General features: G+C 38.5%; 2 protein-coding genes across 8 annotated transcripts in view; one reads left to right on the top strand and one right to left on the bottom strand.

Moving 5' to 3' along the window:
- The first annotated feature begins 6,615 nt into the window (after nucleotides 1-6,615).
- NFE2L2 (nuclear factor, erythroid 2 like 2) lies at nucleotides 6,616-51,564 on the top strand. Of its 6 annotated transcripts, none has more exons than XM_043994932.1 (5): nucleotides 6,616-6,875; nucleotides 40,964-41,224; nucleotides 41,401-41,490; nucleotides 42,873-43,049; nucleotides 44,003-51,564. In XM_043994932.1, exons 1-5 carry the CDS (start codon nucleotides 6,843-6,845, stop codon nucleotides 45,233-45,235), a joined length of 1,794 nt encoding a protein of 597 aa, XP_043850867.1. In that variant the 5' UTR covers nucleotides 6,616-6,842; the 3' UTR covers nucleotides 45,236-51,564. The 6 variants fall into 6 exon arrangements, with proteins under 6 accessions (XP_043850867.1, XP_043850868.1, XP_043850872.1 ...); XM_043994933.1 differs by lacking the exon at nucleotides 6,616-6,875 and adding an exon at nucleotides 6,910-7,104; XM_043994937.1 differs by lacking the exon at nucleotides 6,616-6,875 and adding an exon at nucleotides 7,182-7,202.
- A 15,113-nt stretch (nucleotides 51,565-66,677) lies between these two features.
- Nucleotides 66,678-72,089, bottom strand: part of HNRNPA3 (heterogeneous nuclear ribonucleoprotein A3) — a 7,877-nt gene continuing 2,465 nt past the window's right edge. For both annotated transcript variants that reach the window (XM_043992851.1, XM_043992850.1), the window contains exons 2-11: nucleotides 71,811-71,933; nucleotides 71,562-71,708; nucleotides 71,271-71,481; nucleotides 70,957-71,046; nucleotides 70,774-70,869; nucleotides 70,608-70,688; nucleotides 69,438-69,584; nucleotides 68,126-68,248; nucleotides 67,980-68,049; nucleotides 66,678-67,887 (exon numbers count right to left, since the gene is read on the bottom strand). In XM_043992851.1, coding sequence (XP_043848786.1) covers nucleotides 67,997-68,049; nucleotides 68,126-68,248; nucleotides 69,438-69,584; nucleotides 70,608-70,688; nucleotides 70,774-70,869; nucleotides 70,957-71,046; nucleotides 71,271-71,481; nucleotides 71,562-71,708; nucleotides 71,811-71,933 — 1,071 coding nt within the window. In that variant the 3' untranslated portion in view covers nucleotides 66,678-67,887; nucleotides 67,980-67,996. The remainder of the gene's footprint in view (nucleotides 67,888-67,979; nucleotides 68,050-68,125; nucleotides 68,249-69,437; nucleotides 69,585-70,607; nucleotides 70,689-70,773; nucleotides 70,870-70,956; nucleotides 71,047-71,270; nucleotides 71,482-71,561; nucleotides 71,709-71,810; nucleotides 71,934-72,089) is intronic.

Consider the following 72,089-nt stretch of genomic DNA (forward strand, 5'->3'; position numbering starts at 1 on the left):
ACAACAACAACAAAAACAATAGAAATAGTATGGTTCGACCTGCATCTAGATTCCACAGTTCTTTTTTTTCTGGATTTGGAGAGCATTTTCCATTATGAGTCCTTTGGAATTATCTTGGACCATTGTATTGCTGAGAAGAATCAAATCTATCACAGTTAATCAACACATAATGTTGATGATACTGTGTACAATGTTCTCCTGGTTCTGCTCATCTCATTCAGCATCAGTTCACGTAAGTTTTTCCAGGTTTCTCTAAAATCTGTCTGCTCATCATTTCTTACAGCACAATAGTATTCCATTACATTCATATACCACAACTTGTTTAGTCATTCCCCAATTTACAATTCCTTGCCACCACAAAAAGAGCAGCTATAAATATTTTTGTACATGTGGGTCCTTTTCCCTTTTTTTATGATCTCTTTGGGAAAAAAGACCTAATAGTGGTATTTCTGGGTCAAAGGGTATGCACAGCTTTATAGCCCTTTGGGCATAGTTCCAAATTACTCTCCAGAATTGTTGGATCAGTTCACAGCTCCACCAACAATGCATTAGTGTTTTTCCACAGCTTCTCCAACATTTATTATTTTCTTTTTTTGTCATATTAGTCAATCTGATAGGTGTCAGGTGATACCTCAGAGTTGTTTTAATTTGCATTTCTCTAATCAATAGTGATTTAGAGCATTTTTTCATATGGCAATAGATAGCTTTGATTTTTTTCATCATAAAACTACCTGTTCATATCCTTTGACCATTTCTCAATCGGGGAATGACTTGGATTCTCATAAATTTGATTTAGTTCTCCATATATTTTAGAAATGAGGCCTTTATCAGAAATACTGGCTATAAAAATTGGTTCCCAGCTTTCTGTCTCCCTTCTAAGTTTGGATGCATAGCTTCTGTTTGTACAAAACCTTTTTAATTTAATGTAAACAAAATCATCCATTTTGCATTTCATAATATTCTCTATCTCTTGTTTGGTCATAAACTGTTCTCCTTTCCAAAGATCTGAGAGGTAAACTATTCCTTCCTATCCTAATTTCTACCTATGGTATCACCTTTTATGTCTAAATCATGTACCCTTTTTGACCTTATTTTAGTATAAGGTGTAAGATGTTGCTCTATGCCTAGTTTCTGCCATACTATCTTCCAGTTTTCCCAGCAGTTTTTGTCTAATACTGAGTTCCTATCCCATGTGAGAATATTATTAATTTTACCCATCATACCCAGAAGCTGGAGTCTTTGGGTTTATCAAACAGTACATTACTAAAATCATTTACTACTGTGTCTCCTGTGCCTAACCTATTTCATTGATCCTCCCCTCTATTTCTTAGCCACTACCAAATAGTTTTGATGACTGCTGCTTTATAGTAAAGCTTCAGATTTGGTACAGCTAGCCCACCTTCCTGTGCATTTTTTTCATTAGTTCCCTTGATATTCTTGACCTTTTGTTTTTCCAGATGAATTTTGTTATTATTTTTTCTAGCTCTATGAAATAATTTTTAGGTAGTCTGATTGGTATGGCACTGAATAAATACATTAATTTAGGTAGAGTTGTCATTTTTATTATATTAGCTCGGCCTATCTATGAGCAATTGATATTTTTCCAATTATTTAGATCTGATTTGATTTGTGTGAAAAGTGTTTTGTAATTGTGTTCATAGAGTCCCTGAGTTTGTCTTGGCAAGTAGACTTCCAAGTATTTTATATTGTCTACCGTTACTTTAAACGGAATTTCTCTTTCTATCTCTTGCTGCTGGACTTTGTTGGTCATGTATAGAAATGCTGATGATTTATGTGGATTTATTTTATATCCTGCTACTTTGCTAAAGTTGTTCATTGTTTCAAGTAATTTTTGAGTTGATTCTCTAGAATTCTCTAAGTATACCATCATATCATCTGCAAAGAGTAATAGTTTTGTTTTCTCCTTGCCTATTCTAATTCCTTTAATCCCCTTTTCTTCTCTTATTGCTAAAGCTAACATTTCAAGTACAATATTAAATAATAAAGGTGATAATGGACATCCCTGTTTCACCCCTGATCTTACTGGAAAGGCCTCTAACCTATCTCCATTACATATAATGCTTGCTGATGGTTTTAGGTAGATGCTGCTTATTATTTTAAGGAAAGTTCCACCTATTCCTAAATTCTCTAGTGTTTTTATTAGGAATGGGTGCTGTATTTTGTCAAAAGCTTTCTCTGCATCTATTGAGATAATCATATGGTTTTGGTTAGTTTTCTTATTGATGTGGTTGATTATGTTGACAGTTTTCCTAATGTTGAACCAGCCCTGCCTTCCTGGTATAAATCCCACCTGGTCATAGTGTATTATCCTAGTGATCATTTGCTGTGATCTCCTTGCTAATATCTTATTTAAGATTTTTGGGGCAGCTAGGTGGCGCAGTAGATAGAGCACCAACCCTGGAGTCAGGAGGTCCTGAGTTCAAATCCGGCCTCAGACACTTAACACTTACTAGCTGTGTGACCCTGGGCAAGGCACTTAACCCCAATTGCCTCACTAAAAACAAAAAAACAAAAAGAAATAAAAAAAAGATTTTTGCATCAATATTCATTAGGGAAATTGGTCTATAATTTTCTTTCTCTGTTTTGGCTCTGCCTAGTTTGGTATCAACACCATATTTGTGTCATAAAAGGAATTTGGTAACACTCCTTCACCTATTTTTTCAAATAATTTGTATAATATTGGAATTAATTATTCTTTAACAATTTTAATTTTAATTAAATATATTTTAATTAAATGACAGTGAGAGTTTATATTTGATCCTGGAAGTGATAGGAAGTTTATTAAGGGAGGAGATGGGGGAGGGGGAGGGGAGACATGGTCAGACCTGTCCTTTAGGAAGATCACTTTGATATCTGGGATTTAAAGGAGGCCAGAGAAGTGAGGAGGCAGAGATGATGAGGGAAAGCATTCCAGACACAGGGGATAACCAGTGAAAATGCCGTCAGTTGGGAGATGGAGAATCTTGTTTGAGGAACAGCAGAGAGGCCAGTGTCATTGAATCATAGAGTCTAGGGAGTGGAGGTGGCATAAAGTGTAAGAAACTAGAAAGGTGGGAGGGGCAGGTTATGAAGGGCTTGGAATGATAAACAGAACATTGTATATTTGATCTTGGAGTTCATAAGGAGCCAGTCAAACACAAGGGAACAAAGGAGGACACAGCACCTATATGAAGGGATGCACAGGTAGAAAACAGATTGACTGGAATGTAATTATGAAGGGATCACTTAATTCTCTCACACTGAATAGCTGCTATCTCCTACTGATGTCATCAGGCTGCTTCATCAGACAGGCCACTAGATAAGACTTTCCTTAGCTTCCTCAAAAGGCATTTTTCTCTGATCCAGGTAATGTCTAATTATTTTCAGGTTCACGTAATAATAACAGCTAGCATCTACATAGAGTGTTTTGCACTGGCCCTGGATTCAGGAGGACCTGAGTTCAAATCTGGTCTCAGACACTTGACCCTTACTAGCTGTGTGACCTTGAGCAAGTCACTTAACCTTCATTGCCCTGCCAAAAAAAAAATATGAGGAAACTGAGGTAGAGGTTAAATTACTTCTCCAAGGTCACATAGTGTTTTAGGATGGATTTGAACTCAGGTTGTCCTGCCTCTAAGTCTAGCACTCTACTGTACCATCTATTCTGTACAATATCTTCTAGGGATGCTGTGGTTACAATTCTTTCACCAGATCTTTTAGTTGCCTTCACTGTGGGAGGGTACTATGATTAGTTAATAAACTTTTCTCCTGAAAAAGATATTTCCCAGCTCCTTCAATCTGATCCATCAGCCAACTACTACTGTTTCATCTTCCTTCTGTGCATAAGTTTAGAGGCAGCTAGGCCTAGAGTCAGGAAGTCCTGAGTTCAAGTCCAACCTCAGATACTTATTCATTGTGTGAACTTGAGCAAGTCAGTTAAATCTTTGTTTACCTCAGTTTCCTCAACTGTAAAATAGGGATAATAATTGCACCTGTTTCCCAGTGTTGTCATGAAGATCCAATGAGATATTTGTATTTAGTACAGTTCCTGGCACATTGTAGGTGCTTATATAAATGCCATTTTATTTATTTGTATTATTATTTCTAGCTTTAGTCTTTAGTTTAAGTGGTATCTTTAGACCCCCCTATGCAAGTCAGTTCTTCATTTACTGAAGGTGTTGGGATTAGAAATACTCTTCTTAGCAGGAAGGACTACACCTCATTCTTCTTAGTCAACCCTGTTTGCCAATAGCTATGAAGGGGCTTTTTGTTTGTTTGTTTTTGTTTTCAGCTAGGAGCCTCAGTCTCAGAATACTCTCTCCTTTTTACCCAGACTGACACAGAAAGGACAAGGACCTAGGCTGATATAAAACTTGCCTTCAAACTCTTTTAAGTGATTCTTTTCAATTCTCTGCACTTTACTGCTGTCCTCTAGCTTTCCTGGATCTCTCAACTCAATTGTTGTCACTGAACAAGGTCAGAAACCCATTTCAATTCTTAGATTGTATCCTATCTTCCTGACTGAGGTAAGTTTGCCCAGGATCTAGCTCCTCAAAGAGAGAAAGGTTTGAGAAACACTTTGGTGAAGAAACTACTTTACCCCACCAGCTCTTCTGTTCTGTGTAAAGTAGAAATGGCTAGGTTGGCTAGAGAAATCTAAAAGACTCTTATCTCTTCCCCCCAGAAACACATCATAGCCTGAGTTCTTTCTCTAGCTTTTCTGTACTTGTATGAAGATTTTTTTTTTCCTTCTCCCTTGCTAGATTATAGGTATTTTTATCTACCACAGAAACTCATAGGTTCATAAAACCTTATGTCATCTACATTGGCTATCAACACTTTTTAATATGGACATACTCCTTTTCAACATTAAAAAAGCATTTCCTGGACCTACAGGTGATTGTTGTACTATTTCGTATTCACTGATTGAGAAATTGCGTGACAAAAAGCTATTATGAATTCAGTAATGCTTTTAAGTGAACTTGTATTTTATTAATCACATCTACATACATTTGAAAAATAGGAATCCATATATGACATTAAAAGTATGCTTATTTACTATACTGAAGAGTCATTAATGAGATGGACCCCTTAAAGAACAGCATCCCACAGGTTGGAAACTACCACATCTAGTTCATCTTTCACATAGATACACCATAAATGTTTGTCAGACATAAATAGAGCAAGAAAGCTAGAAACCCAAAGCTGACTTATCAAAGGATAGAAAGCGTCTTAGATGCAGAGAGAATGCTAGATCCCTTAAATTCTCGGGGCCTCAGCTTCTCATACATAAAATCTAGTCCTTAAATCCTCTGGGACCAGTCCAGTTCTAGAAAACTACCTGCTGACAGTCATACACAAACATCTGCTTTCTCTTAAAAATCTTCAGTATTTCTCTAATAACATATTCCCGAATTTCACAGTTCCTTTTCTCCATTGAGGCTTTTGCCACTTTTGAGAAGTTAATTTTAATTTTAAGGATTATACATGGAACAACAGCTCAGTGCTGCGTGATGAGACATGGATGGCAAGGAGGTGGTTTCCAAGATGAACAATGTCAGCTTCAGTCTCAAGAGGACTTTTCTTAATCGACCTTGGAGCTGCTAAAGAGCCGGAGAGAGTAAAGAGGAGGGCGTTGGGGCAGAGGCAAACACAGGAGAGGGGGTATAACTCCAAAGTCCCTGGGTGGTTCCAGAACTTCCTACAGCAAATTGCACTTTCACTGATTTAAACAGAGTTCACAGAGAGCAGAGGGTGGGAAAGTGAGGATAAGGTGAGTGCTCGCCAGTCCGTGAGCGGCTCTTGTCCTTGTTCTCCCTAGCCGGCGCCTGACACCGGGCTAGGTCGAGATAAAACTAGCAGGGCTGTCCAACCTCTATCAGGGAGCCAGCCTCCCGCAGGGCACCATACCCTCTGCCAGATTGGTGAGATAGAGCGCAGTAGTTTCCAAGCGCCCAGCTCTGAGCACCGGACAATTTCCCTGGGAGTAGGGAGGCAAGAAGAAAAATGGCCTTATTTGTTTTAAAGGATATACACAATGTTTTAAAATACACACACGGAGAAGTGGTTTTGTCTTAAAGTACACACATGCAGGAAAGAATGGCATTCACACAAGGTGGGTCAGCTGCCCTTTGGAGTTGAGACCCGGGTTCAAATCCTGTTTTGGAGTCGGAAGGGCCCGGGTTCTGCTCCTGGTTTTGGAATCGGGGGATCAAAATTCAAATCCTTCCTCTGTACCTTGGGAGATGTTGGGTAAATCACTTAACTCTCCCTGGGCCTCAGTTTCCTCATCTGTCAAATGACGAAGTCGGAGGAAATAACCTCTAAGGTCCCTTCCAACTCTACATCTACGGTCCTGGCCTTTGCTTTAGGAGGGAAAGAACCTCTCCTCCCTTACTCCCAGCTCCGCCTCCGACTAGGAAGGAGGATATACTTGAATGTTCTCGAGACGCCATCCCCCCGCCCCGTCTTCCCACGCCGTGACTAACGCCCACGCAAGCCCCTATTCGGCTCCCCAACCCAAACCCGCAGGAAGTCAGCAGGGGCGGAGGCGGGGGATTTTAGAGGGAGGAGGAGGAGCCTGGCGGAAGAGGCCAGTCTCGGTGGGCGTGGCTACGAGTTTGCCCCGCCCCCTCTGGGCGGTCGGCTGGGGCTGTGTCGGGGAGCCCCGACACTTGGGTGGAATAGAGTGAAGTGCTTGGGAGACTCAAGGAGCCGCTTTCACGCTCTCTTGCCGCCGCCGCTGCCGCTACTGCTGTGTCTTCCTTCTCCTCACCGTGTCTCGGGAGCCGAGAGAAAGGAGTCCGGCCGGGGAGCCCCAGCGCAGGGGTCGGAAACCCAACATGATGGACTTGGAGCTGCCCCCGACGCAACAGGTGCTGCTGCCGGCACCTCCGGGACCGGCGAAGGGTGGGGGAGACAGACGTCACGCACACGAGAGTGGGGCTGGAGGGGGGGCGCGGACGTCACGCCTCCGGGAGCAGGGAGGGGGGAGGACAGACGTCACGTGAGCCCACGGGGACAGGGACAGGGAGGGGGGCGAAGAGGAACGACCTCCTTTTCTCCCTCTTCCCTGGACAGTCCACTGTCGAGCGGGGACAGCGGGTAGGGCCGGGGTCGCGAAGGAGTCTGGGGATTAACTCTACACCCTCCACTTCCCGGGAAAGAATGGAGGGGGAGGGGTTGAGGATGGCGCCCCTGGGGTACGAAGAGAGGAAGTCTCCTGAATGCAGGATTTAGGGGTGGGGTGGGGGGAAACTGCCCCCGGCACGAGCGTGTCGCGGGCGCCGGGTCTCCTTTCCTGGGGGAGGAGGAAGGGGAGGCGCGGGAGGGGGCGGGGATTCCCAGCTCTGGAGGGGAGAGGGAGATGGGGAGGGTAACAGCTGTTGAGCCCCCGCAGCCTCTTCCGGGTGTCCCTCCTCTCCAGATCGCCGCACTGCGGCTGCGCGGATGTGGGTGTGGGGTGAGGAGGCGTCGCTGGTCCCTTCCCCCGACCCCGTGGGGGGTAGGGGTGAAGCCTGCACTGCCCCGCCCCTGTGTCGCTCCCCCGTTCTGGTTGTCAGGGGAGAAGAAGCTCCCTGGGCGCCTCCGGGGTCTGCTCGGGTTTCTTACGTCCCTCCACTGGTCCATTCTTGAGCTGCTCTCCCTGGCGTGCTTAGTCGCCCGGGGGAGGATGAGGTATGGGCTGGACTCGGACCCCTCTGGTCAACCAGGAGTCGACGAGCCCCCCTGGTACGGAGCGCTCGTCTGGGTTTGAAGCCTAGGTTTCCCTGGAGATGCATCACCTGTATTCTTCCCCCCCTACCCCCCCCCATCGGCATCACTGGGGCAGGGGAGGGAAAGGGTTGCTTTTCATGCTCACCCCTCCTGCTTGTAATTTCTAGGTTACTGAGAAAAACAACTTTTTAAAAGACTCAAGTTAGCTTTGAGCTTCTAAGAGTGACCTAGATCGCCCAGAGGGACCGTATGAAGCCGTCAAAAGCTTTATAATGTGTCCCTAATTGACAGTGGTACCCAGGCGAGGACCATGATAGAATTGAGGCACGGCTTGGATTCTGCATCCGATGAAGTTCAGAAGAGCCGCTGCCTGTCGGGAAGAGAATTGGGAGTTCTGAGATCAGTTTATTCTGCGTCTTCTCTCCCCCCACCCCCACCTCGTTCTTACACAAAATTTGAGAATTTTGGAAATGTTATCTATTCTTTAAATCACCGGCATTCCACCCCCAAACCCAGCTCCAGTATTTCTAAAGTTGTGCTTCTTCCTTGCCTTGGCGAAGCTTATCTGAATGCAGTTTTCTAGCTTCAGTGAAAGTTATCTGTTGTTTGTCACGGTTGCCCTAGATTGGCCCCGTTCTGCTTTATAGCGTGCCAGCCTTTACAATGCTCAAGGCCAGGGACAAGTTGGAGCTGTTGATCTGTTGCGCAATTGTTATTTTCCCCAGGGCTGCTTTGTTTTTGGATTTAGTTTTTCAGATTGTAATTCTAAAATGTGTAAGGCAGGATATGCTCCCTTTTGTGCCGCCGAAGGCGAGGCACGCAAGTGTAGAATAGAATTTGTATTTTTTTTAAATAAAGTGAAGTTTACGGTTAAACATTAAAAATTGTACTTAACTACTTATCTAGTTTTCTTTACCTTGGGTATCTCTTTTCCCGCCTCCCTCCCCCCCCCCAACCCCCTTCCAGTTAGAGTATTTATCTATTTCTTCTCATGCTACCTTTTCTGTAAGGATATTTGTGTTTCATAATGATCTTTTGCTAGCAAGTTCTATAGTCTGAGTTGGAAGAATTTAGAAATAAGTTACTTTATTATTTACAAATCATAGCGTGTTTTAAAAGTGTGACAATTAGATAAATGAAAAGACTTAACATTTTCTCAGTTTTTGTTTGAAAAAAAATTGTTTGAAGGAAATTTTTAATTTGATCTTGACCATTAGGTATTGAATGCCTTCTTGCTTGAAGGCTGTTATCTAATCTTGGTAGGACTAAAGAGTTCATTTTTCACTTTGTTTTTGGATATATATTCAGGACTGCATAGGTCCCTATGAAGTTGTGTAGTCTTGGACCATTACCTAAGAATGGTTTTGATTTTGTGCCCTATTTGATTACTATTACAAAGATAAATGTATGCTTCGATTCAGTTATGGGCAAAACTGAGGCTGTGTAGATAGATGCTTTTTGAAAATATACAAGATACTATTCAAGATTAATTTTTGGAGATAGAAAATGTTTTGGAGAATAGCACCCAAATGAGCCCTAAAATTTCATGCTTGAGAAAACAAAACATGGGGAACGGACTTATAACAAAATGGCAGAATTTTATCACTAAAGCATGAGTTTGAAGTCAGTAGAAAAAATGAGTCTTCAGAGCTGATAGCAAAACCAAAAGCAGAATAAATTAAGATATTGGTATTTTTGTAATACTTGATAGATATCACCAAAGGAATAAAAAGTAGGTTCTTGACTTTCTGAAGCCTCTTTTTTAAAACCTGTGATTTATTAAAATCAAGTGAGATAATATTTGTAAAAAGGGCTCAGTACAGTGCATGACACATAATAGACACTATATAAATGCTTATTCCTTTCCCTTCCCTATTCCCCTTATGATATTGTACTGTGAGATATTGTCATCCTTTTTATTTTATATAGGAGAAAATGTCTAGAAAGAGACCAGTAAGTACAACTTGAAGTTCCCCACACTCATCATAGAAACTTTACATTTATTCTCTTGTACACTGTGCTGCAGATGAGATATACAGTTAGTTTTTCACTGCAGTGATAAAAGTGTCAAGTACAAAAAGAAAGGTGAGAGGAAAAATCAGTTGTCTCTTGATTTAGAGAGCAACTCGACATTTTAGTTATATGAAGCATCTTGAGATATTTTGAAAACACCTTGTAGGAGTACATGTAGAATCACACCAGTATTTTCACAGCAAAAATAACAGGCTTTTTTTGACTTATGCCTGATAAACTTGGGTTATCCTATACAATGAGGAAAAGCTTTCTTTCTTTGAATAACAAGAAGTTAAAGCAAGACTAATTTATATGTTTTCCTTCATATCAATCTATTTTCATTTAAGATAATTTGTGGACAGTTTTTCACATGGGCATTGTTGAGAAGACTGTAAGGCATTTATTTTGCTAATGCCTGAAAGTAACACAAGGAGGATTGGGAAAAATCTCAAGGTTTTTTTTTTTTCCTCTCTTTTTCTTAGTTCTAGATTCTCTTAACATTGCCATTATCCACACTTTGGGGTACCAATAGAAGAGTTGCTTGTGTACCAGAAATAAATTTGACTTTGTGAGGGAAAATGTTACTTTTGAATAAAAAGTGGGTAAACTGAGGAAAACTAAAAAAGTTATTTATTTTTTACTATTTTCTAGTCTCTTAAGAAATATGCATGTACCATAATGTGTGATGATGATGATGACTGCGTTTGAGTTGAATATCAAAGGGGAACTTCATTGGCATAAATAAAACAATTACCTATTTGCTACTTCTGAACTAAAGAAAACATTAACTATAAAATATGTAAATATAATAATAAAAATAAATATAATAACTATTTTTTTCTTTGAAAACTTGTAATATTCTAAGTTTTGATGCATTTGTTGGATTTCAGAATATAGTCAACCTAATTGAACCAAATAGATGTCTAGTCAGCAGATTTCAAAAATTCATGTTTGGTCCAGCAACTTAAAGATCTAATATATGAAGTTTTATGGATTTTATCAGATACTGAGCAATTGAACTGATGGTGGTAATTTTTTTTTTAATTTAAGCTGGGAAAATGTTAGAAATAGTCTCAGAAATATACCATTTGTATTTTAAAATATATATGATATTAAGGTTATGAGCAAGGAAACAACAATCTTATTACACTTATTGAATTAATCTATCCTCACTCCAGGGTTAGATGGTTTTTCTGTCTGAGAGCCACTGAAACAATAAACACACTTTAAATACTAGGATTAAGTCTGAGAATGGAAAATACATTATCACGGCACACATTTTTTTACTCTAGTTATGGCAGGACCTAGGTGTATGAAGAAGAGGGCTGCCACCTTTTGAATGTAGTTCTTTTTGGGGGTTTGTTTGCACTCTGGTACTAATAAATACAAAGGCTAGACATAAAATGGAATTTGAGAGCCAAGTCCATCTTTTATTGGGTAGTGTTAATAAGTGACTCTTAAAAGCCACTATAATTTAACATATCAGCATAGTCTGAAGGATTTTTTAAAGTCTGTGAATACTTAGTGGTTTTTTCTTCTCATAAGCTTAGAAACTCTGTGACTTTTGGATTGTGATATCAGTAACACACTGATGTTTAGCCGTCTTTTTTTTTTCTAGGCCAGATAAGAAGGGAAGTCATTCAGCTAGGTGGAGAAATATTTGCCCTGTGTAATTCATAGCTATTTCTTCATTCATGGTATTTTACTACTCATATCGCAGCTAGCTATGTCCTAGTGTTTGACCATTTTTCATGTGTTTTGGCCATCATTTATTTATTTGTTGTTTGTTTATCTTTTATCTCCCAGCTAGATTGTAAGTTTCTTGAGCCATTCTCATTCTTTATATTACCCTACAATGCCTTCTTGTATAATGAGTATTTAAATGGTCACGGTAGATATAAAGCATTTGATTAGGTGGTCTTCATCCTGTCATTTTAGGTGATGTGTTTATCTATGGACAGTTGACTGACAACAGGGACCTTTTTTTGTTGTTTCAAAGTGACATTTCTGAAATTCAGTAAATAATAATTGAAGAGCTCCCTCCAGAAGCTTGAGCAACATCTGTGTTATCAAAGGCCTTTTCTTTTTTTTTTTTAATTCTTTTTTTTTTTTTTAAGTGAGGCAATTGGGGTTAAGTGACTTGCCCAGGGTCACACAGCTAGTAACTGTTAAGTGTCTGAGGCCGGATTTGAACTCAGGTACTCCTGACTCCAGGGCCGGTGCTCTATCCACTGCGCCATCTAGCTGCCCCCAAAGGCCTTTTCAACATTTGAGTTAGGAAAATTTTCTGTTGTTAATTTGAAATGTGTACTTTACCACAGAAGTAACCCAAAGGTTGCATTACTTGGGACTAACTCAAATTCAGTGAGTACAGAATGCTTAGGAATTAGGATTATGGGAGAGTATTACATAATGACCTATAATTTATTTCCATCTGAGAGGCAGTGTTGGAGTCTAGCAGAAAGAGCACAGGCATCAGGAAATCTGATTCTAATTGCAGCTCTACCCATGATTGGTTGTGTGATCTTGAGCTAGTCCCCCAACTGCTCTGAGCTTCAGTTTCTGTGACTGATTTGTAAAGACCTGATTGACAATTGAAGTAATATTTTGTGCTTATGGTAATGGGTTTCTGTATATGAGAGGGAACTAGTGACTGGGCCTGGATTTTGTAATTGTTTCCTGAACACTGATTTTGGGGAACTGCTTTCCTGTATAGCTTTCTGAGGTATGGGATCAGGCTTATCTTTTTTAAAATTAATTTACATAATAGTAAATCATTGCAGCACTGCTGATGGATTAGGGAGTAGGTATGATTCCCTGTACCTCCCATCTCACAGGCTCCCCACCCTATGCTGGTACAGAGCTTGTACTGTATAACCAAAATGGTATATACAACTGTTGTTCCCTAAACATTGCCTCTTTCTTTTGGATGTATGCACATTTTTTGAGTGTTCAATAGGAACAACTTTCAATTTTTTTCTTCCTTAGTAAGTTTTGTTTTTTGGTTAGCCTTCAGTAATTTGATGTTGGCTATATTTTCCCTAATACTGAGTTGTTTCTTAAAATCACTCTTTGGCTGGAAAATAAACATACTGCAACTGAATAAGGTATGTGTTTTTAAAAACTAAGTAATCTAAAATAGAGTGACATTTGGGAAGTTTGGAATTTTTATAATGTCTTTCATATATGGTTCCTTTCCTTCCTACCAGGAACATACCTGAATTCATGTTTTTGTTAAAAATAAAAATTCAGAGAATCTGTGCCGAAAGAAATGACCAGGGTGTTGTGATGAACTCATCTTTACCTCTATATTGGGTATTCAGTTCAACCTCATTAAGTTGAACTCCAATTTATTAATTGCTCACTATGAATGAGGCAGTGGGCATGTAGTGACAAAAAAAAAAAAATGAAAAACTGCCTTGTTCTTATTCTACTGAATGAGATACAACATGTAAACATAAGAGCACTTAGCACATAGCAGGTACTTAATAAATGTTTGATTGATTGAAAAGCAAATGAAAATAATGGGGATCCAGGAAGACTTCCTATCTGATGAGGTAGCACTTGAGTTGAATTTGGAGGAAGCAAAAGATTCTAAGGAGCAGAGATAAGGATTTTTTAATGAAATTGGATTAAAATAGACTTCAGTTTCAAGAAATTAGCTGAAAGAAAAAAGGAGTAGAGCCAGCCTGCCTTAATTCTTTGTTTTCAAGGTCTTTCTCTATAGTCATAGATCTTTATTTAACCCTCTGGTGGGGAACTCTTTACCAAGCTACCTAGATTATCCTAAAGCCAAGGTAGTTCTTGCTTGGATATATTGATTTTCAGAACACCAGATGGTCTTTGAAAATGAACACCGACTGTGTGACCCTGGGCAAGTCACTTAACCCCAATTGCCTCACCAAAAAATGAAAGAAAGAAAATGAACACCGAAGGGGACTAGGGAATAAGCTCTTAATTGCCAAATCTGTGGGCTTTTCAAATAATCCTTATATTTTCTGACCTCTTTGTAGCATTTGACACTATTGATCACTTTCTATTCTTATTTTTTCTTCTCTAGCTTTTCAAGACACTGATTTCTCTTGGTTTTCCTCCTACCTCTTTGCCCTTCTCCTTTGCCAGATATTCATCAGTGTCCCCCAAGGTTCTGGCCTGGACTTTCTTCTTTTTTAGATAAAGAATTACCCTTTTGGTAATCTCATAAGTTTGATGGAACTTATCTCTACACAAAAAAACTCCCAGATTTATATCCAACCATAGTCTTTCTTCTGAGTTGCAGGACAGTATTACCAACATATTTGGACATTTTGAATTGGATATGCTGTAGACATCTCAAATTCAACATAATCAAAACAATTCATTTCCTAACCCACGTTTTTCTTTGATTTCCCTGTTTCTTTCAGGGGTGTCCATCTTTCTGTTCACTTAGATTCATAACCTAGGAGTTAATCTTATCTTTTCTTTTCCCTCCCATTCATGCAATCAGTTACTAAGTCTTGTTGGTTCTACTTCCGCAGTATTTCCAATGTGTCTCTTTGGCCACTCCCCTGGCACAGTCTTCCATTACCTCTTACCTGGACTATTTCAATATCGTCCTAATTGATCTGTCTCCTTGCCTCAGAGTTCTCCCCTCTTCAGGAAATCTTCCACAAAGCTGCCAAAATGATATTCCTAAAGCAGGTACTGAACAAGTCACTTGGTCAGAAACTTTCAGTAGCTCTTTATCAAATTGGCCTACTTGCTATTTCTCCTATGAGCCATACAGTGTCTTAAGCCTTCACACAAGTTATACCCCATGCCTGGAATTTACTTCCACTTAGAGTCTGTAGCCCCTTTTAAAGTTCAGCCAAAGTGATAGCTCCTAAGTGAGACATTTACTCATTCCCATAATTGTTAGATGACCCTTTTCCCATGACTTTATACATATGTTGTATTTTACCTATGTCTAAAGGCTTTCCCCTCCAATAGAATGTAAGCTCTTGGAAAGTAGGTACTGTTTTGCTTTGTGTTTGCATTGACTTCTTGGTGGGGAATCACAAATGACATCAAATGATAATTCACAGTTGGGCATCACCTAAGCCAGATATCTGGTTCTCAAGCCAAGTATACTAGTTCAGTAGCAGTTCACACCTCCTTAAAATCTCCACTTTTTGTTGTTTGAGTATTTTACGTGAAGCCCTCAGAACTAAAAAATTCCAGATTTGAAGTTGTTATTATTGGAGATACAGAGATTTACTTCCTGGTAGCCCCAGTAAAAGGTAAAGCCAGAAAGAACCCCCTCCATCTGGGACTACGGAGAAATGAAGGTGGAGATTTGATCTCAAATTCTTACTTAGTCCACGGTTGCCTTGAAAATAGCTACCAAGCACCTTCCTCCCTCCATACCATTACATGCTTATACAAATTGGGAAGAGGAGAAAATTCCAAAGCTAATTATAATTAGCATCTGAAGACAATTGAGAGTCCCAGAATTTGAGAGATTTGATGGTTTTAATTTTAAGGCCCTGTCATTCCTGCTTGGAGAAGACTTATTTCTAAGTTGTGGCAATATCTGGACTAGATAGTTCACAGATGAGGAGGTATGCCCTAGAGAGAATACTGTAGTCATGTGACTCTTGATAAAGAATAATTGCAAATGTTGTAACTGTATTAGGACCCAAGTATTCCCTTAAGTCATGGGGTGAAAATTGGGCTTGTCCTTAGAAGGCTCTGATCTATCACTGAACTAGTATTGTGACTTTGGATGACCTTGTTGGACCTGTTTTGTTTTTTAAATATGCAAAATAAGAGGATCGGAGTATATCATATCTAATACTCCTTCCAAACTCTAAAACATCAGTTTGTACATAAGCAGTTCCTTTGGCAGATAAACATCCACAATAAGATTAATGTTGCACAGGGATATTATTGCAAGCCTGTGGAGAGAATGCCTTGAATTTGATGGGGTCAGGAAAGGAAGGTCTTCCTTCTCAGTTACTTTGCATATATTATATATTTATCCAATCCAAATAAATTAAATGCCTGCTATGTGCCAGATACTGTACTAAGTGCTGGGGATACAATTTTTTTTCTTTTTTTTTTCTTTTTGGCGGGGCAATGGGGGTTAAGTGACTTGCCCAGGGTCACACAGCTAGTAAGTGTCAAGTGTCCGAGGCCAGATTTGAACTCAGGTACTCCTGAATCCAAGGCCGGTGCTTTATCCACTGTGCCACCTAGCCACCCCCCGGGATACAATTAATAAAAAGATAGCCCCTGCCCTCAAGGAGCTGACATTTGAATGGGGGTGGGGGACAGGGAACAGCACAAAAAGGAGGCAGGAAGTGGAAGGGGATAAAGACCAGAGGATACCTGGCAAGTGGGCATCTTGTTCTATGGAGTTCAAACCAGGCAGAACAGCAGGTACAGAGAGGAGTGAGCCATTTTTCTGCCCTCTATAAAGGTAGGTCTTGGGAGGAGGAGTTTGGTACTCCACCTTCAAGTCCTTCAATCAGAGGGGAGAGGAAGCTGAAGGAGGTAATGTCAGTCAATTATCTATATACATTGTTGTTTATCCTTTGTTGTCAAAGAGGACCATGACATTATGGTGATGTCATGACTTGCTCTGAATTGGATTTAAGTGAGGCAGCTCTGTGCAAAGTCACCAACCTCACCCTCTCCTCCAGAGCCATCTGGGTCCAGTGGCAAGATACATACCAAAATGACTGGAGATGGTCCCAAATGTTTAAGGTAATTGGCGATAAGTGACTTGCCCAGGGTCACACAGCTAAGTGAGGTGAGATTTAAACTCAGGTCCTCCTGACTCCAGGGCCAGTGCTTCTATCTACTGAGCCACCCAGCTGCCCCTATCTATACATATTTCTCTACGGTAGTTAGTACATAAGATCCTTGAAAGCGGGGACATTAATTTTTTTCTTAGTATCCTCAAAGATTTAGCATAATAGGTACTTTATAAATTCTTGTTGAATTGAATTGAAGTCGTGGTTTCTAAGAGGCACCCTTTGGGAAACTTCCAGGTTTACCTGTGTCCAGAGGGAGTCTCCACAGTCAGCAGATGTATGGGGAGAAGTAACAGCAACCCTGGTGAATGCCCACTGAAGACGAAAATATTATTTCTGACAGTGGGCCGATTGATTGGTTGGTTTGGCAAGATGATCAGAGTGATCTTATTCTAGATCTCAGAGAAGTTACAGATAATCCAAGTGTAGAAACTGTAAAAGCACATTTTGGATCATGATGTAATATAGTTGGCAGTCAGTGTTGAAAATGATTTTTAAAAATATAAGCCTAAGTGGAAGCTTAAAAGTCCCTTCAATAAGGCTAAAAACCAAGTTATAGAAAAAGATTACATTTAAAAATAACTATCAATGCAATATATCAAAATTTTAGGGTCTCTGTAAAAGCAGAGGCAAAATTGAATTATTAAAAGCTTAAAGGAAATGAATTGAAGTTGTTAAGGACATTTAAAAATTTACACATTTAATACACCTAAATCAAGTACAAGGAAGTCAATTATTTAAATAAGATAATGAAAGAACAATTGAAGTGCTAAACAATGTCCAGTATAGTGTAGTGGATAAGACCTGGTTTCACATCCCCAGCCTCATACTTAGTAGTTATATGGCCCTGGGTAAGGGACGCCTCTCTATGCTACAGAGGCAAAGGAAATGAAATGGTTGGAGTAGAGGCACACCTGAGGCTTTTCAGCTCTAAAATTATGACCTGAATTATTATAAGCAGCTGCTTTTCAGAAAACAACTCATAAAGTTGACAGTTAAATGTACTTAGGAAGAAAAAATAATAAGAAATTAGGAGAAATCACAATTAAATTCAAAAGAAATAAACTTAGAAACTGTACATAGTTACTATATCAGTAAAACTTAGTATGAATGGATATGTATAAAATAGCCAAGTAGAAGGTATATTGGATAGAGAGCTAGAGAGTCAGGAGTGTCTGAGTTCAGGTTCTACCTCTGACAGATGATGGCTTTGTGACACTGGGTAAATCAGTTAACCTCTCTGTGCCCCAGGACCCTGAACTCTGAGACTTAGTTGCAGAACAGTTGGCTGACATGCATTGGTCAAGGGAGTTTCCTTACTAGGAATTCCTGATATCATTGTAGATCTGGATCTTCTCCACTCCGCCCCAATCCCCCAAAGCCCAATTGACAAAACAGGAAATAGTTGATCATGCTAACAATACTACTAGCTAGCATTTACATAGCACTTTAAGGTTTGTGAAGTCCTTTACATATATTATCTTATTTAATCCTCACAACAATCCTGTCAAATAGATGGTATTTTTATCCCCATTTTATAGATCTGAGACAGGTAGAAGTTATAGAGGTTGCTTAGGGTCACACAGCTAGTAAGTGTCTGAGGCTGTATCTGAATTCAGTTCTTCCTAACTCTAAGACCAACACTCTATCCACTGGGCCACCTAAGCTGCCTTCAGATAATAAAATAAGCAAATTTTATAAATAAACATTGCATTAATGAGGTACCATTTTTAAAAGCACCAAATCAATATAAAGAACAAGTAATACCCATGCTGCACAAACTGTTTTCCAGAATAAAGACTTCATTAAAGCATTCTTTATCAGTATTTAATCAATATTAAAGAGTAGTGATACAGAATATTAAAATATGAATATTTTTATTCAAATACAAATAAAGTGATATAGTACCCCACCACCACCACCACCAATCTTCCATTTTGATCAAGTAGGGTTTGTAGCAAGAATGTGGCAGTAGTTTTTAATTAGGAAAATAATCTGCAGCCTAATGGTAAATTATTCGGTTTCCTGTACTGTGGTATAACTAAGCTGGCCTCTCTGTCTCATACATGACACTCTATCTCCCATCTAAGTTCCTCTGCACTCCCAAATTACATGTGGGTAGACAAACATACACACACACACACACACACACACACAGAGGATTTGTTAAAATGTCAACAGGACTAAAAAGGATGCAAGCACATAGCTTCAGAATTTGAAGTTATTTGGAGAGGGGGCAGGGAGAGTTGTGTTTTAGGGATAAGGAAGGAGCAGAGTTCTGGGGAGGAAAAGTACCTATCATTTCTGTGCACGTCTGGGTAGAAAGCAGTTTTCTATCTGAGGTAGGAAAACTGTGCTTGCAGTGGGGAGACTGGGAGGGCGTCCTGATGCAATGGAGAGAGGACTAGATTTTAAATAAGAAGACCAGAGTTCAAAGCCCAACTCTGGTATTTATTACATGTGTGACCTTGGATGGTAATTCAACATATTCGGAACTCAGACTCCTCGTTTATAAAATGAAATTTCAGTGACATATCAGTGAATTTTGTCTCTAACACTTATTATCAATGAGACCCTGAGAACCTCATTTAATATCCTTGACCTTTAGTTTTCTCATCTTTAAAAAGGAGGTATTATTTGCCCTTTTTAATTCACAGGGTTGTTGGGAGGAAAGTGTTTGTAAACTTAATTACATACATTTGAGTATAGTTGTTACAAATGCAAATAGTATTGTCTAATGCTATCTAAGAGTGTAGGGGAAGGAGGGTTGGCTTAATTAGGAAAGGCATCTTGGAGGAGACCACGTTTGAGCTAGGTCTTCAGATATTGATAAGATTTAGATAAATGAATATTCGCATTCCAGGAGAGGGAACAGTGTGAGCAATGGTAGAATAGATTGGCTGGGTCCTCTATGATTAAATTCCTTACATATAATGTAATCAGGTGGTGGTGTGAAAGATGGTGTCAAGGAAAGAAGAGTCTAGAGACCCAAAGACTAATTAAAAAAGAGTTGTCATAGTCTAGGCATGAAGTAATATTGCCAGATTTTATCTGTCACAATAACTAAAATTGGAAGTAAATAAAAGCTTATATTAAAAGAGGCATTCTGCTCTCCATAGACCTGCTATGCAATTGAATCGGTTGTTTGGAAATCTTTGTTCTAATAGGTGGGAAAAACTACTCTCAGTTGCTGCATAGACTTACAGTTGCTTGTTTTTATTTTATTATTGTTCTTTCTTCCTTAATATAGTAAATAGGAAAGGATTTTTTTTCCTTTGGAAAATTCTCTGGGGTTTATTGCCTTGGATGTTTGGTTTGCGATAGTGATCTGGAAGGGTGGGAGAAGTGAAAGAAGATAGCTTTTTTTTGTTTTTTGGGTTTTTTTTTTTTTTTTGCAGGGCAATGGGGGTTAAGTGACTTGCCCAGGGTCACACAGCTAGTAAGTGTCAAGTATCTGAGGCCGGATTTGAACTCAGGTATTCCTGAATCCAGGGCCGGTGCTTTATCCACTGTGCCACCTAGCCGCCCCCAGAAGATAGCTTTTTAAAAAAATTCTTTCTTGTAGGCTTTACTAGAAACATTGCTTGTAGAATCGAACTTGTGGAACTATGGTTCCTAAGTTTTGTAATACAAAACTTCCTCAGTGTATTTTTCAACTATTAGTTGAGGATCTGGAATTTCCATATCTTTAAGGCCTTTAACCCAGATGAGTCTTATGAGCTATGGTGGTTCACTTTCTTTATTCTACGTACTTTAAAAGAAAAAAACAAAAACATAAAACTTGAATAGGTAAGTGGGTGTGCAGGTTTGATGTCTTTCCTTATTAGTGGTGGAAGTGCATCTGTGTCCTAGAAGTGAGATTGGAACTTCTCTTACTTGTGAAAATATTCCATAAAAATCCATCGAAAAGTACCATTAGAGGTAAAGAAAAAAGTCCTGGAGGCCAAGATCATCTATTCTGTGAACCTCTGAGGCTCTTATTCTAAGTTCCCTTTAAGGGAAGGGAAGATTTCTTTGGTTATCTTAGAAAGGGGGGGGGGGTTGGTGAGGGGTTTTTGGTGCCAGGGTTTCTCTAGGTAGAGATTGGTATGAAAGATAAGATAGGGAGGTCTAGAGGTAAGTACAGTGTAGGAGATGGACTGTAGAATACTGCTAAAATATAGCCTCTGTTAAGTTAGCTAGTCTTCAACCCTTGTCCCCTTCCATTATAATCTTTTTCCTCATATTTAATATCATGGAATTTGAGGGCTGGAAGGGCCTTCAGTGGCCAGCTAGTCCATACACAAAAGGAATCTCCACCATGCTTTGCCTGACAAAGTGGCCATCTAGACTCTGCTTGAAGACCTCCAAGGAAGGGAAGACCACCACCTTGCCTTTGAAACTTCAGTCCATCTCTTCTGGTTTTGTCCCTTGGAACCAGAAGAACAAGTCTTATCCCTCCTACACATGACAGACCTTTAAATGCCTGGATACCGATCTTGTCCTTCCCTCTTCTCCCTAGTCTTCTCATCCAGACTGACTGTCCCTGGGTCCTTCATCCCCTTCATATGACCTGACTTCAAGGCCCTTCGCCATCCCTATCTTCATTAATGTGCTTCTAAACCATGTTACAGGGTTTACTAGATAGAAGAGACTTAATGAGATTATAATATGATGGGCCTGTTCCTGAAAGCTATACCAAGATTCTATTAGCTTTTTTCACATTGTAGCCCTTTTTGTTTGCTACACTTCACACTACTGACTCATTGAATTAGTCTAATAACTGCCTCCCCCCCATTTTCTTTAGAATTGTTGTCTATCTAAGCCTCCCTCATAATCATGAAGTTGTGTTGGTTTTTTTACCCAAGTACAAAACTTTACATTTTTTCCTATTGAATTTTACCTTTTTATATTTAGACCAATGCCATGATCCTTTGGATACTGACTTTCATCTAGTGTGTTAGCTTTCCCACTCAGCTATGTGTCATCTACAAATTTGATGAACATACTGTCAATGCCTTTATCCAAGTCAGAATATCTAATTAAAAAAACACAAGATTTAGTCTCCCAAGAGAAAAAGTTCTAATATCTTGTGGTTTTTTATGATTCTTCTAACCTCTGAGCTTAGATACTTTCCTGTCTTTGCACATCTGGGCATGTAATCTTCCATTCTTAGATCCTTGTGCATCAGCTCAATTATAAAAGTGAGAAGTTTAGCGTAAATTAATTCCAGGGTCTCTTCTAGGGTTGAAATTCTGAGAATATATTAATTTATTCAGATATAATTAATAAGAACAGAGATATGAACTTTGAATCTGTTTCTATCATAACGAAATAGGATCTTAGTTTGAAGTTGGAAATGAATGAAATCTGATATGTACAGCCTTAGATGGGAATTGTTTTATTCTTATTTGATATAAATATGATTATAAATATATGAAAGTGCTTTGTATACTGAAAAGCATTAAATATAAATTATGTATGCAAATACATGCATGCGATATATGTGTATATTTTCACATGTACACACACATATAAAAGTATTGTTAAATTACTGAAATTCCTGTGGTTAATCCTTCTATTGCTAATGGCTTATTCAGAATCAAAGGAGAAGTTAGTTTTTTAAGGCCCTAGAGTAAAACTAGTACTGAGAATTGTTTACAAACCAGACCCTAATTTTGGTAGCTTTTTCCTTTGACTCATCTGATCTCTACCGTGTGCCAGGCACTGGGATAGCACCATCCTTCTAAAGTTGTTTTTCCCTTTGAAGACCATTTAAACAACCCAGTATTTCTGCTTATCTTTCATGTGGCCTTTATAATAACCAGGATCATTTTATAGCATTCTGAACACTTTGTAATTTGAGAAGTTCTAAGAAATAACCAAGTAATTCATGTTTTGTTAATAATATTACTCAGATTCAAGATTGTAGAGGCTGATATTAACTCTTTGGGGGGGTATTTGAAATTCAGCCTTCTTTGTATTAATATTCCTAATATGTTTGATTTATCCTCAAAGAGTCATTCATTTAGCAAGTGCAAGAGCTTTCTGTTTAATGTAATTTGGCCCTATTAGAGGCTTAATCGCTTTGGAAAAACTATGCTACTGTATATAGTGAAAATTGTGATTCACAGTTTGGTATTCTTTACTTGAGATCCTCTAGTGCCATCTCTTCATTTTATAAATGAGGAAGCTCAGACTGAGGCAGAGCCCCAGGCCTAGAACCTGAATATTCTGTCTCAAAGTCAAATGCTCTTTACTTCCTTGGACTTTTGGATACTGTTTTGTCGACATCAGAAATATAATTGGTGTCAGTAGTGGGTTTTTGTTTTTGTTTTTGTTTTTAGTGAGGCAGTTGGGGTTAAGTGACTTTCCCAGGGTCACACAGCTAGTAAGTGTTAAGTGTCTGAGGCCGGATTTGAACTCAGGTACTCCTGACTCCAGGGCCGGTGCTCTATCCACTGTACCACCTAGCTGCCCCCAATAGTGGTTTTTTAAAATTTCTTCAAAACAGTAGAGAAAAAAACTCAAGGTTTTGGGGCAGTGAGAAAAACAGTTTTATACAGGACATAGTATAAGCAACTTGAGTTGTTAGGCATGTGATATTTTTTGATGGGAAATATAAATTATATTCCTGTGCATAACAGATATCATTTGCATCAGTTTTTGCATTATAGAGGCCAGATGTTGGTTACTCAATGAAATCTAAGTGCGATATGGTTTAGGTGGGGAATTTCCAACTTTTTTGAGAATGAGAACCCTTTTAACATCAAATTTTGTGGTTCCCCCATGATAGCAGTTGCATTCTTTTTATCTATTGATTGTTAAAGTATGTGATACAGTTTCAGATTCATAGTTGTTTTTTATTTCATTTTATCACACAAAACAAATACATTTGGAAAGCAGTAATATATATGCATGAGATACTCAGCCTTAAGTTTGCTTATTATATGAACCATACTGCATATTTTGTTGGAACAAAATCAAGATAAAAATGGCAATGTTTAATTAATATTTAGACTCACAGACCCACGGTAATAACTCTGTGGCCAACTGAAAACCTCTTGTATAGAGTCCTTAACTGGGAGTCCATTTGTGTGTTTAGAACCTAATTCTGTCATTGCTTCCCTTTATGATTTTGAACCAGCCTCTCAGACTGTGTGGCCTTCATTCTTCCTACTCTGAACTGAAGTAGTTGAACTAGATGATTTCTAAGGGCCTGTCCATTCTGACATTTTTCCCAAATTTTCACCGAGGTACGGTCTTTTTCTCAAGCTCAAAGATAGTGAATCCTAAACAGAAATGGTTTTCTTCCATATAGGACAATATTGTGAATTTGAAACTCCTCAAGCATTGTGTTGTTCTGTTCCAGGAATCTTGTCCTGTGAAATCTGTGAGCTTGTCTTTTTACTATATTGATAACTTATTTCAATATAATTTTTTTTCATAATCCTACATATTTCATTCTGTGCATTTAAAAACTTTTTTTTGAGAAAGGGTCCATAAATTTAACCAGAGTCAAAACAATTTGTCTATGACACACAAAAATAGTAAAGAACCTTTGTTCTATATTGTTAAGGGCTAAAATTCTAGCTAGTCTGTCTAAAATATCTAATGAGTGGTCGCCAATAAATTATAAGCTTTAGCAAGAGTTAGACTTTTAAGCATTTATTAAGGAGAATAAGAATTTGGTAAAGAGAGAGAGAGAAAGGCCTAGATTCCTATCTATTAAAGGGAGAGCACATTTCTAGCTCCCATCTCCACCAGAGTCCAGAGGAAAGAGCACGAGACTCAGCGCCAGTCTCTTCCTTCCTCCTCCCACTAGCCCGCGTCAGGAAGTGACGCCAAAGAAAAGACTCCTGGTCTTGCCCTCAAAGACCTTCGCTTCATGGGTGAAACTCTTCTACAGTAAGTCTCCAGCAGGTGGCGTCATTCCAATCGTTACAGTCCCCCCTGTTGTTCCTCAAGAAACAAAATGTTTCCTTGACGGAACAGTAAAAAGAATATAATAACTATTGCTAACTAATAATATGTGAACAACAATATAGAAAAGGAAGAGAGGAAAGTTTTGTCCAGAGGGGCGATTTTTTTTTTGTCCTCATGAACCGACGCTTTGACATTAGTCTTGCAAAGGGAGGGCCTCTGCAGAGAATACATGTTACAGATGGTGTATATTATAACAGAAAGAGAAAAAAAACAACAAAAACAACAAATCAAAACTGTTCATTTAAAGTCTCTGAAAGTCTTTTCTCAGATGTCCTCTAGGTGTAGTCGTGGAATGGAAGTCTTTTCAGGGGTTGATGTGTGGATGCTGGTAATCAGCCAGGAAAATTTCCTACAAAATTGAGCTTAACACAACTTTAAAATAGCTTTTTTATCTTTGTTTCATCACCTTTTGCATCATCTGCCTAATTATCCTCATGCCATTATGAGAAATTACAAATCTAATATAATTGGTAACAGATGTCAAGGCCAAATTCAACACTGTTATTTATCATGACATCTGAGATAATTATGGGGGTTACCATAAAAGAACAGAGAAATGATGGGATATGAGGTGGATGGAATATATGACCATGCCACCGAACATATTGGAAAAAACTGAGTCAGACTTAATCAGATGCATGGGATTGAGATGTCCATGGCATCAGGCATATAGGAGGGAGCATAGAAGCCAGGTGTAGAAGTGAGATGGGTGGGATCAATACTTCCAGCCATCTGTACAATGTTGTGGGGAAAAATAAAATAAAATATTAAACCAAGAGAATCCAACCTCAACATTAGTCAAAAGCCGTTCCCTCGGCCATACCTTGACTTCATGCATGTCTCCCCTCATGTGACAGTTCAGTGTCTGCTCTTGCATGTATTCCTCTTGTGATTGGATGGCATCTTGGCCAACTGGCATCTGATAACTCAGAATAATGGCAATTAATGTCTTAAATGATAAATTCCCATAATTTAAAATCTCATATGGATTTAAAAATTGAGGATAATAAATGATTGCAAAAAATGTGAATACATCTTGACTCAGAACACAATATATAATTATGCAACAATTTCAAATAATACCCCTTTTTTTTTACTTAGTATACAATTACTTTTGTGAAAAATCAGAACATATTTGAATACAAGTTAAAGCACAACACAATCTCAAAGACAACTTTTACAAATGTTCCTCTCTTTTTTTTTTTTTGAATATGCTTATCAAAAATAATACTTCTAGAATCAATTTACACTTGCCATGGCAAACAATTTGCCAGGGAAATACTTTAAAGAGTTTGATCAAATAATCAGTTGAGAAAAAATAACAAAAACAAACAACCCAGAATATGGGAGCACAATACTCCTAGAATTAACATTGTATTATGAAATCAAAACCATCTTGCAATGTTTCAAAATTAGAGAGATGAATAAATAGAAAAAAAATGCACATGGAACAATAAAAGACAATGAAATTCAAACTAGGGAAATCTAAATGAATATGAACTTAATAAGAGTATTATAAAATATAAACTTGATCACATGACTAAAAAGCTTTTACAAATATTCTCCTTGTTTTAAAAACTAAGTATAAAATACAATCTCAAAAGCATGAAAATCTCTATAAAAATAAACCCATACCATTAATTTCAAAATGTAGATGTAATAGCATAGAAATCCTATGTAACCTCTGAACTGACATTAATAATCTGAGTGAAGTTAGAACACTTTTGATTCCGATATCTAAAATCCCCAATACTCATATCAATACCTTGCTGCTTACTTCTACATTTCTGTAAAATATATACCCTTCCATGGCAAAAGAAGCGGAGTCTTGAAGTATGGTGATGATTGTCATTCTTATTCAGCTTAAGTTTTTCTTCTTTAACCCCTCTATATTGTCTGTCAGTCTTTTCACCATACAAATGCTTTATAATATTACTAATTAAAGACAAAAGCAGGTTAGCAAAATTACGAACAAAACGGGCATATGTGGAACTTAAAGGGCTTTCTAAGGTTGTCTCAGAAGCACAGCCAGGCTGGGGAAGGGCTGAGCCTGAAGCTGCAAATGTAGTTAGAGAAAGTTGCACATGAGCATGAGATTTCTGGACTTCCCAGGCCAGGGAAGCAATGGGCTTGGCCATGGGAGGAGTAGAGGGTGGGGTCTGGAGAGGAGGGGAGGGACCAGAGCAATTTGAATCAGACTTGATTTTGAATTCAGGCCTGGATTCCTCTTCCCCCACTTTGCCTCCAGGTGCTAGGGGATTAAAAGCTTCTAGGGGGTGGGTCATTGCCTCCAGGCATGCAAAATTAAAGCAACAATTAGTGTTAGAACTGGGAAAAGCTGCGGGAATCTCTTCAGGTTTCTCTGAAAAAGCATGGTTGGGAGAGGGGGAGATATTTCCTTGTGTGAGTAAGTTGCTGGCTCTTCTAACAAAAATAAAAAGAAAAATAGAAAATCCACAAAAACAAAGCATTAACATGATCTTATCCTCCATTTGTCTGGTTAAACAGACTAAACTCAAAAATAGGGTAATTAGGGAGTTTAAAAGGTCCATTTGAAAAAATTTAAAGGGAAAACACAGCTAGTACGCCAGTATTTAGCAGTTAAAGGGAGAGGGAGGGGAAATTTCTTACCCAACCAGAAGATCAGAAGACTGAGGTTTAGCTTTCCTCTTCGTGGTCAGCCATCTGTTAAGGGCTAAAATTCTAGCTAGTCTGTCTAAAATATCTAATGAGTGGTCGCCAATAAATTATAAGCTTTAGCAAGAGTTAGACTTTTAAGCATTTATTAAGGAGAATAAGAATTTGGTAAAGAGAGAGAGAAAGGCCTAGATTCCTATCTATTAAAGGGAGAGCACATTTCTAGCTCCCTTTTCCACCAGAGTCCAGAGGAAAGAGCACGAGACTCAGCGCCAGTCTCTTCCTTCCTCCTCCCACTAGCCTGCGTCAGGAAGTGACGCCAAAGAAAAGACTCCTGGTCTTGCCCTCAAAGACCTTCGCTTCATGGGTGAAACTCTTCTACAGTAAGTCTCCAGCAGGTGGCGTCATTCCAATCGTTACAATATTTACCATTTTAGTTTTTTTGCCTGTGATAAGACTTTGGAAATGTTTATAATTTTTAAAATTAGAGTCAGAATGTCTTCCACCAAAATTTAACTTAAACTATACACAAATAAAATTCTTCAGTGAACTTTCGGAGTTAAAAAAAATCACTATATGTTTGCATGAACCAATATTTTTGTGGTGTTTGTACCATGCGCCAGAATAGCCTTTTAGGGTGGCTTTAATGACCTGTACCCTGGGTCTTGGACTGTATCTCACATACGACATTCCATCTCCTAACTTTATGTATCTTTACTGGCTGCCCCTCCCACCCCCATCCCTGTCCTAGGAATTCTCTCCCTTCTCATCACTGCCTTCCTTCAGGTTCTAGCTAAAACCCACCTTCTTTAAAAAGCCTACCTCAGCCCCCCTTTAATAGTAATCCTTTCCCTTTGTTGATTATCTCCAATTTATTCTATATATTTCTTATTTGTATGTAGTTTTTTATATATTGTCTCCTCTGTTAGACTGAGAACCTCATTTCTTTTAGTTGTCCTTACATCCCCAGCACTTGGTATGGTTCTTTGCACTTAGAAAAATTCTTACTGGGGCCACTAGGTGGCGCAGTGGATAAAGGTATGGGCCCTGGATTCAGGAGGACCTGAGTTCAAATGTGCTCCCAGACACTTGACACTTACTAGCTGTGTGACCTTGGGCAAGTCACTTAACCCTCATTGCCCCCACCAAAAAAAAAGGTTCTTTCTGAATGAGCCACCATTGCTCTTAGTAATAGTAACATTGGTTTAAAGTTCTTTATAATGGTTAATTTAATAAGGATATTAAGTTATGCTGGAAACTGCTTCATGTCCATATGATTATTAAATAAAATTAATGGTTAAATGGTCTGTGTCTGAGAAATGTTCTTAATAAGAATATGTTAAAACTGTCTTATAAAGGGGGCGACACATTAGAGGTCACACCTGTTCCTTCTTATCCTAGAGCAGTTAAGACTTGTCCTATACACCTGGGTCTCCTGATGTCTGATATAGGCCTCTTTCTGTTATTTTGTCCTCTTTTTCATGTTCCACAAGGGGCTATTAAGTAGGTCAACCTTAATTTGGCCTTCCTCTTAACAAAAGATAAGACATTAAATAGTGAAGTTTTGTATATTTTATTTTTAAAAGTAATTTTTATTTTATTCTCATTTTAGAGAATATCATGTTTTGAGTTTTTTTTCACTTTTTTTTTTTGGTAAGGCAATTGGGGTTAAGTGACTTGCCTAGGGTCACACAGCTAGTTAAGTATCTGAGGTCGAACTTGAACTCAGGTCCTCCTGAATCCAGGGCCGGTGCTCTATCCACTGCGCCATCTAGCTGCCCCTAGGTTTTTCACTTTAAAATTTAAAATGAAACTTGTTTATCTTTATAGCACTTGTGCAGGAATCTATGTTGCATGATAGATAGATGGATGGATGGATGGATACTAGGTATATATAGACTGTTTCTTTTCTTCTTTTTTTTTTTTTAGTGAGGCAATTGGGGTTAAGTGACTTGCCCAGGGTCACACAGCTAGTAAGTGTTAAGTGTCTGAGGCCGGATTTGAACTCAAGTACTCCTGACTCCAAGGCCGGTGCTCTATCCACTGCACCACCTAGCTGCCCGACTGTTTCTAAAATGAACATCTGTCTGTCTATCTATCTATAAATCTGTTCATTTTAGAAATAGTCTACAGAGAGATGTCTGGTCCAGAACAGTTATACATCTTGGTGACTGAGTAAATACTGTTCAATTGTTGTTTTTGTGAGTGAATTTTTCTTTGCTCTCTCTTCAGTTTTAACCTTGAAGGATAATGTAGACCCAATTTGAAATGGTGCTAGTACTTTATAATTGCTCTTATTTAATTAAACCTAATAGTCCATTGCTCATTTAACACCAATCTACTGTTCACATATGCCTTGTACTGTGCTAGAGATACTCCTGAAAGCTACCAAAGAAGATAGATATATGCCAGACCTCCAAGGGAACATTATCCTGTTGAGAAATTTAGGAAAGTCAGAATGAAATAGAGTGAGGGTGATCATTTTCTTTAAAAAAGATGATTTACTCTACAAAGAATTTACCATAAAAATTCTTTAAAAGACTGAACTTCCTTAGTACAACTTTTCACAAACATTACTGTTAAATAGTGTACACGTACATATGTGAGAGTAACTGAATCTGTATATATTTTTGAAGCACTTTATTTTTACCATTTATGAAAAAAATATTTGAACTTAATAGATTAGGACTCAAGTGAGATTTCTTTTTCTCCGAATTGGAATGAGCATTCATGAACAGGAAGAGTTGTGGGATACATTTTTGACCACCACTTTGGCCTAATTCAATTCCGTCGTTTTTACAGATGAGAAAACTGAAAACTGGAGAGGGAAAATAACTTACCCAAACTTGTATCAGCTGTAAGTAAAAGAGACACACTTTAAACCCAGGTCCTTTTGCCACCAAATACAGTGAGTGGTTTTTCCATTACTACGCTGATGCTTCATGAAGAATAGTCACATATCTGGTGTATTAATTTCCCCCCCAGAACAGCCCTGACAGGTAGTAATCTGCTTGTTACATAAAGGTAGTTTAAACATTTTAAATTGGGGAAGAAAATAATTACCAACCTCTCTTACCTTGTTAGTAATCTTGAGTGAAATGCATAAATAATAGAAGGAAGTTGTCTTTTCATGATTAGATGTCTCCTTGGTGTTGGGACAATGGAAAATGGTCAAAAGAACTGAAAGTGGGAGACAAAAGAATGAGGCTTGATAGATTATAGAATTAAAAAAAAATCTTTGCCTCCTCATCTCTTTTTTCCTTAGTTTTACTAGAGTTAGATCATTGGAAACCAGAGTTTTGCTATTTGTAGAGTGGAAATACTATAAATATGACAATATACTTTACTTTTGTCATCCATCAGTGATTCCTCAGCATAAAAGCTCCATTAATTCTCTTTTGATATTATTCCATTATAAACAATGTCATTACCAAGAAATTGAAAAGCTTCAGCCAATGGCCTACTATTTTCAGTAATATTTAATGTAATATACAGTCTGGTACAACAAGGAACTGAACAAACCCTAGGTTTCACTATGATTCTTTGCAATATGGTATAAGAATTTTGTGTTTTGATTGTTCAGAGAGATAGATTTCATCATCCTAAAAAGAAACAGTCAAATTATTTGCTTGTCAACTCTGCACCCAATTTACTCTATCTCGTGGGCGCTGGCGAGCTCTCTCTCCCTCTCTCTCTCTCCCTCTCTCTCTCTCCCTCTCTCTCTCTCCCTCTCTCTCTCCTTCCCTCCCTCCCTCCTCCCCTTTTATCTCTCCCTCTCCCCTCCCCCCTACTCCATTCAAGCATTAGGATATTAATCAACTGGGAAAATAACTTTGAATTATTATCATTTTAGAGCAGAAAAGAGAATCTAGTTTAGTGATATCAAAAAAAAATGCCATGTTTGTTTTTAAGATCACTAATCTATGTGTGCTATGATATAAATATTTGTCTTTCCACAAAAAATTAATTTTATTTCTTATATTCAGTAGGGCAAAGGTCTTCGTACTGTGTCTTGAAGTAGCTATAAACAGTTTAGTGTCACCAGGGATCTTATGACACGATTAATTCTAGTTATTTACAGGCTTGGCACTAGACCTTAACTCTACTGCATCCTTCTTGGTCCAGCATTTTTACCACTATCTCAAACTACTTCCTTAATTTTTTTTTAACCTAATAAGGGAACTGTCAGGTCCCATGGGCAACTGTTCTACCATTTGTAGTCCTAAGGAGTTGCCCGGGGCCCTAAGAGATCTAGACTTACTCTGAGACACACTCCTCTGTGAGAAGAGACATGGCCTTGGGCAAGTCACTTCACTTCTTGGGGAATGTTTCCTCATTGTTAAAAGAGGGAGTGGGGAAAAGACTATGTGATTTAAGCCCCTCCCAACTTCAATCCTATGACTCACCAAACCAGTGGCCTGCGATTAGGGCTATTCAAGGTATCATGGTCAATAACTAAGCAACTCACTGTTAATCTGGTAAATTGACTAGAGTATGGGTTTGAGGAGTTCTTGACGTGTTCCCAATAGGGCCCAGACAGTTTGATTCTCTGAGCATGTGTAAAAAGTACCCATTCATATGTTTATTCACCTGATCCTTATAGCAACCCTGTGAGGTGAGTTAAATGCTGTAATTTTCCCCATATTAGTGTTTAGTAGTTTCAGTAGTGTCTGACTCTTGGTGACCCCATTTGAGGTTTTCTTGGCAAAGATGCTGGAGTGGTTTGCCATTTCCTTCTGCTCACTTCACAGATCAGCAAACTGATGAAAACAGGAGTAAGTGACTTGCCAAGATCACATAGCTAGTAAGTGTAAAATTTGAAGTTGGAGTCAGGAAGATGTCTTCCTGACTTCCGACCTGACACTGTCCACTGCACCCACCTAGCAGCCCTAGATGAGAAAACTGAGGCAGGCAGCAGCTAAATGACCTGCGGGGGTCACACACCTAAGCAGGTATCTGAGGCTGGATTTCAGCTCGGCTTAATGATTCCACATCCAGCATTCTTACCCACCAAAGCTTCCTACCAGCTGTGAATCACTAGTTGGATGGCTGACAACCAAAGACCTTTTTCATTAGTGGTGATGAATCTATCTAGGAAGTACATGATCTATTTATAGGTTGGTAGTTACTTTTTTTTTAAGTGAGGCAATTGGGGTTAAGTGACTTGCCCAGGGTCACACAGCTAGTAAGTGTTAAGTGTCTGAGGCTGGATTTGAACTCAGGTACTCCTGACTCCAGGGCTGGTGCTCTATCCACTGCACCACCTAGCTGCCCTTGTAGTTACTTTTACACAGGGAAGGTAACTCCAGAATGGTAAAGTGGGTTGCTTTCATTGAGCTGGGCAGATCTTACTAGGTAATCACAACTCTCCCCTACATATGTCTTTTCTTTATTATGAGTACTGTCAGCAGTACTTTGTTCAAATATAAAAGCCTCTTTTATAATGCTAGGTGTATAACCTTCAAAGCATAAATAAGAATGATGTACTTGTGGCAGATGGCACTAACCCGCTCTTTCAAAAATGCGCTGCCAACTACAGTTTCTTTTTCTGGTCGAGATACATATTTTCATCCTGAAAATGATTTGTGTTGGATAGTTGGATCATCATCTGGTTATAACTTTAGCTTTGTATTGTGCTGCAGTAATTTACTAGACAGCATGATGAGCATGTGTTATAAATTGGCAGGATCATAATTCATAGATCATTGAGTCATCACCAAGGAAATGTCTTTGTAAACTAGGAAGCAGTATGTGAAAATACCTGTATATAGTAACATGCCAGGTTAAGTATAGCTAGACTACTTTATAATTGAAGAACAGATTACCCACCTCCAGAAAGAAAAGAGTTGAGTGGGAAAGATGTTTTTCAGTTTATTAAATTAACTGATTTGTTTTAGGAAATTGCCTTGCATTTGTTCATATAAACCTGAGAATTTTTATGTTGTTAACCTATTTGGGGAAGACTTTACAAAAACAAAAGGAAACTTTAAGTCTCCAAGGTTCTTAGTCTCCTGAGATCATTGCTGTGTTGTTGACACAGTTCAGTTATTTCTAAATACAATACTTTTGAAAATAAATATTCACCACTAACTTGCAACAGATAGGCAGTAGAGAGAACATTTGGGCTAAGGATAGAAAATCCTGCATCCTGGCCTTGGCTTTGTAATTCATTAACTCACTCTGTGACCTTGACCTTGCTCACCTCATAACCTTGATTTGCTTTTCTGTCAAATTGAACAAACTTGGATAGTCTCTTAAGTCCCCTCCACCTCTCACATTCTTTCATTCTCTATGATTCCATGTGCAATGTACTGACTGTTTTGGGCACTGAAGGAAATACCAAAAAGTAAATAAGACATAGTCATGGAGGACCATGGGATCCTCAGAAGAAATCTAGTTCAACCCCATTTTTTGACAAATGAGCCATGGTCACACAAATGGTAAATGGCAGGGCCAGGATTTGAATTCTGGTCCTCTCCAATGCTAAATCTAATGCTATTTCTACTTTACCATGCTGCCTTCTGTCTCTCAAGAAACTTTATGCTAGGAAGTTTTTCCTGGTGATTGCATTTAGTTTTGTTTTTTTTAAATCATGTCCTTTATTTCCTATTGCATCAGTATAATGAGGAATTGTCAAACTAAATAAATCAAGCCAAAATATCTCAATAGGTTTACCCCTTGATTAATAAAATAATTAAATTCTATTCCATATGTGAGAAGGCTATAATAGTGCTCACATACTTACCCTTACTGTTTTTTTTTTTTTTTGTGAGGCAATTGGGGTTAAGTGACTTGCCCAGGGTCACACAGCTAGTAAGTGTTAAGTGTCTGAGGCCGGATTTGAACTCAGGTACTCCTGACTCCAGAGCCGGTGCTTTATCCACTGCACCACCTAGCTGCCCCTACCCTTACTGTTAATTTAATCTAGGATGTAATTGTTTTTGGAAGCAAAAAAATTATTTAAATAGAAGCCATTTTCTCTTTTAACCCTCTTCCATCGCCTCCTTCCATTTTTGATCATTTTCTGGTGTGTTTATATTTGTGCGTATGTGTATATTTACATATGTATGTATATAATTCAGAGAAATGATTTGTTTGTAGAAACCATACTTGCTCTGGGACTAAAAATTAAAGGTTGGCTTATAGGGGAGGGGAGGGGAGGACATGTCAATGGCTTCCTAAAATAAGTTTTCACAACAGTTGAAAGTAGAATTGTTTGTGGGGGCAGCTAAATGGCGCAGTGGATAAAGCACCAGCCCTGGATTCAGGAGTACCTGAGTTCAAATCCGGCCGCAGACACTTGACACTAGCTGTGTGACCCTGGGCAAGTCACTTAACCCTCATTGACCCACAAAAAAAAAAATAGAGTTGTGTGAATCATACTCTGATATTGGGAAGTATAGTTTGAACATTTACAATCCCAGAAAGAAATCTTCCTTAAATTTTTGTAACCATTTAAGTCTTTAGGAAGACTTACTAGGAGCCCTACCACCAGGAGGTAGGATTTATATACATCATCTGTTACATCCCAATTTTGCAGAAATAGTTGAGCAATTTATACTGGAAAGGGTTTTTTTGTTTGTTTTGGGGGTTTTTTTGTTTGTTTTGTGGGGCAGTGAGAGTTGAGTCACTTGCCCAGGGTCACACAGCTAGTGTCAGGTGTCTGAGGTCACATTTGAACTCAGGTTCTCCTGATTCCAGGGCCAGTGCTTTATCTACTGCGACACCTAGCTGCCCTTTAGAAAAGGTTTTTTAAAAATCAACCAAATGAAAAAGGACTTTAATACCTGATACACTTACATCCTTTTTAGTAACCGTGGTTTTAAATAGAGATCACCCCAGGCAATGTTTTACTAGCCAATTAGGCCACAAAAGGCATGATATAGATTGACAAAACCTATGAAGTTGTTTCTAAGGTCCTGCCTAACTTGGAATTTTAGAGGAAATCAAGCCTACTTTAATTTTTAAATTGTCAGTTAATTATTTTTGTTACATAATTTTATATAAAATTTTAGAAGAAAAAATATTGCTATAATCATAATTTTTTCCCACCAGACCCCTATTCACATAAAATAGAATAATATGACACAAGTTCTACAACAGACAGTTTGGAAAACACTGCCCCCAGGAGGGGGGAAAAGGCTTAAAAACCAAATGCACTGAAAGCTCTTGAGGGAAATGTCAGTTTGAAAACAGGCATAGACTGAGGTTCCTAAGTGTTATGCTGCAGAAATGGAGAGAGCAGTTTGCATATACTGTTGTATACATCAAGGCTTCTTAAACTTTTTCCACTCATGACTCCTTTTCACCCCAAAAATTTTTACACGACCCCAGCTATGTAGGTATATAAAATAGGTACATATAACTTTTTACTGTTGCCAGATTTTTCACGACCCCCACATTCAGTTATTTGATCCCATGTGGGATTGAGACCCACAGTTTAAGGAGCTTGAGTATACATCACTTCTTGTAGACCATTGCAACAGCTTTCTAATTGGACTCCCTTGCCTCAGGTGTCCTTTCTACTACAATCCATCCTCCTAAACTTCCAAAATGATTTTCCTATTGAGCTCAATGCTATGATACAACAAAAATAAACTACTCTCTACCCTCAACTATCTTACCCTCTATAAGGGGGAAACAAAATGTACATATATAAGTAGATACAAAATACATACAAAGTAAGCACATGGAATTTGGGGGGGATCAGCACTGTTATGTGGGGGGAAGGGGAGTCAGGAAAGGCCTCATGTGAGAGGTACACTGACATTTGAAAGATTTGGGGCAATGGTGAGGTAAGGCATCTAGGTAGCACAGTGGATAGAGTGCCAGGCTTGGAGTCAGGAAGATTCATTATTCTGAGTTCAAATCTGGCCTCAGACACTTAACAGCTGTATGACCCAGGGCAAGTCACTTAACCCTGTTTGCCTCAGTTTTTTCATCTGTAAAATATGTTGGAGTAGGAAATGGCAAAACCACTCCAGCCTCTTTGCCAAGGAAACCCCAAATGGGGTCACGGAGAGCCAGACGTGACTGAAAAAAGATGAGGTAGAAGAGTATTTTCAAACGTGGGAGAAAACTTGGATTTTCAAAGGGAAATCCTTGGGTTTCCTCATTATTGGGGGTGCGGAGGTCTGATGAATTCCCTCCTAACTTAAAAGCAAAACACTAAATGAAACCTGTTTATAATTCATTTCACAATTACTTTCCATGGGATTAGTTTGTTTGAAAATTTACTTAGACTTCTTCCCTTAATCCTCCTCCTTCCATCTTTTAGCACCATCTGCCTTGAACCTGTCCACAGTGGAGTGGGGCTTGCGGGGAGGAATTCAACTGCATGGAAAGGACTGGTGTAGTGGAGATTATATATTCAGGGCCTTTCTCTATCTTTGTTTATCCTACTGCAAAGATGTTTGTTTAAAAGCAGTAAGAGTTAATCGTCCAACTTCACAATGCAGGCAGTTTCCTCATAAAATGTGTAACAGATTACACAGATGGCAAGTGCTGATATATAAATTTTAAACGAATATTTCCAATGGGGCCAGATGGTAGTTTAACATGAATTGTTGAACATTTATGCTTATCTTATTAAAATTATCTTCTTTTGTCTAAACCAAGCTAGCAGTGTGGTTTGGAACAGATTCTGTAACAACATATCACCAAAAGAACCCCCCCCCCAAAAAAAAGACTGAGTGCCAGCCAGTATTTGCTCCATATGCCATCTGAAAAGGAAGGAGGCCTAAGCTTGATTACACTTAACAAGTCAGTCATGTATTTTTACTGAAATCAAGGAAACGCCTATCAGAATTCTTAGAAAACTCTCTACATTCATTTTTCTCTTCAGAACTTATCTAGGTATTACATCCTACTGATTCCATAGAGTGCACCCTGAATCTTTTGATACTGTGGAGAGGTAAAGACAGGGCTACTTCATTTTCACACGTTTCTATACAGATGGTAGGGTAGTTTTAGTTCTTCCCTTGGTATTTCCCTTTCCCCACCCTTCCCCAGCTAGCCTCCTGGAGTGTTTTGCCGTGATTATTATGTCCTTCTGGGTGATGCAAGAACTTTGAAAAGAGCACAGTCATGTTCTCAGCCCATACTGCCTCTTGCCGGAAACACTCCCTATTTAGGAGAGCATCAGAGCCAGTAACTGATATGTGTGAGGGAGTATATGAGCACATAGAACAAAATATGGAAATAAGTTTTAAAAAACACGAATTTTTTTTGCACCAAAATTTTTAAAACATGCTTGTCATATTGTACAGGGGATCTTTTTTTTTTTTTTAAGGTATTGGATTAGATTGAAGTGCCTCTATATACTCTTACAACTCTGACATGAATCCAGGTTTTCTTGTATTGATTTTCCAAAATACTCAAAGCATTTTAAGATCTACCATCCCATAAGATAAGTAGGAAGTAGGTAGTATCATTCCTATTTTTACAGAGAAAGAGAGACAGAGACAGACACTATGGTATGATGGGATTTTGAGTGTTTACATTCATTCCTTTGGTTCTGTCTGTGCTGGGCACATAGCCGATTCTTTTTTTTTTTCTTTTTTTTTTGGCTGGGGCAATGGGGGTTAAGTGACTTGCCCAGGGTCACACAGCTAGTAAGTGTCAAGTGTCTTCGGCCGGATTTGAACTCAGGTCCTCCTGAATCCAGAGCAGGTGCTTTATCCACTGTGCCACCTAGCTGCCCCCATAGTAGATTCTTAACACAAGGAATGCCTTCCTAATCAAAATTAACAGTGGTAGGATTTGCACTTGTGGAAAAAAGTAATGTTGGTTAACCAGTAGTGGACCTGGAACTAAACCAGGTCCCTTGACATCTTTTTTTTTTGTTTGTTTGTTTGTTTGTTTTTTTTTTTTTTTTTTTTTTAGTGAGGCAATTGGGGTTAAGTGACTTGCCCAGGGTCACACAGCTAGTAAGTGTTAAGTGTCTGAGGCCGGATTTGAACTCAGGTACTCCTGAATCCAGGGCCGGTGCTCTATCCACTGCGCCATCTAGCTGCCCCCATAGTAGATTCTTAACACAAGGAATGCCTTCCTAATCAAAATTAACAGTGGTAGGATTTGCACTTGTGGAAAAAAGTAATGTTGGTTAACCAGTAGTGGACCTGGAACTAAACCAGGTCCCTTGACATCTAATCCAGTACAGCATACTGTGTCAGGCCTAATTATTACAGAATCACTATTGAGAGTTGGGAGGCACCTCAGTGACCTATGCATAAACTCAGGAATAAGAAACAAGACCCCAACTGTTTAGAATCTGGAAATAGGAGGCTCTTTCTTGTCTTTTAGAAACCTCTTCTTCTCCCCACCTTTCCCTCTCTCCAAATTGCCTCTCTTGTTCCCCATCTCCCCACTCATGAGTATATACACACACTACATATATGGTAGAGATGTTTATATGCTTAGATATATTTTATATCAAGAACAAATTAACTATAAAATTACACTAGCATGTAGTTCTAAAATTCAACAGATTATGGAGTCTGGGAGATTTGGGGTTTTAACTGTACCAGATTTTAAATGTGCTAGGATTATACTGAAGCCAAAAATTGCTCCGAATGTGAATAAGGTTCTAGATGTGTGTTCTATCTTCCAACGAGCCAGGATGCCTCTAAGTTTGGTGGCCTGGCCCTGCTTCTGAGACTAAAAATAGCTTGACTGCTTGCTGAAATAATTGTTAATTTTAGCCTTGGGAAGGTTGGGACTGGGACTGGGACTGGGGCTAGATGCACTTATTAGGGCAACTAAACAAAACCAAAAGTCAGCGAGGTTGGTCATTAGTTCTTATCTACTTTACTCCTCCCATCAAAGTGAATTCTCCATGCTCCATCATTATGTCCTTATTCCCCTTCTCCTCCACACTGCATCAAAGCTACCATTCTCTCAGTGAGTTAACCTAAGCTAGCAGTTAATAGGAAAGTATCTGACTCATACTAGTATGACACTAATACAGTTACTTTGATTTGCAAAATGCTTTACTTATGTTATCTCAGTTGAGTCTCACAACAAACCTGTGAATAGATGTTTTCATTATTTCCATTTTACAGATGGGAGAAACTGAGGCTAAGTGTCTTGCCCAGCATCACATAGCTAGTGAGTGAGGCACGATTTGAGTCTTCCTGACTCTTAAGTGCTCTGTCCATTGTGCTACCTATCAGCATGAGGAAGATATTTTTGGGTGGGAAACCTCATTAGTGTTAATTAAATCACTATCTAGGCCACAGGTTATTTTAACATAGAAGTCCAGACCTGAACACCGTGTGATCTCCCAGTTAAATCAAATGAAAGTACTTTTTCCTCATTATCTCTCTACTCATGGTTCCCAAATCTATATATCTAGCTCTGACCTTGCTAACAAGTGCCGGTCCTATATTTCTAGTTGCTTATTGGACTCCTTTCTGTCACCTCAAACTCAGCATAAGTAAAACTGAACTTAGCACCCTCCCCTTACCTCTGAAAAAACAATAAAAATACACACATTGGGGGCAGCTAGGTGGCCCAGTGGATAAAATACCAGCCCTGGATTCAGGAGTACCTGAGTTCAAATCCAGCCTCAGACACTTGACACTTACTAGCTGTGTGACCCTGGGCAAGTCACTTAACCCCCATTGGCCCCCCCCCCCCCAAATACACACATTACTTTTCCAGATTTCTCACTGGAGTTTGAAATCTCAAGACTGTTCTTTTCTCTTTTCCTATTCAGCTCCTGTATCCACCCACGTACCAAGGGTAATTGATCTTTATATACATTTGTCTATCTTATCCATAATCACTCTCACTATCTAATCCAGGCCCCAGAGTGAATGATTTATTTGTCCAACATTTATTAAGTATTACCAGGCACATATGGGGCAGCTAGGTGGCAAGGTAGATAGAGTGCTGAACCTAGAGTTAGGAAGACTCATCTTCCTGAGTTCTAATCTGGCCTCCGACACTAGCTGTGTGACCCTGGCAAGTCACTTAACCCTGTTTTTCTTAGTTTCCTCATCTGTGAAATGAGTTGGAGAAGAAATGGCAAACCACTCTAGTATCTTTGCCAAGAAAACCTCAAACAGGGTCACGAAAAGTTGGACACAATTTGGGGGGGCGGGGAACTACAACACGAGGTGCAAGACACTGTTAGACCTTGGGAGATAAAAATATAAATGTTAGGGCCGTGTCCTCAAAGAGTTCACAGTCTCTTTTCCCTTTATATTAAATATGGTACTGGTTTTTGGTGTGGTAGGTTTTCTTTTGGTTTTGAGCTTGCAATAAAAGGAAGCAAATTATTTTTCCATGTGCAGGGCTTATGCCCATCTGGATTGTAAACTGATTGATGAAAAGGACAGAAATGCCTCTTAAACTTAATTATATGTCCCTAAGTGCCTAGCATTCGGCCCTTCATATTGTCAGGACACTTATTTGTGGAATGATTGAACTTCATTTTGTGGCTTTTCAACAGGCTTACTTCCTAATTAAAGATTTGTTTAGAAGAATACTGTTAAAAATAGTCACATTCTCTAAGAGAAAAGGTTTGGAAAGGGCTGATAGGTGAAGTCACTGGTGGCTTCCATACTTATTTGTGAGCAATTCACATAAGGATAATGGAGAATTGACTTTATTCTGCCTTTAGTATGTTAAATGTAGACGTTCTGGGTAAAATTCATTTTAAATCCAATTAGTTAGCTACATGGCATCTTCTATAAATGTTAAATATTCTGTAAGTGTGTTTATGCACATACATATGTATATACATCCATGCTTATAGAAGACAGCATTTTCATATTCCACAAGATGGAATAAAAGGAAGCTGTATTTAGGAACCATCTTAACTTAGTCTTCCTTTTCTTTCTTTATTATAGGATATGAATTTGATTGACATCCTCTGGAGACAAGATATAGATCTTGGGGCAAGGCGTGAAGTGTTTGACTTCAGTCAAAGGCGGAAAGAGCATGAGCTGGAAAAACAAAAGAAACTTGAAAAGGAAAGACAAGAACAACTCCAGAAGGAACAAGAGAAGGCCTTTCTGGCCCAACTGCAGCTAGACGAAGAAACGGGTGAATTTCTCCCAATTCAGCCGGCCCAGCACATTGAGCCTAGCACATCTGCCAACTACTCCCAGGTAACTAATCAGTTACTTTGTGAAGTGACTTAAATATGATGTAAGGGACGTTCAACTAGAATATCAACTGCTTCAGGAGTAGTGAGTCACTAGGCATATAGTATGTGTTCAGTAAATGTCCGTTGATCAGTGTTACCCACACTTTGCTACCATTTATCTCTGCTTCTCTCATATAGGCTGCTGACATCCCCAAAGCAGATTCTCTGTTTTTTGATGACTGCATGCAGCTTTTGGCAGAGACATTCCCATTTGTAGAAGAAGATGAGGTAAAGTTTTGGGCTAATGTCCTAAAAAAATCAGTTCTATATGACATGAAAGTGTGTTCTTCTTTGGATGCCTTCTGTTTTACATCATCATACTTTTCCCCATTATTTCTCCTCCTCTCACTCCTAATGAGCTGCCCCATATATCAAATAGTAGTTTTTAAAGACCCCCTCCCCCCAAAAAAAAGAAAAAGAAGAAAAAAATCAGCACAGCCCATCAATACGCTGAAAAAATCTGAAAACATGTGGCATGAGTAACACTTGTGAACCTCCCACTTCCACAAAGGGATGGGTTGGGGGCATCCCCTCATCCTTCTTCATTCAAGTCTTGCTGGATCTTAAGAATTTTGTTACATTCACTTTTCATTTTTTTGCTGTGTGTGTGGTTGTTCTTTCTATTTCCATTATTGTAGTTACTCTGTATATTGTTTTCTTGGTTCTTCTTACTTCACGTAGATCTTTCCAAGCTTCTTTGTATTTGTCATATATATCATTTCTTACAGCACAGTCATATTCCCTAACATTCATGGATCATAGTTTCTGTAGCCAGAATGGTTGTCTACTTTGATGGGCTTGTTTTCAATCATTTGCTATCACATAAAGGGGCTCTCTTTTTTTTTTTTTTTTTGTGGGGCAATAAGGGTTAAGTGACTTGCCCAGGATCACACAGCTAGTAAGTGTAAAGTGTCTGAGGCCGGATTTGAACTCAGGTACTCCTGAATCCAGGGCCGGTTCTCTATCCACTGAGCCATCTAGCTGCCCCCAAGGGGCTCTCTTTTAAAAAAAAAATATTTTTGGAAGAAATTCTGTGCAGAAAAGCATATCATTTGAAGTATGCCATTGTTATGGGCTTTTTAATAAAAACAGTTCAGCCAGATGAAAACTACCTGAGCCAGATTGTTGTTACACTTAACAACCAAAGATAGCAGTTAGAATAGTCATGGACACAAGACACCCAACTTTTTATGGTTGTATAAAAATCATGAGGAGGCCAGTATCTGACTTGGTAAATGATTAAGTATAAAGCAGTATGGGTAATCACTCCAAAATTAGTCATTTAATTCTGACCCACCCATATGCAAGTATTTGCAAGAAAAAAGATATGATATTCCTAGTTTAAAGTTTATTGTGTAATAAAAAAGATAATAAATGGGGGGCAGGAACAAACTAGAGGTAGGGAGGGCCAGTTGAGTCAGGAAGAACAAATTGTATTTGGCACAGAAGAGAAATAAGGGTCGGATATGGGGTGGATTGGAGAAGGGAGACATGGGAATTTAAAAGGCTATAATCGTGGTTTGGAGCATAGGAGTTTCTGTAGGTAGCTGTGGTGTCATGTATTATTGGTTAGAACTTCCTATTTTAAATAAATAATTTGTCAATTTTAGGTTTCTTCAGCCACATTTCAGTCACTTGTTCCAGATACCATTGACAGCAACCCAATCTTCATTACTTCCAATCCAGCTCAGCTCCCTGGATCAACTGTCCTTCAGTCAGTAGCGGACAGCAGTATGCAGGATATAGAGCAAGTGTGGGAGGAGCTCTTGTCCATTCCAGAGTTACAGGTAACCAAGAATCGACCAAAGGCACGATTTTACACTGCGCAGCCTTCGTAGCCCACCCTGACTTCAGCAGAAGAGCGGCAGCTCTCTGGGACAAAGGAAAGGAAATAAGCATTTTCCTAGCCCCTGCTTTGCCAGACTCCAAACTAAGTACTGTACAGATAGCATCTCATTCATCATCTCATTTCATCCTCACAACTGGGGGATTTATGATCCCCATTTTACACTTGAGGAGACTGAAGCAGGCAGAGGCCAAATGACTAGTAGGTGTCTGAGGTTGGCTTTGGACTCTGGTCTCTCTGACTCCAGGCCCAATGCTCTATCCACTGTGCCATCTCGATGCCTAGAGAGCAAGCCTTCCAGTTAGGAAGGCTCGGATTCAGGTGCCACCTCTGGCACATCCTGGCAAGTCACTTCATCCCATTTTTTTACCCCATGCAACTCTTCAGACTATACATTGTAGAGAGGCTACTGGTCTGTATTGGTAAAGGAAGTTCCCTCCTTCAGTAAAATAACAGGTCCTGTCCCATTTCGCAGCTAAGCAACAGAGTTTTAATGCACCCCTATGTTGGCTAGGACAGATGGCAGACATTCCAAGTCTGCCCTAGAAATTCTGAAAATCATGCTTATGGCAAATCATGTATGAACGTCTGTGCTAGAAATTAGACTCTACTTTGGAACATAGGTGACCTTAGGCAAGTCACCTCACTTTTTGGACCTGAGTTTCTCTGTCTATATAAAATGATTGGATGCTTATAAGTTCTCTTCCCGCTCAAATAGGCTATGTAATTCTCTAAGAAAAATGTGAAGACTTTGGTAGGTGTGCATGCATGCATCCTTACGTATGTACCCACCGCTGAAAATCTGCTTCAGATAGAGCTGTCAGCTACTATTAATGGTATGAAAATACTTGGCATTGCTTACATAAAATTTTATTTTAACATTTCTTCATGCAGTGTCTTAACATTCAGAATGACAAGCTGGCTGAGGCTACCATAGTTCCAAGTCCTGAAGCTAAACCAACAGAAATTGACAACAGTTACAACTTCTACACCTCACTCTCAACAATGGAAAAAGAGGTCACTTCCTGCGGTCCAGATTTCCTCAATGCTTTTGAGGACTCCTTTGGCAACATGCTCCCTGCAGAAGACCCTAACCAATTAAGAATGAACTCTTTAAATTCAAATGCCACAATAAACACTGATTTTTGTGAGGAATTTTACTCAACTTTCATAGCAGAAACAAACATAAACAGCAGTATGCCTTCCCCCACCCACATCAGCCAGTCACTCTCAGAACTTTTAAATGAGCCCATTGATATTTCTGACCTTTCACTTTGTAAGGCTTTTAACAGCAACCATCCTGAAAACACACCAGAATGTAATGATTCTGACTCAGGCATTTCTTTGAACACAAACTCCTCCGTGGCCTCACCGGAACACTCGGTAGAGTCTTCTGTGTACGGAGACACGCCGCTCAGCTTGAGTGATTCTGAAATGGAAGATGTCGACAGCGCTCCTGGAAGCATTCTTCAGAGCAGCCCCAGTACACGGCCTGCGCCATTTCAAGAGGACGTGGCCTCTCCAGTGTCTCCCACTCAGGGGCCAACCATTCCAGCACCTGACGTGCTGCAGCATGGAAGCACACCGAAGAGAGAATTGCCTACCAGTCCTGGCCACCAGAAAACCCCATTCACGAAAGACAAGCATTCAAGCCGCCTAGAATCCCATTTCACAAGAGATGAGATGAGAGCAAAAGCTCTTCATATCCCTTTCCCCGTAGAAAAAATTATTAACCTTCCTGTGGATGACTTCAATGAAATGATGTCGAAAGAGCAGTTTAACGAGGCTCAGCTCGCACTTATTCGAGATATTCGGAGGAGGGGCAAAAACAAGGTGGCTGCTCAGAACTGCCGGAAAAGAAAACTGGAAAATATAGTGGAACTGGAGCAAGATTTGGATCACTTAAAAGATGAAAAGGAAAAGCTGCTCAGAGAAAAAGGAGAAAATGATAAAAGCCTCCATCTACTGAAAAAGCAGCTCAGTACCTTATATCTCGAAGTCTTTAGCATGCTACGAGATGAAAATGGAGAGCCCTATTCCCCTAGTGAGTATTCCCTGCAGCAAACAAGGGATGGAAATGTATTCCTTGTTCCCAAAAGCAAGAAACCTGACATTAAGAGAAATTAGATTTGGCAGGATTTGCCCTTTCCTGAAGTAGTGTTTTTGTACTGTTTTACTAAAAGCTCCTACTGTGATGTGAAATGCATAATTAAGTGATATTTTATATTTTAAAAAATCCTATGCAAATATATATCCAAAATAGTATAGAAATTGCACATGATATAAAAGCATTAAAATAATAAGATGCATATATATGCAGAATCTGTAATCTCACTTTTAACAGCAAATATTCCCTTGTTGCACCAACTAGTTTCTGTATAAGTGTAAATAGTGCAAACTTCTTATTTATACTGTTCCTATCTCATTTGTTATATTCATAGATTTATATGAAAATATGATTTAGCTTACCCTAAATACAGTTTGTTGCAAGACTAACCACAAGTGCCTTTTTATAAATACTGTATGATCTTAAAAGTGTCATTTTCTTATGTAGTTATTTTGCTTTACATAAAAATTTAATTTAGCAAAAAAGCTAATACTAATAAAGATATGTAACTTAATTTTGAGTATTCATTAAGTGATTACTTTGTGATTCATTTATTTGAATTTGCATTGTGCTATTTTCTATGTAACACAAATGATTAAGAATGTTATCTCATTTTGATGCTTTATATTTATAGAATATACTTTTTTTAACAAGCATAAAAATTCTTTGTCAGGTAAAGTTTTAGGCGTAGTTATCTCAACAGGCCATTGATGCACATCAGGGATGCATGTTTTTTTTTATTTCAATGCAACTTCATTTTCATAATCCAAAAAGTATACAGAGTATAGTTACTAACTATAAACTAGCACAAAACTGCTTGCCAAGAATCTAGAAATATCAATCTGATTTGATATTGCAATTCAAGATTTTTTTTTTTAGAGAATGTTACCACCTCTGGGAAGGGATATTCAGAGGGGAAAGTGGTCTTACAATCCACTCAGAAGGAACTACCATCTTCTAAAAGAAAAAACAATTCTGTACATTCCTGGGCTTGGATCAGCTTAAACTGGTTCTAGGTCAGATGATGCTTGTCTAGATCTTTAAACCCATTACTTAGGGAGAAGGGAACTTGTCTTGTAGGCTTCTTGGCAGATCTTGGACTTTAGGCATGAGGTCCATGAAGGCTGACTGTAATTTCAAGGCCATGCTCTGGGACATTCCCAGAGCCTAGGTTTCCAGGAGCTGTGTTTCACCATTGACATTTTCAGACTGACTCCTACTTCACTTGATCCACAGCTCAAATAGTGCCTTATGATAATTCTGCTGATCCTCAGAACCTTACTTGCTTTGATAAGTCAATTCAGTTGCTTCATAGGGAAGCATATATCTCTTCATTTTAGTAAGTTCATTTTAACTAAGGAAAACATTTACTTCCTGTCTATTAATAGGTATAAAAAGTTGTGGACCTTTTTCTCCTGGAGAGCTTTCTACTTATTTGAAAAAAATTTTATCAGGCAAATTAATATTGCATTTTGTGCATTCCATTTGCAAAATGCAGTTGGTTCAGTTAGAAACTTTTCTAACATACTGCCCTTAATCTATTAGGTTTCTTTCCCTCTTCTCCCCAGTTAAGTGATTTTTAATGAACCAATGTGTGTACATATACATATACACACATACACACATACGTATCTATATGTATTATATATGCATGTGTGTAGATAAACATATATATATATATTTGCATTCAGTATATCTATAGCTAATTTTGGCATTATTACAACTTTTCCCATTTATATTCAGTGACTTCTAAAGCAGTGTGTAGCAAACATTCTGCAATGTTTTCATGTCTTTTAACCATTTCTTTTCTTTCCATACTCAGAATTCCTTTTTTAAAAACATGGGACCTACTAGTAGAGGAAAGATGCAGGAAGTTATTAACAAGGATGAGAATCTAATCCCTAAAAGTATCTTGACACTTAAATACTCAAGGTCATTTTCCTTGCATATTCAATTCCACAAGCATTTATTAAGCACCTCCTGCATGACTGGCTTTCTGCTGGATGCTAGAACAACAAAGACGAAAATCAAAATTATCCCTTCTCCCAAGGAACTTTCTTTTGAGGGATAGGGGAGTAGGATATACACATCATGGTAGCCTTTTTAATATTTTTGATAAGTAAAACTGGAAATTTTGCCAGTGTACCTTATCTTAGCTTTTAATACCTTTGTTAAGGACAGACATACAGTACACTATCCTCCCTTCCTCCTGCTTCCTGCTTTGTAAGGAAATACTACTCCTAAGCAACTATCCTTCTCCCCCTTAAAGTACAAGCTCTAAACTTAACATTGCCCTTGGCTGCCATGTCTTTCCAACTGGTAAGGAGATCCAGTAAGTGTTTGTTAGTTGAGGTGGTTTGGGGACCCTCATGGCCAAGTTGTGCTTGTTAAAGAAGTTAATTGAAACTTCTTTAAGAAACAGTGATAATCTGATTTGGTGTCTTATCCATTTTTCAAAGTCAGCATTTTGCTTAAATAAGTTGGTTTAGAGCTATAGCCTTTGCATGCAGTGTCTTTGCAACTTTATCCTAATTTGGCATTTTTGACAAAAGAACTGAATATATGAAAAGAAAAGATTCTGAAATAACTTCCATGTTTGTTATTAGTTATTTCTTGTCTGCTAAGATACAATTTCATTTTTTTATCATTCCCAGTGCTTGCCATATCTAGTACCTTCTGACTTGAAAAAAATGAAGTATGGGTGTTAAGCTTCTACCACAGCCCACAATAATAGCTGCCATTTAATTATATAGCACTTTAAGGTGTGCAGAGTGCTTTATGTAGATACCACAGGTATTTATAGATGAATAAACAGAGACTCAAAGAAGTGACTAATCTCTGGCCTTAGTGCTTGTGTCAGAGCTGCAAGTTGAACCCAGGTCTCTCCTGACTGTCCTGTAGTCCAAAACACAACATCACGGTGCTGCTTTTTGTTGTTGTTGTTGGGGGGGAGGGGGGCGTAGCACTTCAATTCCTTCATTCCAAACCATGTTTTCCAACATATTCTTTACCATCCTGTATGTTCTCTTTCCCATTGCAGTAATTAAGTATTAAAACATACACATGTACTTGGTTTTTAAGTTGTTACTGAAGTTCTTTATAGAGTATCTCTCCTTTATCTTCTCCAACAAATAAATTCAACTTATGCATCAGTATCTTAGTGATCATCATTTTGCTTATGCATATTATAAGCACAACAAAGTGAAGATGACAGTGAAATCTTTGTTACATTTGGGCAAAACATGAAACCAAGTCCTTTTGCCTCTCTGAAGAGAACCTGTGAGCCATCCTTACATTTAGTGGCAACATTATTGTGTCTCCTGGTTTCATTTATGGCAAGAATGGCAACATGGATATAATGGATAACTTCCATTAGGGTCACTGGGCAGATTTCACATTGAGTATTAATAGTTAATATGTGGTCTAAAATAATGTTGATTCTTAATACCGTCTTTGCCTTTCTGCTGTGATCTCTTCAGAAGTAGAAGGGGGGTTCACGCAGGACCGAAGGCCATCTTGTATTTTTAAATCCGTTTTATGGCTCACTGTAGCCAAAGAATTTATCCCTCAGTAGGCCACCTTCCAATGAGAATTCTTTGCATATTACTCAATGGAAAGCTAGCGTGATGGCAGAGCTTGAACTTTAATGGCATAGCTTTTGAGAAACCAAGTGTAGTTGGTTCTGCACCACAGTAAGACTTTGGAAAAGGACTGTTAATGATTTCACCACAGAGGCCTGAGCCCATGACTTACACCTAGAAGGGCCAGCATGTGCTCTAAGTGACATGGGTAAGGGAGGCCAGTGAATCTCTCCACGAAGAGGTCAAATGAACTCTTCTTCCCCAGGATAGTGGGGTGTACTCTTTCTAGAAAAGAGTTGTCATTAGCAGAGCATGATTTTTTTTTTTGTATGGGTGAATATAACAGGACACCACTAGACACTAAAGAGAACAGTGCTGGAAAGTTGGGAAAATTTCCTCACAGCTATATATATCCGCTAAAAAGCTGAAGCAATACTAACTAGACTTTCAAGAGAAGATACGTAGATCTTAGCTTAGTCTTGGCATTGGGAATAAACGATGGCCCACTAATGATCTTGGCTCATAAAGCATTTTAAAACAGTATCTACAAGTGGGGTTTGTTTATTCTGCTGAGAGTATAAAATTAGCTACTGATGCCCTTGGACAAAATCTCAATCTCTGACCAAACTTCCTGTGAGTAACAGTGGGCTTTATTCTAGTTTTGCTAAGTCCACAAGCAATGGCAGATTAAATTTCTATTCAGACTCAGATTGTAGCTGACATTTTTCCATAGCATATTGGCTCACTGTTATCGCTATTTCATATCATTTCTGAATGGTCAACAGCAGGAGCTTCCTGCTATTCCACACTACTCTGTGGCTGAGTTGAGGGTTGGGTCTGGAGGGAACGAAAGGTTAGGACAAGTAGGGAGGGAGACGATTGTTGACTTAGAGAATATGTATAGTTTAAAACCTCAGTTATTTTATATCAGCTCTAGAAAAGTGTTGGGAAAGGAGACATTTCCCTGAACTCAGGTTGTGTAGTTTCTGCTCAGGGATTCAAGTTAGAATTTGGCATTAGGGGTCATAAAGATGCTTCTTAAGGCTGCCTTAGATTCAGGTAGCCCAGCTAACCGTACTTGGGAAGCTTTCTCTCATTTGGTGGAAATATGACTTCTTTGTTAGAATTCCGGCTCTGCTGTTCACAAACTGTCACTGTGGGCATGTCACTTTGATTCACAAATTCCTTAATTATAAAACGTTAATACCTGCGCTGCCTACCTGACAGGATTACTGTGAGGAAAGTGCTTTGTACCCTTATGTTACTGTGAGCACTGTGCAAATTGTTCTGGTTCTGCCCACTTTGCATCAACTTATACAAATCCCTATTTCCCTGAATATGCATCTTTGTTGTTTCTTACAGCATAATATTCTTTCATATCCATATACCACAATTTGCTCAGCCACTCCCTAGTTGGTGGGTACCCCCAAAAGTGTTACAATAAATATTTGGGTATATATAGGACCTTTACCATTGCAGTCTTCATTAGTCTTGGCACCACTGGCCCAAAGAGTATGTATAGCTTAATGACTTTTCTAGTAAGATTCTGAATTATTTTTTATTTTATTTTATTTTTTTGCAGGGCAGTGATGGTTAAGTGACTTGCCCAGTGTCAAGTGTCTGATTCCGGATTTGAACTCAGGTTCTCCTGAATCCAGGGCTGGTGCTTTATCCACTGAGCCACCTAGCTACCCCTGAATTATTTTCCAGAATGGTTGGACCACTTCACAACTTCACCAACAGTGAATCATTAATGTGCCTGCCACCATATTTGATTTGATTTGATGCTTTCATCCTTTGAAATAACTTAGAAATACTTCAGGATATCTATAGCATGATGCAATGGAAAGAGGTAAATGCTTCCATTGTCCTTGGGCCAAGTCCCTTAACTTTTCTGGGCCTCAGGTTCATCCTTTGTAAAGTGACAGGGTTGGACTAGGTGATATCAGAGGTCCCTTCCAACCTAGTGTATAAGATGCTGTATTTCTAATAACTGTAAGACTTGTTGCATTGTTGTAGGCCTGGAGGGGGTGGAAATCAAAGCTTTAGTTAGGCATACTGAATACCACTAGCAAGAAATTTTTTTGCATTTGTTATAACTTTATTTATTGATGGGTCAACAATCAATGTAGGGTGTCCTAAAAGTCTTAGTGTAGCTTTAAGTTTTAATAGCATAAAACTGGACTAAGACTTTTGGGATCCTATGATTCTTACTCAGTATGACCTTCTTATGTAGAAACTGATATTTTATATTAACAGAATGACATTCTGTATTAGTGTCAACTACACCAACAGGTGGCATAGATAGAGCGCAAGACCTGGAGTCAGGAAGATCTGAGTTCAAATCCAGCCTCAGATATTTAGTAGCTGTGTGACCTGGGAAAATCACTTAACCCAGTTTGCCTCAGTTTTCTTAAGATATAAAATGAAAACATTTAAAAGCATAAAATGACATTTGTAGGATTAGGAATAGATTGAAATAGCTATTTAAAATATTTTTAAAACAAGGTCAGGGAAGCCAGGTTAAGATTCTTGTAGCTAATAAGTGCCATCCTTTGTGAAAATAAATGAGGAGCTTTTACTCATTAGAGAATGTGTACGTACCTACACATTTACACTCAGCTATTTTGAGTTCCTTTTCTCTTGTTTGACCTTTGTTCTCAAAGAGGACCATGACATTGGAAGGTGATGTCATGACTTGCACTAAATTGGATTTAAGTGAGGGAGGGCTGTGCAAAGTCACCAACCTTACTCTCTCCTCCAGAGCCATCTGGATCCAGTGGCAAGATATACATCAGGACGACTGGAGATGGCCCCAGATGTTTAGGGCAATTGGGGTTAAGCAACTTGCCATGAGGCACATAGCTAGTAAGTGTCTGATGTGAGATTTGAATTCAGATCCTCCCAGCTTCAGGACCAGTACTGTATTCACTGTACCACCTAGCTGCCCCTCCTTTTTCTTTATGAGGACTCATAAAGGTATTTTCTCTCTTAGAACCTAAGCTAGCATTTTGTGGTAAAAAAACGGAAGTTTTAGCTGAATCATTTGAGAGTTGAGTGCATGCTACTGAAGCAGCTTTTGAAGGACTGCCCTTTTGGGGAGGAGACCACAATGAACAGCCGTGTGCCTGCTGCTGCCTGGAGAGCTGGCCAAGCATGCTGTGTCAGAGGGCACCATCTTCCGGGACAGCAGTTTAAAAACTGAGAAGGAACAGAAGTGGGGGTCTCTCTAGCGTCTCAGCTTAGCCATGGTGGTGCAGTTTGGTGTTCGGTGCTGGTTCTCGGCCTAGCAGGCAGTTTTGGGATTCAGTGAGTTTTATAAAGGAATATAGACTAAGCTTAGATCTAAGATTATTCATTTGTATTTCTACTTTCCTATTTCCCTAATCGGTATCATCTTTTGTTGTCTAATTAATTCACTAACAATAAAAACTAATCCCTTTGTGGTCACCATCTGTTATGGCTAAAATTCTAGCTAAACTATCTAAAATATCTAATGAGTGGTTGCCAATAAATTATAAGCTTTAGCAAGAGTTAGACTTTTAAGCATTTATTAAGGAGAATAAGAATTTGGTAAAGAGAGAGAAAGGCCTACGTTCATCTATCTATTAAAGAGAGAGCACATTTCTAGCTCCCCTCTCTGCCAGAGTCCATAGGAAAGAGCCTGAGTCAGTGTGCCAGGCTCCCCCTTCTTCCTCCCACCAGCAAGTGTCACTTCCTGACGCCAAAGAAAAGACACATGGTCTTGCCCTCAGAGACCTTCACCTCATGGCGGAGCTTTTCTACAGTAAGTCTCCAGCGGGTGGCATCATTCCAATCGTTACAATTTTATCTGAGAGCCTTCTCCAAGAAAGAGCTCCAGATCCTTAAAGCAAAGGTCCCATTATCGTTTCATCAAAGAACATACAGGACAATTCTCTGTGTAGCAATTGGTCAGTAAGCATTTATTCAGTGTTTACTTGGTGCCAGACACCGCATTAAACTGGAAATATAAAGAAAGGCAAAAACATGACCTTTACCTTTCATGAAGCCATCCTAATGGTAGAAAGCAACATTCAGACATAGAAAATACATACAGAATAGAGGGAAGGTAATCTCAAGAGGGAAGGAACTAGCAGTGTGGGCTACTGGGAAAGGCCTTTTGCAAAAAGATGGATCTGAGAAGTCTTGAAGGAAACTACGAGGTGGAAATGAGGAGGGAAAGTCTTGTGAGACAAGTCAGGAAAAAGATACCAAGCCTGGACACAGAATGTCATGTTCAGGCTATAGATAAAAGAATTTAGAATACTGCAGTTCTTACTGATGGTTTTTTCTAAGTACCTATGCAATTTGAAGCCTTTTTATTATTTTGGCTTATAGCAGTTTAGCTGCTGAGATATCTCTCCTCTTAAAAAATATAATCATCTCAGCCCAAATTAAGTGGTTTTTATTTTTTAAGAATGCTATTTCCTATAGATATCCATATGCTGATGAGAGATGATAAAGATGAATGTTCTGATAGTATGTTTGCAGTCCCATCTGGCCAATCATTTTCTTAGAATCCCGGGGTACTGGAAAAACAAGTATCACTGGTGTGCATCATATGAGACCTTGTTGTGCAGAAAAAAGGAAAGCTGGTGGGTCATCATGGGTGCTGCCATTGAACCTCCCCCCCCACCCCACACACACTCTCTTAAGAACTGATCTCTCTGAGACCAGAGGATTCTAGTCAAGATCTGTTGGGGTGTTGATTCCACCTCCCAGTTAGCTTTCTGGGCAGCTACCTACCCCCACTGATCTGAAACTAAACCTCTTGCCTATATAGATGACAAAGACCTACCTCGAGACCTAGAGGGACCACAGTATTCTTTTGTCTTGAGAGCTCTTGTAGCTGCAAAGAATATATTTAATTAGGGTAATAAGTTCTGTTTCTAGGATGTAGCAGTGAATTCATCACAGAATGGGGGTCTGGTTAATTACTTATTTGACAAAAATCATGGCTTCATGGACAGATGATCTGATTAGTAGTGGTAGGACTGGACTTAAATTGCAGTTCTGTTGATTTCTACTCATGTGATCTTGAAGCACCTTTATTCACCAAACATTTAGTAAATACCTACCATTTGTCAGGCAATGTGCCAGAAGCTGGAGATATAGAAGACAACCCCCCCCCCCCAACACACACACTTAACTTTATTGTATGGGGGGGAGAGGGTAAAGATGATGGGATAAGGTAGGGTCAATTACCTGTACACAGAAAAGGTATTTAAAAAGAGATGCTTGGAACACTAATGCATTGTTGATGAAGCTGTGAACTGATCCAACCATTCTGGAAAGCAATTTGGAACCATGACCAAAAGGCTATAAAACTCTGCGTACCCTTTGACCCAGAAATACCACTACTAGGTCTATATCCCAATGAGATCATAAAAAAGGGGAAAGGACCCACATGTACAAAAATATTTATAGCAACTCTTTTTGTGGTGGCAAAGAATTGGAAATTGAGGGGATGCCCATCAACTGGGAAATGGCTGAACAAGTTGTGGTATATGAATGTAATGGAATATTATTGTGCTGTAAGAAATGATGAGCAGGTGGATTTCAGAGAAACCTGGAAAGACTTACATAAATTGATGCTGAGTGAGATGAGCAGAACCAAGAGAACCTCGTACACAGTATCAACATTATTTGATGATCAACTGTGATAGACTTAGCTCTTCTCATCAATACAATGGTCCAAGACAATACCAAAGGACTCATGATGGAAAATGCTCTCCATATCCAGAAAAAGAATGGTGGCATCTGAAGGCAGATTGAAGGAGACTCTTTTCATCTTTGTTGTTGCTTTTTGTTGTTTCTTTCTTATGTTTTTTTTTCCTTTTGTTCTGATTCTTCTCTTACAACATGACTAATGTGGAAATATGTTTAAAATTATTGTAATGTATAACACATATCAGATTGATAGCTGGCTTCAGGAGTGGGGAGGGAAGAGAAGGTGGGAGGAAAATTTGGAACTCAAAATCTTATAAAAGTGAATGTTGAAAACTATCTTTACATGTAATTGGAAAAAATAAAGGTCTGGTAAAATTTTGAAAAAAATTTTTTTTAACATGCTGAATATTTTCTAGGAGGGAGGGCACTAAACGTCTAGAGGAAAGAGGCTGTTCCAAGCATAAAGGGCAGCCTATATAAAGACCAGAGATGGAATGTCCTGTGTGAAGAATAGCAAGGTGGCCAGTTTGGGAATGGAGGGCATGTGAAAAATAGCAATGTGCAGCAAACCTAGAAAGGTAGCAGATTTTGACTAGAATACTTATATCTTAGAGGCAAGAGGAAACTTTACATTGGACTTTTCTGAGCAGGTGAGTGATATATACTTAAAAATACAGTTGTGGGCAGCTAGGTGGGGCAGTGGATAGAGCACGGGCCCTGGAGCCTTGAGGACCTGAGTTCAAATGTGGCCTCAGACACTTGACACTTATGAGCTGTGTGACCCTGGGCAAGTCACTTAAGCCCAATTGCCTCACCAAAAAAAAAAAAAAAATTAAAATACACAGTTGTCACCAAAAAGGAGGCGGGGCAGCTAGGTGGCACAGTGGATAGAGCACTGGCCCTGGATTCAGGAGGACCTGAGTTCAAATCTGGCCTCAGACACTTAACACTTACTAGCTGTGTGACCCTGGGCATGTCAAAAAATACACAGTTGTAAGGAGGATGGATGGGGGTGGGAGGAATAGGAATTGAATCAAATAGGCTATTGCAGTAATCAAACTGAGGGGTGAGAGGCTCAACTGGGGTGGTGGCAAATGTAATTGATAAGAACGGGATGGATGCTAAATATATTGTAGAAGTAGAATTGATATGACCTACTCTCACCTCGGCCACACACAAAAATGGTCATACCCTTTGTTCTTGTCATTACCACAACTACACCACTTCCACGTTCACAAATGCTGAAGTTCCCTTATTTGATCAAAATCTATTTTTGTTCCACCTCTCCTTCTTAGCAAATGCCAAACCTTGTTTTTCAGCCTCCCAGTGACCTCCAATCCTTGACCCTTCAATTCTTTCCCAAGAAATGGCATCTGTTATTAGCTACACTCTTCTCTTTCTCATCTTTACCCTTTGGTGGACCAGTTCAACTCTGTACTGTCCTCTGGAGCCTCTTGCCATCTTATGCTGCTTATATCACTTATATCTTGCCAAGGGAAACCCCTCTGCTGGCATAAGTGATGCCATCCCATTCCATCTCCAACAGATTTCCCTTTTCACCATGCCCACCCTCTCACTTGTCTTCCACCTCACCTTATAGGCTACTTTCCTACTGTTTAGACATGTGCCCATCCATGGAAATGCCTAGCATCTATCTCTCATCACCTTAACTTAGCGATGCCTTGACTTCCTTTCTTTACTTTTTAACTCTAAAATCTGGCTTCCAGCCTTATCCTTCAGTCACAACTGCTCTTTCCAGTTATGAGTGATCTCGTAATTACCAAATCTGACAGCCTTTTTCTCAATCGTCATCCTTCTTGACCTCTCTTTAGTCTTTGACATTGTTGCTCACCCTCTTCTCCTTGATACTCTTTTCTTTCTGGGTTTCCCTGATAATTCTCTATTCTGGTTCTTGTACCTGACTGCTCCTCAGTCTCCTTGGCTGGCTCTTCATCTAAATCATGCCCACTAGCTGTAGGCTTCCCCAGGGTTCTATCACTTTGGGGATCGCATTGGCTCCCACAGTGTCAGTGAGCATCCATATGCAGATGATTCTCAGATGTACTTATTGCAGCCCTCTTTCCTAACTTCCACACTGGTATCTTCAGCTCAAAGTGGATACCACATGCATCCCATTTGGGAAGAGGAAGCGCTAATTTACTGTTCAGGAACTAAGGAAGGCAATTCTACAAAAACCTCCCTCACAACCAGAAAATATTTCTCTTAATATGACATCTGCATTAAATCCTTTAAGGTATAAATTCATTGTATTCAAAACAAGCCATTATCTTTCCCAGAAAACCTCCCATACTTCTGAACTTTACTATTATAATAAATGCAATACAATAAATTGAAAGTACGCGGTTATCCAGGCTCACAACCTGGGTGTCATCCTTAACTCACTCTCCCACCCGGGAACCCCCATATCCAATCTGTTGACAAGTGCTGTTAGTTTTACCTTTGTAACATCTTTTGTATACAGCTTCATCTCTCCTATGCCACTGCCCTGGTGCAGAACCTCAAAAACCTCATACCTGGACTATTGCAATAGCCTGGTTTTCTCTGGTCTCCCTGCCTTGAGTCTCTCCTCACTCTAATCCATCCTCCTATTCAGCTGTCAAATTAATCTTCCTAAAGTCCAGATTTGATGACATCACCTCTTATTCAGTAAATTAAAATGGCATAAATCCTGTTTGGCATCAAAGCTCTTCATAACCTGGCTCCTTTCCACCTTTCCAGTCTTCTTACGGTTCCTCACGCAAAACACTCCATCTTTAGAGTCAGGGCCTTTTCCATGGTGGTTCCCATGCCTGCTGTGCTCTTTCCACATCACAGTTTCCTAGCTTTCCTTTAAGTCCCAGGTAAAATGCCATCTTCTACCAAAAGCCTTTCCTGACCCTGCCCCCCTTATTCTCATCTTCAATTTTTCCTGCATAGATTTTGTTTGTATGTTATTTGCATGTTGTCTTCACCATTAATGATCTCCTTGAGAATAAAGACTGTCTTGGGCTTTTATTTGTATCCCAAGCACTTAGCACTTAATAGTTGCTTATTGACTGGTTGACAAGGCTTATTGATTGAAGATATGGGTGGTGGTGATGGAGTGAGGAGTTAAGGATAACTGAGGTTGTTTGCAATCCTGCATGATTTTAAGGATGATGGTGTCCTCAGTAGTAGTGGGGAAGTTAAAAGGGAGCGTTAGTAGGGAGAGAGGAGATAAATCATGTTTTGGACATACTGAAATGATTCTAGGATATGCATTTGGAAATGCCCACTATGTATTTGGTGATGTAGGATTGCAGTTCAGCGGGGGGAGACTTGGTTTATATGTAGACCTGGGAGTTTTCTACAAAGAACTGATGAGATCAAGAGTATAGAAGGAGAAAAAAAGGGTCTAGGACAGTCCTGGCAGACACCCACACATAGGAGGGTAGAACAAGAATAATGATCCAGCGGAAGAACCTGAAAAGCCTCCACACAGGTAAAAGCAAAGAAATCTAAGAAGGAGCACTTACAGATAGAACTCAGTGAACACAGAAATGTAAAGATGAGGACACAGAATTCAGCAAAGTATCATTGGTGTCCTTGAAGAAAGCCATTTTGGTCAAATGGTGGACTTGAAAGCCAGAGTGCAAAGAGCAGAGAAGGGAATGGGAGATGAGAAAATGGAGGCAAGGAGCACAGATTGTTGTGGGAATTTGGTAGTGAAAGAGAAATGTAGGATAACTTGAGAGATGGTAGGGTCAAGTGAAGACTTTTTAAAGATGACGATCTGGGCTTATTTTCTAGTGGATGCAGAGATTGAAAATTGTCAGGGCTGGAGGTGAGAGAGAGGAGGATCTAAGAGTCCAGCTCCCAGAGGAGTCAAGAAAATGGGATCAAAGACTTGGTGTTCATCTTCAGACTAGAGTTTGAACTCTAGTTCAAACAGGAGTTTTTGAGGTGCTGTTTTGCTGATTTGAACCACAGAATTGGGAAGAGGGAACTCAAGAAGGATAAGCTCAACTTCCTCAGTTTAAGGCTAACTCCTCTTTTGAGGTGGTGAGGTTGATGTAGGTGGTTTTAGAAATATGGAAGTCATGCCGCCTTTTCAAGCCTCAGTATATTAATCTGTAAAATGAGATGAAATTCTCTTCCAGAGCTAAATTCTGATTATGAGGCCAATTATTCCTAAAGTATTAAAATATGCTTTTCACCAAAGAGATTGAACTGTCCTAAACACTTCTCAGGACAACATGACATTAGGCTGGCTCTTAGAATAGTGTTGCTATAGTCTTTTAGTTTGTGTAATTTAAATAAAGAGCCAGACTGCAGAATTAGGAAGGAATGAAAAAAAGCATTTCTACTATATATCTGCTAAGTGCTGGGGAATACAAATATGATTGTAAGACAGGCCTACCTTCGTGGAGCTTACATTTTGAAGGAGACAACACAGGAGTGGTGATAAGGGAACTGAGTTTTGGTCTGGGGTGTTGGAGTGGAGAAAAGCCATTAATTGTCCCAGAGCAAGAATTGGGAAATTTAATGGAGGAGAAGGAATGTGCAGGACAGAGTGTAAGACTGGGTGGATATGTGAAGCATAGGGTGGATCCCCCTGGAGCCACCCCATGCTAAGTGATAGTATGCACTCTGCACAGAGTACATTTCAGTCCCAGAATGGATTTCCAACGTTGAATGGCTTCATTGGATGGGGAGGAAGGGTAATGGTGTGATCCAAATGATGTTCCAGTTTGGAGGGTAAATGGCAAGACGTCCAAGATGGATGGATGATCTGGGTGATTTAAGTAAGTCCTGCTTCTGACAAGCCAGTTGTGTGACCTTGAGAAAATCTCAGTGCCCCAGGAAACTCCAAGATTGTAAATTAGAGACATTTCCAACATCTGGATTGGTAGAGGGCATTTCCTCATCAATGAGTTACTTCCCATATTTTGTTGTTCAGTTGGGTCCAACTCATGGTGACCTCGTATGGGGTTTTCTTGGCAAAGATAGTGGAGTGGCTTGCCATTTCCTTCTCTAGTTAATTTAGGCAAACAGGTTATGTGACTTCCCCAGGGTCACACAGCTAGTAAATGTCAAGTGTCTGAGGCTGGATTTGAACTCAGGTCCTCATGAATCCAGGGCTTTATCCACTGTACCACCTAGCTGCCCCCTACTTGATGCATTCTAGAAAAGACTGAAGCCCTGAATATTTTACAGTATCTTTTCCCACTTAATGCTTAGCATTGTAATGGGTACCAGTGAAATATAAGACATGACCCCCTTCAAAATACTAGAGACAAATTTAATACCTCAAGCAATAAAAATGATGTAATTTCATTACATCTAATATTTTAAAGGGTATTATGCCATGGGGCCATAAGTGAAGTAGCAAGAAATATAAATTTGGTGTCTTTAATCACCTAATTGTGATTATTATACATTTGCTTTCTTGACAAAATTCCTCATCTTTTTTTTTGGGGTGAGGCATTTGGGGTTAAGTGACTTGCCCCGGGTCATACAGCAATAAGTGTCAAGAGTCTGAGGTCGGATTTGAACTCTGGTGCTCTACCCACTGCGCCACCTAGCTGCCCCCAAATTCCTAATTTTCAATGTACTGATCAGACTTTACAGGATGGCACTCATAGTAAGTTTAAAAAAAATTACTGGAAGTTTGAAGAATGTCTTCCCCATGATAGGGAAATATTTCACATCTTTGCCCAAAACAATTATCTCCTTTATTGAGCTAAATCAAGTAAGCAATAATATAAGTTACTTGCTGTTTTAGAACTCTTACTCCTCTAAGTGCAGTGTTTTATACTTTTTACACCATAGTACCTTCATGTTCTATGGAAGTGTGGTACAAAAGAATTGAAACCTATGGGGGCAGCTGGGCAGCGCAGTGGATGGAGCACTGGCCCTGGATTCAGGAGGACCTGAGTTCAAATCCGGCCTCAGACACTTGACACTTCCTAGCTTCTGTGACCCTGAGCAAGTCACTTAACCCTCAATGCCCCACCAAAAAAAAAAAAATTTTTGAAACTGAGATTTCAATCCTGCCTCTTACTAGTGTAGACCTTGTGCAAATCATCACCAGAGTTTCCTCATTTGTAAGATGCGGTTATTAGTTCCCACACCTGAGGCATGAAAGTTCCATATTTAAAACCAGCTATGTTGATGTCTTATAAACTGATTGAAGCCACAGAAAAATTCAAGTTTAGTACTGAATGTAACACTTGAAGATTAAACCAGCAATAAGAACTATCTCAGTAACATCTATAAATTATTCAGTATAAAAGCACTCACAAATACCAATCATGGGCATTTATAAACTTCTCACTTTTATACTTCATTGATATTTTGTTTTCACGTTAATGTTGGAATTTATATATTACCCACCTCTATACCATACCTATGGGATTCTCTTCATCCTTGTAAAGCTAGTTGCTTAAAAACAAAAGGATGGATTTGGTATCATGAAGAAATACTTTTCATTGGAATATGAGGAGTGAATCCTTTGATGCAGGTGTCAAAAACACTCTGCCCTTCCAAGTGTATACCTGAACTAAGATTAACATAGAACTGGGAAATGTATAACAAAAACAAAAAAAACCCAATGCCAATTTTTCTAAACATTACATGGCCCACAGGAATCCTTATATTTGAGTTTAACACCACTGCTTTAGTGGGTCTTTGAAACAAAATGGAGACTTAATTAAACCTCTAGACCAGAGCTTTAAGATAGCTAGAAATAGACATATGGATCAACTCATTTACTTCCATACCCTCATGCAACAAATAATCAGGATGGGTTGCATTCTTTAATTGTAGAAACATCTCTCAGTATCCATGTTCCTAATCGTAGTCATATCTGTCCAAATTCTTGTGTGGACAGAATTTGTAACCCAACCTCTGACAGGATGTAAAAACCTGTAGACCACACAATGTTAAGGCCACACCTAATCCAATTACTAATAGGTGATGGGTAAAATCCCTTGCCCAAGCTTGTACAGCTACTTTTCAATTCAAATAGTTGCACTACCTCCAACTCCAAAGCTTTCTACTGCACCTTCATCCTGTTTTTAATGTACCCATTGTCATAAAATTGCCTACTCGTAAGAATGAGGTTAATCACACTAAATTTTATACAACCTGAACTCTAACCATGCAAGACATATCTGACCTCCCCAACCAAGCATTAATAGCACTTTCCCCCTCATAACACTGATGGTTGGTATGACTGAAGTTAACATTTTAGCATATAGTCTTATCAAATACTCTGCATGGCATATTAAAATTGCTATTTAAGAGCAAAGCTCTCCAAAAAGCTTTCTTTATACCCACTCTAAATTTTCTTCTCCCCTTTTAATAATCTTTTCAACGACACCCAAACTCCGGTTATTGACCAATTTGCTCATTCAACCCCATTTCTCCCACAGCTAAGGTCAACTCAGTTCTTTTAGAGAATGATTCTCATCAATTATAATTTCCCCCTCAATTATCTTTGGAAACACAATATTTATTTTTCTTTTATCCACGTTTTCTACTTTATCTATTTGTATTAAATGTCCACTGAATTATGACCATGTATACTCAACCATCAGTATTGCTCTGAAAACAATCTTAAGTAGAATTGTTACCATAGATCACACTGCACACATTTCACAAAAAAGATTTTAATGAAAATGTGGTTCTGTATACATTGTTACAAGCCTTTTAATGCATTAGAAGCAATCCCTTTTAAGTTAACATCCAGAATATCTTCAAGTTTTTTGAATGTGCTTGTATAAAATTCGTTTATACAATTACCCTAATAACAAAAACAGTAAGCTGTTTGTGTAGTGTTCCTTCGTCTTTTAATGTCATGACAGAAACTCTGCCATTTTAAGAAATGTGTCACCTGCTACAACAGCAGCACTTAATTGCCATCTTTGAAAACAAATGCTTGTACCATTCAGTTCAGTTTGAGCTATTTTCTTTAACTTGTGATCAAATAGCCAAATTAGGATTCTGCTCAGTAGTAAATTAGAGGTCTGCATAGGAGTAAATTGATTCCTTGGTCAACTGTTACCCTACAGATTCCACCCATCACCCTAGTTAAGAACTTCCAATCCCCCATCCCTTCCAGTGAAACACACATCCAAAGTTTTGAATCGTTATTCAATGTGTACAATATATTGCTTATGGTAAATGTGTTCATCATTGGGAAAATCATTATTTTAGTTGACTGCTGCTTTTCAGTTTTCAAAAACAAAACTTTTGCTCAAAGACATATCCTGTTAATTAGAATTCTAGCATTTAGAATTTAGAAAACCAAAATTTTTGATGAAATGAAACCACTAAATCAAGTGAATATATAATTTAAGATTAAGGAGTTTTGCTCTTCTATGTTGCTATTGATAAGACACAGTACCCAAGTATTTTTATTTTCAGTCACACGAGCAACATAAATTCAGGTAGGTGTTTTGGAAGAGAGTTACTCACCTGTTGGAGGTTAATAGAATTTTTATGATCTGTTGATTTGAACATGAGTTGCAATTCACTAAATTGTATTAGCTCAGACATTCAAAAAGAACACAATGTATTCCCTAACTTTGGTATAGCCCTTTATTTTCAAGAAGGAACCTTAAGATACAATGTATATGCAAAGTTCTAAGATAAAATCTCAACAATGAAAATCTAAGTACTTTGGGTGTGACATTGTTACACCTTTTTACAAAAAGTGTTGCACGTTCTAAGAAAAAAAACGTTACTTTTGTTCTACTCCCCCAAAAGGAGGGGTTAACACTTATTGGGGGGGGGGGGGGAGAAGAGTAGAACAAATTAACATTTTCCCTAAAACCAGTATTTGACTTTAGTAAAAATTGTTTTAGGGGCAGCTAGGTGGCACAGTGGATAGAGCACCAGCCCTGGAATCAGGAGTACCTGAGTTCAAATCTGGCCTCAGACACTTAACACTTACTAGCTGTGTGACCCTGGGCAAGTCACTTAACCCCAATTGCCTCACTAAAAAAACCCCAAAAAACAAAAACAAAAATTGTTTTAAATGGATTGGGGGGAGAATAAAGAGAACCGAATGGTTTAAAAATGTATGAAATTGGGGGCAGCTAGGTGGCGCAGTGGATAGAGCACTGGCCCTGGAGTCAGGAGTACCTGAGTTCAAATCCGGCTTCAGACACTTACTAGCTGTGTGACCCTGGGCAAGTCACTTAACCCCTATTGCCTTACTAAAACAAACCAAAAAAAAACAAAAAACAAAAAATGTATCAAATTGGGGCAGCTAGGTGGCACAGTGAATAAAGCACCAGCCCTGGATTCAGGAGAACCTGAGTTCAAATCCGGCCTCAAGACACTTGACACTTACTAGCTGTGTGACCCTGGGCAAGTCACTTAACCCCCCCTGCCCCGCAAAAAGATAAAAAAAGGAACAAATTCACTCATACTAGTTAATTTCATTACCTAAAGTATTCTCATATTTACCTGATTTGTGATTTTAAAATTCTGTAATGTTTTTTAATGGTTAGACATATGAATTCAGATTGGAAATTGACCTATCTCAGGAAGGGAAATAACAACCCTTTGTGGGTGGTAGGAGCAAATGTTACAGAGTATAAAAAGAGCATGTACACTAAGTATGTAAGTACTGAAAACACAAGCTTGTTATTTGTGATTAATAAATTACAAGAAAGGGAAGGCTGTTTGAATTGTTTTCAGAGAATTTTAGAGCTGGTAACTGGAAGAAAAAGCCAGAGGTGGTGTATTAAGAAACTAGTGCCTCAGATAATATTCCCTTTAGTTAGGTTCATGTTTGATATAAATCTTTACATTAAAAAAGCACTTCTTTATAGAAGTAGTTTCCAAGTATTGATAGAAATATTTATCAGATAGCAGATATAAACACTGGTATGAAATACACCTGTTATAAATATGCCTGTACTTGAAAATCACTTCTATGAGAAATGGCTTTTAAAGGCCCCATAAATTTACCAAGTTTTTTATCTAAAAAAGCTAGGCTGGCAATAATGTTTCATTTAAGTTACCACTACCTTTTACCCCCAGAGAACCTAATAGACATGGCTTTGGCATCTTCAAATACCAGCTTTAAACCTTATAAGCTGTATAACCATTGGAAAATGACTTAAGACTATTTCCTCATCTGTAAAATGGAGATAATGAACCCTCCCACCAGTGAAGTCTTACATACCTTCAAATTCTATGTATGAGTTTAGTTCCTATTAGTCATTTTATCTCACCTGTTACCCAATACCCTAATCAATATTTGTACAAGCTTATCACAAATGATAGGTTAATAATAGGTTGCTTCAAAACTACTTCAAACTGCCTTTGTAATACAAAACCAAAGCTAATGCTTGGTTCCTTGTTAAAATGGTCCCAGAAGTAAGCAAATGGCTAGTTTCAAAATGATGATGCATATATGGGGTGGGGTGGGGGGGAATTCACCCACAACTGGGCAAGGAATGAAATACTTAAAACGTGTGTGTGACATGTAAAGTAGAAAGGGCAACTAAATGACATATGCAGGTATTTTTCTGTACACTGTTTAAGTCTTACCCAGCCAGAAACCTTCGAATTTAAGATGATATGCAAGGCATTCCTCATATAGGCAAGTAGTTCTCATTCAACCTGTAAATCAAAAAGATTACTCTTACCTTGCTTTACAAAAAATTACCCTTTAATTAGTGAAAAAATTCAAAGGCAAACCTTACCTAAATGCTTATTGCCCTTCCTTGCAGGTCTAAATGCTAGACCTATCGACTGTGCCAACTCAAGTAGCTATCACTCAAGGATGTTCCAAAAGGCGAAGAACTCTTGCTAGATAGACTTTCTTCGATATTTCAGCTGTATATTGCAGATTTTAACTAGCCTTTGGAAAGCAGCTCACTATCAGCACAGTATCTTATGCCTTCACTTCTCTGAAGTTGAAGCTCTTGCTGCTGCCTCGTCATTCTTTAAATATGCTGACTTGTCCACTCAATAGGCTGCAGAAGTCCTGTCTTATTGAGTTGCCTTTGATCCATAATGTGCTAGAATGCACATCTTAGGTCCTTTAATGCTGGTTATACCGCCTTCCTCATGGCTTACTTTTTCCACACTGTACACAAAAACTAAGCTAATACACAACTTATAAACAGGTCACAATCACCTGCTTATAGGTTGCAAACAGTTTTTCATTATTGTTGACATTCTCGTTATTAAAACTAATTCCAGAGTTAACACAAGAGTACAATTAAGCCTCATGACCTATTAAGAGATACTGTCACCATTATTTAAGATACAAATTTCAGACTTGAAGAAGAGAATGTTAAGAAATTACTCTCCCCTACCCCTTCTATCTTTATCACTAATGTTGGGAAATACTTTGCAAGCTCTTATTTTGAACCAAGTACCCACAATTAATTTATGAACATCAAATATGTCCTTGTGTAAGTCTTTGCACTTAAAACTGGCAAGGACTTAACCATTTTCAATATTTACCTATTTTTTTCTACCCTGCTTTATTGACATATGCTCATTAACAATCAGTGTTGTCTGCTCATGACATTTATTGGTTTGTGAGTTTTGACTTCTGGAAAATTGCCACAACTGCAACCCATTTCCATGCTCGCAAAGCATGCAACCACATATTAATACTGAACAATGGCACAAGTTAAAGCGACATGAGTAAATCCATTGAAAACCAATCCCACCCCCCATTTATTGCTTGTTTTGCCCAGTGCTTAATTGAACAGAAAATAGAAGTTTCTGGATTAAAATGTTCAACGACCAAAGAAAGGACAACAGTGGGACACATATATATATATTTAGTACTTAAAGAAACATTAAGCATTATCTGGCGCAAAACAGTAGACTTTATGTGGGGATATTGTCCCACATGATGCTGGCAAGGTACCTAGATCATGAAACTCCTTCACAATCAGTGTTTTTCAATCAAACTGATAACTCATACCAATATTGTGTTGAAGTAGATATATGATGATGGTGATGACATGTTGTCTAGGCACTGAAGTGCAAATGAATTCTTACTTAGAATCAAACTTGAATTCAGGGTCTTCAAAAGCGAAAAGCTTGTGTAACCAAACAATTGTGCTACATTGCTGCTGCAAGAAGGTAGTTTTAAGAGGATTACAGCTAGACTATCCTTGGTTTCATCCAGAAAAATGCATATGGTGTAAGCAGGAAAGCATGCCAGCCATTTAAGTGTTTCACAATGCGTGCTTTTTATTCTCTTGCTCTGACAGCTTGTATAAATTAAAAAGACATTAAACCAAGGTACGTATTTGAAGGTCTTTGGGCCTTTCACCCCCCTAAACCAATTAACACAAAATAAAAACCAAACAAAAAACCCCAGGTATCCAGTTTGCTTGGATACAGCAGACTTAGTGGTTGGCTATTTCTATAAATTTATTAAGAAAAATTTTTCAAAAGGGAAGGAAAGGAAAAAAATATCTACTGCCCCAACTCCCACCCCTCCATTATCCAGAACTTAATGAGGAGATTACAGGTATCTCCTACAACCATCACGTTGTGGCAGCAGTTTCAAACGTGGCCAAGGTAACTCTAGAATGGATGTTTTTAAACCTTTTTAATAAACACAACTAGGACTTGGCAGAGCTAACACACTAAATCATAGAGAATTACAATTAAAAAAAATATATATGCACAACCCAAAAGGTAATTTGAAATTTTCATTTGAAAGGTAAAGCTTAATGCTATTAATTCACAAATATACTAATTTAAATACCCAATCCTAGTTGTTATCTAAAACACACATTGCAAACATACAAATATCTATTCTCTCCACTTGTCAACTCCCATTCATATCAATGGGTATTATGGTTTGGTTTGGGGAGAATAGATTCCCCTTGACTGCAAGTCAGCAGGTGTTTCTTTACAGTTAACTTTAGCAAAATTCATACAAAATAGTAATTAACAATGATCTTCTCTACTTGTTAACTAACAAGGAAACACCTTCAAAACCGCATTTCATTAAAGTTTCTGTACTAAAATGTAGAAAAACTGAACTACACAAATATTGAAAAGTTAAAAATTCCTTAATTTTTTATTCCTGGTACCACTACCACAATTTACAGGGCAATATACCTGATGTAATGAAAAGAAAAAGAAAAGACAAAGCTACAACAGATAAAAGACCTCAGGAATGTACATCTAATTGACACTACATTGCATTAATCAATAGCTGCACTTTTTGCAAACTGTGGCTATGACAGTCCTGAACAAGAAGGGTTTCCTGTTTAAGCTGCAGTAACTTTTCTGACTATGGATCATCGTTCCTTCTGTGGCAGATTTTTACAGTTCCTCTAATGCATTTGGGACGACTGTCTCAAAGTAACCTGCAGCTTTCCTGACAACTCCTCGCTCTCTCTCCTGCTAAGAACTGTAGCCTGTTGAATAATATAGGATAAAAAAATTATTACACTCAGTGAATAGTTCCATTTATTCTTTATCATCATGATTAATATATAAGAATACCTACCCTCTTCTGTGGAGTTTTTAGAACCTTCTGCTACCATATCCACCACTTCCACCACCAGATCCATAACCACCTGAAAAGAAAATAATGTCAATTTTTCCTTTACAATAGAAATCTCAAAATTTAAGGAAGAAAATGATAATATTTACCACCATAAGGACTGCCTGAGCTCCTTCCACCAAAACTGCCTCCTTTCATGGGTCCATAATTTGATTGCTGCTGCCCACTATAATTTCCAAAATCATTATAGTTCCCACTGCCACCATAGTTACCTGAAATTACAAAGATTGAGTCATTTTTTTACTGTACAACACAGACACGACATTTCCCCTGTAAAACTACTGTATGCATGTTTTCCTGTCAACCATAGTAATATTCTCCATAGATGCTAGCAACCCTTTGGATCTGTCACTAATGGGACTATGAAATACCCATGGGGGCAGCTAGGTGGTGCAGTGGATAGAGCACTGACTGATTCAGGAGGACCTGAGTTCAAATCCAGCCTCAGACACTTAATACTTACTAGCTGTGTGACCCTGGGCAAGTCACTTAACCCCAATTGCCTCACCAAAAAAAAAAACACAAACAAACAAAAGAAATACCCATGGATGCCAACTAACAGGCCTAAGGCATTGGTAGGGGACTAGGAAAGGGATGGGGCAAGAGGAGAAATGATAAAACGAAAGAGGCAAGAATCAAGGTGATATATGAATATCACAAGACTTAGAAACCATTTAGTAGAACCCTGTACTATGGTAGAACTTGCCTATCCCTGGTTTTCTATTGTCTTGGCAGAAAGCGAATACCCTAAAAGTTAATGCAACTGTTTGATTTGCTATTATTTCTTACTCAGCCAAACTTCTAAACTCATTGATACAGCCCTGCACACAGAAGGCGCTCAAATGCTGTTGACTGTCAGGCTCATGCAGCTACTGTAACTGTAATAAAATGGAATAAACTCATACAAATACAATTATACACCTAAATAATGTTCAAGATTACATTAACATGGGTAACAAAATCTCGGATTTGAAAAAAATTTACACACCACCCCCAAGTACTGTCAAAGTGTTATTTGCTATTTTACCTAGGGTTTTCAAGTCTGCCTCTTTTCCATTTAGAGCCACTGATGAATAGTAATCCCAAATTTTGAAAAATAAATAAATAAACCCAAAAGTTAAAATAGTGGTAGTATTTGGCAATTTTAGCTAAAATCGTGGCAGACAACCATTTATATTAAAGGACAACTTTCACTTTAGCATCAATTCACATTAAATTTTTACTAATCTATAAAAATTAAAAGTCTTCCTAAGGTTGACCATAGCCTAAATTTTTTTAACTGAATGCTAATTAATTAGATGCTGTTCTTCAACATAGTACCCATGGTGCTGGAACTATACAAGCTTCTAAATACACTTAAACCTACCCAAATTATTCAAATAAGAAATGTGCATAGCTTACCACCACCAAAATTTCCTCCTTCATTGTAACCATCATATCCTCCTCCTCCTCCACCATATCCACCACCTTGGTTTCCGTATCCAGGTCCTCCACCACCACCATAACCCCCTCTACTACTGTAGCCAGGACCACCTCCATAGTTGCCACCTTAAAAAAAAGTGAATAAAGAACATACGAAACAGATATAAATGCATAAAGGAGTGCAAAGCCCTACACTGTCAGGTTTTTATAACCCAAGAACTTTAAAAACTGTTATGGGATAACTAACAAGTACCTATCTTACAAACAACATAAGAGTATTTAACATTTAACGTAAGTATTCAACATATGCTGCTACATTCTTTAAAAGCACATTACAATAAAACTATACTACAATCTAACCTCCTAATAATTATCTTCTTAGTTTGAATGTACCCCCAAACTTAGCAATATCTGTCCTTGTGAAAAAATGAGAACAGCTACAATTTATGCTGTCATTAAGCTGCTTAAATGTATTCTTGTGACTTGATACTTAAACATTTTCCAGAAATAAGTTATGCTTATATTAGTTGGTAAGTGGCTTACTTTAATGTGAGTTTTCCCGATTAAAAAACAAAATTAATCATTTAAAAACCACTGCCACCACACAATCACATAAAAGATGATATAAGTGAAGACCCAAAGGAAACCTAGGCACAAATTATTAGCACATTAATTTTATCATAAGTCAGAGGGGTGGTAAAATCTCAGAACAAAAGAAAACACTTACTTATTAATATTACCTATATATGTGAACTAATTAATCATTTTTAAATGGCACTAGTTAGTGATAGTATAAATGTGTCTGGTCAAGATCATATGGTTGTATGATTAGCAAGGCTAGACCTTAACAATAACATGTGTAAGTAAATAGTATATTTGAAATTCCCCATCAGCTCAAAATGTATGTATGATCCTATGAAATACCATTTAAAAGAATAGTTAGAAAACCCCTTTATAACCCTGAAGACTTATATTGCAACATTTCACCTGCAAAATGAAAGGCTTGGACTTAATTATCTAACGTTCTAAATCACACAACTGAAATTATAAAACAGAGTAAAAAGCTAAACACATTCTTCTTACTCCTAATGAACAGGACACAGCAAAAACTGAAATACAAAAACATGAAAAAAAGTTTAAGAACCATACCATCTCCACCAAATCCATTATATCCACCATCTCCACCTCCATAACTGCCTCTGCTGCCACCGCCACCACCACCATAACCACCTAAAGTAAGACAATACAAAAATGTATATAGCCCAGGTATCATAAAGAATCAGGTAGGTAAATTAAGAAACAGATTCAAAATTACCTCTTCCACCAAAGTTTCCTCCACGGCCAAAGTTTCCTCCACCACCTCCAAAGTTTCCTCCTCGACCCATAAAATTGCCAGATCCACCTCCACGACCTTAAAATAATTTAGGAGGGTCAGAAATGCAAGTCTAAATGTTTCTGTAAATCCTCTATCATCAATTCACATTTATCTCCAACTCACCTCTTTGTGAGCCAGCAGACTGCATCTCTTGCTTTGAAAGGGCCTTTTTCACTTCACAGTTATGCCCATTGATAGTATGATATTTCTGAACTAAAAGAACAAAGTTTTAATTTAAGAAAAACTGACAATTTTGTCTTTGGAAAAGACAAGTTTAAACAAGCTATAAATTGAGGTTATTAAACACATTATGTTCAAAAATATATACTTTCAATTATGTGAATATGGCATTACAAGCAATTTTATCAAATCTAGTTCAGAAGTCAAGCTAGAATGTTTCTTTTTGCTCATTCCAGATCCAAGAAATTGTTACATACCAACAATTTTGTCAACTGTATCATGATCATCAAAAGTTACAAAAGCAAATCCTCTCTTCTTTCCGCTCTGTCGATCTTCCATAACTTCTATAGTTTCGATCTTGCCATACTTTTCAAAGTAGTCTCTTAAATTATATTCTTCTGTATCTTCTTTAATACCACCAACAAAAATTTTCTTCACGGTTAGATGTGCACCAGGTTTTACAGAATCCTATTAAAAAAAAAAAGTAAAAATGCAATTTTCTGCAATAATCTCATGTTGGTTACACAACATATGATTCATTGGCATACCTCTCTAGAAACAGCTCTCTTTGGTTCCACTACACGCCCATCAACCTTATGTGGCCGAGCACACATTGCTGCATCTACCTCTTCTACACAAGAATAAGTCACAAAGCCAAAGCCTCTGGAACGTTTTGTTTGGGGATCTCTCATTACCTATAAAATATAATTTACATGTTACAATTTTGTTGCCCTAGGCTATGTAAGTCACTTTAAAAAAAACCCTTATGTATCTTCATTTAGATTTTAACAACTTACCACACAATCTGTGAGAGTGCCCCATTTTTCAAAGTGTTCTCTTAAACTATCATCCGTAGTTTCAAAGCTCAAGCCACCAATAAACAGTTTTCTCAACTGCTCTGGTTCCTTTGGATCATGACCCTTAGGAAAACAAACAAACTTAGCAGTTCATAATTCTCACTTATTCTCATCGAAACTTTGGATATTAGCTCTTTAGAATAATCATTACTACCATTCTACTGAGTGTAGTGTGGGAGATAGCAAAACAAGTTAGTGAATTTCTTTCAGTAGTTAATG

Source organism: Dromiciops gliroides, chromosome 3 (assembly GCF_019393635.1).
Source record: "Dromiciops gliroides isolate mDroGli1 chromosome 3, mDroGli1.pri, whole genome shotgun sequence".
Classification (NCBI taxonomy): Eukaryota; Metazoa; Chordata; class Mammalia; order Microbiotheria; family Microbiotheriidae; genus Dromiciops; species Dromiciops gliroides.

Bases quoted from the DNA above. Each gene is read 5' to 3' on its own strand.
- NFE2L2 (XM_043994932.1), top strand. From the start codon at position 6,843: ATGATGGACTTGGAGCTGCCCCCGACGCAACAG. The intron at 41,225-41,400 runs GTAACTAATCAG...TCTCTCATATAG, and splicing joins CATCTGCCAACTACTCCCAG to GCTGCTGACATCCCCAAAGC. The intron at 43,050-44,002 runs GTAACCAAGAAT...TTCTTCATGCAG, and splicing joins TGTCCATTCCAGAGTTACAG to TGTCTTAACATTCAGAATGA.